Source organism: Pan troglodytes, chromosome 3 (assembly GCF_028858775.2).
Source record: "Pan troglodytes isolate AG18354 chromosome 3, NHGRI_mPanTro3-v2.0_pri, whole genome shotgun sequence".
In the NCBI taxonomy this organism is placed as follows: domain Eukaryota; kingdom Metazoa; phylum Chordata; class Mammalia; order Primates; family Hominidae; genus Pan; species Pan troglodytes.
The window spans coordinates 46,919,553-46,991,641 of NC_072401.2; the positions used below are offsets into that span (position 1 = coordinate 46,919,553).

At 41.4% G+C, this 72,089-nt stretch overlaps 1 long non-coding RNA gene across 1 annotated transcript; it reads left to right on the forward strand.

Moving 5' to 3' along the window:
* The first annotated feature begins 21,993 nt into the window (after nt 1-21,993).
* On the forward strand, nt 21,994-34,125 carry LOC107974079 (uncharacterized). Its single transcript, XR_001716625.3, has 4 exons — nt 21,994-22,360; nt 25,954-26,035; nt 32,623-32,782; nt 33,848-34,125. It is a non-coding gene; the product is annotated as an uncharacterized LOC107974079 (long non-coding RNA).
* Nucleotides 34,126-72,089: the final 37,964 nt, after the last annotated feature.

The window sequence follows — 72,089 nt, forward strand, 5'->3', positions numbered from 1 at the left end:
TATTGCGTTGTTGTTTTAAAATGTAGGTTTTCATATTATTTAGGTATTGCAAGGCCAACAGATCAGGAGATGACTGCCATTGACAAGACAGTTGGTTATATTCACAGATCCCAAGAGAAGGGGATGCACCATGCCATGGGGCTGAGGAATGTGACATGTAGAACACTGGGGTCAGTCAGGAGGCAGAGACAGGGGAATACATGGGCAAGAGCCTTTTGTAGTCTCCTCAAGAAGGAACAGAGTGGGCAGCAGGGTAAGTAGGCCTCACATTGGCTGGCTTGAATAATTTCAGTGGGCTCTGGGGTGGAGGGAGTGTCTCTAGTTGTCAGGGGCCAGGTAGCAGGCCCTGGGGTGATTAGGCCAGGCGGACAGTGGCCTAGAGTGTAAGAAAACAATAAAGGAGGTGATCAAAGCCGGGCACAGTGGTGCACACCTGTAATCCCAGCACTTTGGGAGGCCGGGGCGGGCAGATCAGTTGAGCTCCAGGAGTTCAAGACCAGCCTGGGCACCATGGCAATACCCCGTCTCTACTAAAAATACAGAAATTAGCCAGGCGTGCAGTGAACTTAAATCACTCCACTGCACTCCAGCCTAGGCAACAGAGTGAGACCCTGTCTCAAAAAAAAAAAAAAAAAGAAGGTGATTTGGGTATGGGCTCTGGACTAGCTGGTTTGCATATGAAACACACGCTCCCAGGTGGGTGAAGCATTTATTATCTCTAGGTATTGACTAGCCCTGGGAATGGCAGTCTCTCTAGGGTTACAAGGCCCCAGATGTCAAATATCAAATACAGAAACTAGAAAATGTGGTTATTACACTTGACAAAGTTTGTCGCACTTTCTAATCTTCTTATTCAAGCCAAGGAACAATAGCCTTCATGCCAATATGTCTTAAAATATAAAAATCTAACTTTAATTTGCCTATATTTCAGACATGCCTTCTCACTAAGACCACATATATATCCCAAATTTATTTTATTTTAATAGGTTGACATATTTATTGCTGCATAGCAAATTACTTCACAAGTGATTAAAAACAGCAAACATTTGTTATCTGTGGGTTTGGAAGGCAGGTGCAGCTTAGCCAGGTGGTTTTGGGTCCAGTTGTGTCATGTGGCTGTAACAAGGTGTCAGCCAGGGCCTCTGTTCTCTAAGGCCACACAAAGTAGGGGTCTGCTTCCAAGCTCCCTCACGTGGTTGTCGGAAGGCCTCAGGTCTTAGACACATGGACCTCTCCACCTTACAGCTACCTTAGGACGTGGCAGCTGGCTTCTTCAAGTGGGAACAACTCAAGAGAGAGCAAGAGAAAGCATTCAAGAAGCCACAATCTCTCTGGAACCTAATCTCAGAAGTGGCATACCATCATTTCTCCCATACTCTGTTCATCAGAAGTGAGTCACTAGGTCCAGCCCCAACTCAAAGGGAAGAGATTACATGAAGGAATAAATACCATGAGTAGGGACCACCTTTGAGGCTGCCTACCACAGTTGAAAACTATACTTCGGTATTTCAAGGCCAGGTGTCATGGCTCATGCCTGTAATCCCAGCACTTTGGGAGGCCGAGGCGGTTGGGTCACTTCAGGCCAGGAGTTTGAGAGCTGCCTACCCAACATGGAGAAACCCCTTCTCTACCAAAAATACAAAAATGAGCCAGGCGTGGTGGCACGTGCACGTAGTCCCAGCTACTCAGGAGGCTGAAGCAGAAGAATCGCTTGAACCTCGGAGGTGGAGGTTGCAGTGAGCCGAGATCATACCGCTGCATGCCAGCCTGGGTGACAGAGAATTGCTTTTCTTTGTACTGTGTATTTTATTTTTTGCATTTGAAAATAGTATTCTGAGAAGAGGTCCAAAGGCTTCACTAGCTGTATATATAACACAGACAAAGAGTCCCTGCTTCAGTGCCAGACAGATTTGGGTCCAAACCCTGCCTCACCCACCAGCCATGTGGACCTTGAGCAATAACTTCACCTTTGCAGGCATCGGTTGCTCCAACAATAAAATGGACATAATAACAGCATGTATCATAGACTTGTTGTAAGGGTTAAATGAAGTCATGCAAAACATTAACATTCTGCCCAGAATATATTAACAAATGGTAGTTATCATCAGTTTAGAAAAGAGCATGCCTAAATTTCATATGTGTGCATAGTGTTCTACTTCACATGATTATAGAAGCCTGGGATCATGTTTATTAGTGGTCGGGTTCTACTCTTTCTTCCGTTGTATATTTTAAATATCTTAACAAACGTGATGAAGCCTAACGTGTTGGTACCAGATCCCTTACCAAAAGCACCACATAGGCCAGGTGTAGTGGCTCACACCTGTAATCCCAGCACTTTGGGAGGCCAAGGCGGGCAGGTAACTTGAGGTCAGGAGTTGGAGACCAGCCTGGCCAACATGATGAAACCCTGTCTCTACTAAAAATACAAAAATTAGCTGGGCGTGGTGGTGTGTGCCTGTAATCCCAGCTACTCAGGAGGCTGAGGCAGGAGAATTTCTTGGACCCAGGAGGCGGAGGTTGCAGTGACCCAAGATCACGCCACTGCACTCCAGCCTGGGTGGCAGAGCAACACTCTGTCTCAAACAAAAACAAACAAACAAAAAACACACGACAAAAAAATACCAAGTATTATTATATCCAGATGTATTATATTAACACAAATGACATAAGCATAAGAACGAAATACTGGGCCAAAACGTCCATAGCGGGGAAATGCATAATCCAGCAACCTTCTTACCCATAAAATCTCAGTCCTGATGGTTTGCATTTTCAATGCATTGGCCACCTGTTACACAGTATGCAGGTGACTGCTGTGGAAGATGAGTTGGACTGGAAAAAGATTAAAACCCCTTTCTTCCAGCCACCTGCTTCTGACCAGGTGTTCCTTCCTGCCAATGCAGTACAAAAAGGAAGAGGCAGAGAAGGACCGCAGTTACTCTGTCATCATGTGATCTGTGTTTGTGAATCACATTTGACAGAGGGCTTGTGCTATCCAGGAATCCAGTAATCATTCAGAGTCAGCGTGGACACCTGAGAGTCAGGAATGGCTTGCTGCCTCCATCTGTTAGTTTCCCTGAGTCTGGAGACCAGGAAGGCAGGATCTGGAATGGGCAAGTGCAGTGTTTTCTCATATTCTGACTTGGAGTCAGGACCCAGGTAGAAACTGCTGGTTCCACTTTGGGAGAGAGCCTCTCCCCGAGCTGGCCTCCTTTGCCCTGGCATGTCCAGCACACAAAGGAGGACATTATTAATATAAACGAGCGGACAGCATCTGTTGCCAGAGAGTCTTAATTAGTCCCCAGCTGGGACTGTGCCACGGGCACATTGCATGTTAGTTGTGATTTCCCAGAAACAATGAGGGAAGACCGAAAACACGAAAACACGTTGTTCCTCCACAGCCCCGCCCTCTCCTGCAACCTCACTCTCAATTCCGGGTTGTAGTTTTTCAAAACAGTACTAGAGAGTTTGATCTGAAATATCTTGATTAGTACTGGAATGAAAATGAATTAAAATTAAGCAAAATGTACATGGGATCTCTTGGTACTATTTCTTACCAACTGCATGTGAATCTACAATTACCTCAAAATAAAAAGTTTAATTTTAAAAATTCAAGCTGCTCAGAATTTACTGTGACAGGAAGAAAGAAAGAAACTGAAAAGGAGGAGGAGGAGGAGGGAAAGAAGAAAGCCCCATTCTGAAAATGAACTTTCTATTTTTTTTTAAATGGATTTCCTCAATCAAGTTGTACCTATCCAAATGATATTCTGTGCCTAGTGGAAGGTTGTGGAACAGAAAATGACACCTGCTCTTTTCCTCTCCTTTCCCCTGACCAATCTGACAAGATCCTTAATAGCAACTGTAAAGAATATCTCCAGTATTATAAACGAGAGCTGGTCAAGGCCGCCCGCAGTGGCTCAGGCCTGTCATCCCAGAACTTTGGGAGGCTGAGACTGGAGGATCAATTGTGCCCAGGAGTTTGAGACCAACCTTGGTAACATAGGAAGACCCTATCTCTACAAAAAAAAATGTTTTTTTAATTACCCGGGCGTGGTGGTGTGCACCCATAGTCCCGTCTACTTGGGAGACTGAGGCAGGAGGATCACTTGAGCCTGGGAGGTCGAGGCTACAGTGAGCTATGATCACACTACTGCACTCTAGCCTGGGTCCTGGGTGACAGAGTGAGGCCCTGTCTCAAAAAAATAAAAATAAAAATAAAGAGAGCTGGTCAGAGTTGCTGCCTCCCCTCCAGACAGAAAGACAGAGAAGATATACTTTTCATGATAAATCCTTTTAGACTTCTAAATTTTATAGTGTGTATATATACTACCTAGTCCCAAAATATTATTCCTCAAATCTTACATAAGGTCTAGCTCAAACAAGTCCTTCTTGATTAAGCCTTGCCCGTTTTACCACTTAGAATTCACCACTAATAGAGGGGTAGTGCTCAAGCCTGGCTGCCAGTAGAAAAACCTGAGAGATTTTTTAAAAATGCCCAAACTCGGTGCCCTCCCCAGACCAGTGGACTGAGAATCGTGGAGGGGAGGAGGTCAATCTGGGTATTTTTCAAAGCTCCTCAAGTAATGTTAATATGTACTCGGGGTTGAGAACTTTTGCCCTGACCCTTTATGGAGCCCATATTTAAGCACTCACCCTATGAGTAAACTGAGTAATTGATTAAAAAGTAAAAAACACTTTCACACCTTTTATCTCGTTTGCTCTCCATAACAACAACACGTAAACTGGGCTTCATTTTCCCACTGCACAGAGGAGGAAGTGGAGAGCTGAGCTGCTAGAAGTTACCAAGGTCCCTTTGAGAGCTTCAGTTCTGCACTTCTTGTATTTGATCATCTCCCCTGAGATTAACAGATTTTGCTCTCCCCACCCAGAGCCCAGTATCGCAGCTTTCATTCAAGCAGTTCAACCTCAATAACCAAAACAGTGAAAAATGAGTAGCTCAGCAGAACACCAGGAAGTCACTCCCAGTGACAGAACCCCACAGGGTGGTTCAGCTTCCTCATAGGTTTCTCACATTACGGGTAACAGTTCATCTTCCTGTTTCTTTCACTTCTTGTTTACCCCTATCAAAACCACCTCAGTCGCATGTTTGAAATGCATTTTCCCAAGCCCCAGATTAATCAGGATCCCCGGGGGTGTTGTTCAAGTATATCTTGTGTGTATGTGTGTATCTGTGGGAAAATATACATAAAATTCACCATCTTAGCCCATTTTGTGTGTGGTTTAAGCAACAAATATTTATCTTCTCACAGTTCTGGAGGTTGGAAGTCTGCAATCAGAGCATCAGCATGGTCAGGTGAGGGTCCTCTTCCCAGCTGGCAGGGGTCCACCATCTCAAGGTGTCCTCACTTGGCCTATTTGGCCTTTGCAGAAGACAGGCAGATCTGGAGAATGAGAGATTACTATAAACTTAATCAGGTGGTGGCCTCAATTATAACTGCTATTCCTGATGTGGATTCATTCTGGAGCAAATCAGCCCATCCCCTGGTGCCTAGCAGGCAGCTACTGGTAGGCGAAGGCTTTCTTCTCCATCCCTGCATCTCGTGGCTCACTAACATGCACGTGAGCCTGGTATGCCAGGGACACGTGCTGCGCCAGTGGCTGGGCTTCCAGCGAGGTACAGAGAGGGGACACACGCCTTTCAGGGGGAGAAAGGGGCAGGGAGGGCCTCTAGTGACACCACGTCAGGACCCTCCCACTGCACCCAGGCCTTGGAGTGGGCCACCCTGCCCAGGACCCATCTTAACCATTTTTAAGTGCACCATTCAGTGGCAGTAAGTACATTCACATGTTGTGCTATCATCACCATGGTCTATCTCCAGAACTTTTTAATCTTCCCATACAGAAACACTTATTAAACAACTTCCTATTCCCCTCTCCCCCAGCCCCTGTTAACCACCATTCACTTTCTGTTTCTAGGAGTTTGACTACTTTATTAGATTGCTGCAAAAGTAATTGTGGTTTCCATAGTTAAAAAAAAAATGGCAAAAGCTGCAATTAATTTGTTTTTTTGGGTTTGTTTTTTTTTTTTTTTTGAGACGGAGTTTCACTCTTGTTGCCCAGGCTGGAGTGCAATGGCACAATCTCAGCTCACTGCAACCTCCGCCTCCTGAGTTCAAGCGATTCTCCTGCCTCAGCCTCCTGAGTAGCTAGGATTACAGGCATGCGCCACCACGCCCAGCTAATTTTGTATTGTTAGTAGAGACAGGGTTTCTCCATGTTGGTCAGGCTGGTCTCAAACTCCTGACCTCAGGTGATCCGCCTGCCTCCACCTCCCAAAGTGCTGGGATTACAGGCATGAGCCACTGTACCCAGCCTGCCTATTTTTTAATCGAATTATTTATTTTTATGTGGTTGAGTTGTAGGAGTTCTTTATATATTCTGGATATTAACTCCTTATCAGATCTATGGTTTACAGATATTTGCTCCCATTCTGCAGGTTGCCTTTCCACTCTGTTGATTGTTTCCTTTCCTGCACAGAAGTTTTTGCAGTCCCACTTGCTGTTTTTGCTTTTGTCACCTGTGCTTTTGTGTCATACGCTAGACATCATTGCCAAATCCAGTGTCATGAAGATTTCCTCCTATATTTTCTCCTAAGAGTTTTATAGCTTCAGGTCTTACATTTAGGTCTTTAATACATTTTCAGTTAATTTTTGTACAGTCAAGAGTCAAATTTCATTCTTTTGCAGGTGGACATCCGGTTTTCCCAATTCCATTTGTTGAGAAACTATCCTTTCCCCATTGTGTTGTCTTGACACTCTTGTCAAAGATCATTTGATGATATACATGAGAGTTTATTTCTGGGCTCCTTATTCTGTCCCATTGGTCTATATGTCTGTCTTTATGTCAGTGACATTCTGTTTTAATTACCCTACCTCTGTAATGCTTTAAAATCAGGAAGTGTGAGGCTTCCAGCCTTGTTTTCCTTTCTCAAGATGTTTTGGCTATTTTTGAGATTCTATATGGATTTTAGTATTTTTTTCTATTTCTATAAAGAATGACATTGGAATCTTTGATAAGCATTGCATTGGATCTGTATATTGCTTTGTGTAGTATGGATATTTTAATGCTTCCAATCCATGAACATGAGATGTCTTTCTGTTTATTTGTGTCTTATTTAATTTCATTTAGCAATGTTTTACAGTTTACTATATGCCTTTCACTTTCTTGGGTAAGTATTTTATTTATTTGATGCTGTTGTAAATGGGATTGTTTTATTAACTTTTTTCAGATTACTCATTGTCAGTCTTTAAAACTGCAACTGATTTTTATGCGCTGAATTTGTATCCTCCAACTTTGCTAAATGTATTAGTTCTAACAGTTTTTTATTTTTCTGGAATATTTCAGATTTTCTACAAATAAGATTATATTATTTGCAAACATATATAATTTTTTTCTTCCTTTCTAATTTGAGTGCTTTTTATTTCTTTTTCTTACCTAATTGTTTGGGCTAGTACTACCCGTAGTATGTTGAGTAGAAATGTAGAAAATGGACATTCTTGTCTTGTTTCTGATCTTGAAAGAAAGCCTTCAGTTTTTCACCACTGGGTATGATTATTAGCTATAGCCTTTATTATGTCAAGATAATTTCCTTCCATTTCTGATTTACTGAATGAGACAGAGCTGAGTCTGTACCTGCTCCTGTACCTGTTCTCAGAAAAAGCCAGCTATGGGTGAAGAGACAGTGTGGAGAGAGGCCCACCAAAAACCTCGCAGGCTTCAGAGTTTTCTAGTGCTGAGTGGTCAAGTGTCCCTCTGGTCTGCTTAACACTTCCTCTACCTAACCCTTCCTCAGAAATCACTGTCTTCCCTCATTCAAGAGGAGGAGAAAGAGAGTGAACAGTGTACCAAGTGCTGACATGCATTATCTCATTGAAGCCTCACTAGGTATTACTATCTGCATTTTGTAGATGAGAGAAGTGAGGCTCGTGAAGTTTAAGCAACTTGCACAACCAGCGTCAAATAAGTGGACAATTAGAAGTGGTGGAGATTGGACCCTAAAATGAGTCTTTCCAGACATAATACCCAGGTTCTTCCCACTGTAGCTACTTCTCTCATTCATTCAACAAATGCCTACTACGTGCCTTTCCCTGTGCTAGGAGCTCAGAGAACTACAAGGAAAAGCAAGATGTGGCACCTGCATTCAAGGAAACCACTGCTAAGAGAGGATATAAATGCCAAATCTGTAATTATAACAGATAGAAAAAAGTGCTACAGGGTGTAAACACTATGGGAGCACAGACAAGCAGGGATTCTGGGGTATGAGTTGAGATCCGCTCACCCAAAGCAATGTCCAGTCCTGCAAGCTCCATTTACAGTAAGTGCCCTATACAGGTGTACCATTTTTAATGTTTTATACTGTATTTTTATTATACTTTTCCTACATTTAAATACACAAATACCATTGTGTTACAATTGCCTAGAGTATTCAGTATAGTAACATGCTGTACAGGTTTGTACCTAGGAGAACTAGACTATACCATATAGCCTAGGTGTGTAGTAGGCTATACCATCCAGGTTTGTGTAAGTGCACTCTATGATGTTCACAAAAGGACAAAATTGCTTACCAATGCATTTTCAAGAGTGTATCCCTGTTGTTAAGTGATGCATGACTATATTATCATCATTATTATCCTCTGATCAAACTCTCCAGTGCCTTCCACTCTGACTCAGATAAAAGCTGAAGTCTTTACAATGGCCTATGAAACCCAACATCAGGGGTGTCCAATCTTTTGGCTTCCCTGGGCCACATTGGAAGAATAATTGTCTTGGGCTACACATAAAATACACTAACTCTAATGATAGCTGATGAGCTAAAAGAAAAAAAAAATCTCATAATGTTTTAAGAAAGTTTACGTATTTGTGTTGGCTGTATTTAAAGCCATCCTGGACTGCATGAGGCCTGTGAGTACCTGCGGGTTGGACAAGCTTGCCCTATGTGTTCTGCCCCCGGTTATCTCCTGTTTCTCTCACCCGTGTTTTCTCTACTCAAGCCATCCTGACCTCTTTGCTCTTCCTTGAAAGTGCCAGGCATGCTCCCACCTCAGGACCTTTGCACATGCAGTACCTTTGCCTGGAGGGCTCTTCCCCAGGTCTCTGCCTGGCTCACTGCATAATTCCTCCACATTTCTGCTCAAATGTCACTTTCCCTGACTACCCTATCAAAAATTGCAAACAACCCCACTGCAATACTTCCCTATTGTATTTTTCTCCATATTTTCTATTACCGTCTAATATGCCATATAATTGATTTAGTTTTCCTATTTATCTGTTTCCCTCACTTAAGCTCTACCAGGGCAGAATTTTTGCCTGTTTCATTTGCTTCTGTAACCCCAGTATCTACAACACTGCCTGACACAGAGTAGGCGCTCAATAACTGTTTATTCATTATATCAGTTAATTAATTAATGGCAAGTCTGCACTGACACTCCAACATCTCTGGTTTTATTAAATGTCTCTCATAACTGTGGTGATTATTTCTGTATTGGCAGACATGCAATTCATCCATTATGTACAATATGCAAACACTCTGTTGGAGACAGATACACAGTGATATATGAGACACAGCAGTCCCTTGTCTCCAAGAAGCTGTGGTTTGACCAGAAACGGAATATCTGAAATTGAGACAGTTCTCAAAAGTCTGGAAACCACGGTTCCCGGTGTCCCAGACTGGAATCTGCAGAAAGAGCAGCAGAGAGAAAGTCTTTGCCATGTCTTAAAAACTAAGTGTCTGGTCCAGTGGTCCACTGAGCATGTTGTTCATTCTGGGCCTGAGAACATCTAGTGAGGATAGCTAATGTTCATATAGTTCAGTGCAATTAATACTAATTAACAACCAGGTACACCATGAAACTATCTGAAGAAACCTGCTCCCTGGTTTTAATAGAGAAGTGGATTCTTGCCTGTGTTACTGTTAACTTTTACAATTGTGTCTTGTTAATGCTTTCCTGTCCATTTTTCCCATGATTGTGTCAGTTTAGGGGAAGAGAGCAGAGTAGACATCATTTTCTCAAGATTTGCATCAAGTCAAACGGCACTTTTTTTCCCCTCCCAAACAGGACCATATTTGTCCTTTCCTTTGCTGAAAGTAGCACTAACATAGTAAGTGATAGGTCAGGTGTTACTTCCTTGCCCAGGTGTTAATTCTAATTTTGGCACCAAATCGGGTATATTTAAGCAGAAACCTCACAGAGGGTGTGTTTCACACTGTGCGCATATCAAAACAGGTTTCAGCTGGTGTGGGTGCCCACAATTCAATTTACTCCACCTGTGCAGTAACCAAACCCTCCTGCAGAACAAAACCAACTTGAATGTTTGGCTGCAGTCAACAGTGATTAAGAACACAGTCCTGAAGCTTTGTATTCAGAAGGAAAATTCTTGTCTGTCACGCCCTCCACCACCCCCACCCACACCCACACCTCAGCCTAGGTGGGGTTGTTGAGTTTCATTCTTCCAAAGCACCCCTTTGCAATACTTAGCATGTCTGTAGTTGTGTGTTCGTTGGTGGTTATCTGCCTTCCCTCACTATAGTGTCAGCTCAGTAAGGGACTGACTGTATTTTCACACTTGCTGCAGCATTCAAATGCCTTGCTCAGTAAGTGTGCAATACACATGCACATTGATGAGTGACTGACAACTTTCCAGCTGTGCCAAATGTATGGGGACGTAAAGAGGACCTCCAAATTTAACCAGAACACGCACATTTAATCCGAACTCTGCCCCCTTCTAGCTTTGTGACTCTGGAAGTCCTTCAGCCTCTCTGAGCTTCTATGTCTTCATCTGCAAAATAAAAATGATAATGATATTCTCCTCCGAGGCGTTTCTAAGGAGTAAATGAGACTGACTTCTAAGTGCTCAGTAGACATCCAGTGGTCATAAGACAGATTCATTTAAATGGTAAACACATTAAGCACTAATGTTATAAAATAACTGTTTAGTGGAAAATAAGATGAGATTTTAAAATTGAGGATATGGTCATCTATATCTTTGCCATTTAAAATAAGTTTGAGGGGAAAAAGGATACCCATAAGCATGTAGGAAATTGTGGAAGTGGCTGCAAATAAACGTGTATTTATTGTCTGCTTTATATTTTCTAGACTGCAAGTGCCTTGTGCTACTTTATTTTCGAGTGCTGAATCCAGCCTAGGCACAGTCAATACATATTAACTAAATGGATGACCACCTGACCTATATCATCTCTACATTTCCTCCAGCTGTTAATCTGCCCACTCCTTCAAGCACAAGGCATTTGACTAATACCTGGGAATGAAATTGCTTTACCTGGATTCAGTCTTATGATGTTTATGAATCCAGCACTGAATACTGCTTTCTCTTTGTTTAAGGTTGTGTGAAGCTACTGATTCTGTGGATTAGCCAAAAGATTGCCCTAATTTCTATGAGTACCTAGTGACTCTGGATGCTGACTTCCCAGGGATGTGTTAAGGTCACCCACCCAGGCAGAGCTTCTAGGGACCAGTCCAAAAAAAATAAAAGTAGGACTGGGCACGGTGGCTCACACCTGTAATCCCAGCACTTTGGGAGGCCGAGGCCAGCGGGTCACCTGAGGTTTGGCGTTCAAGACCACCCTGACCAACATGGAGAAACCCTGTCTCTATTGAAAATACAAAATTATCCGGGCGTGGTGGTGCATGCCTGTAATCCCAGCTACTCGGGAGGCTGAGGCAGGAGAATCACTTGAACCTGGGAGGCGGAGGTTGCGGTGAGCCAAGATCATGCCACTGCATTCCAGCCTGGGCAACAAGAGCAAAACTCCATCTCTAAATAAATAAATAAATAAATGTAACCATCAGGATGGTTGTCGGCCTGGGGGAGGAGGAAAGGGGGAATTGTGGTTTTGTGGGTAGAGCATTTCAGTTTTGCAAGATGAAAAGTTTCTGGAGATTGGTGGCACAACAGTGTAAATATACTTAACATTACTGAGCTATGCACTAAAAATCATTAAGGTAAATTTTTTGTGTTTTCTACCATAATTTAAAAAATGTAGCTATCAGAGTCTTTACAATACACTGAGGCAGCCACCATGAAATAAAGACGCTGTATTTTATTTTATGGCTGTGTATGGAAAGCTTGGGGTGTCCTTCCCTCCAGAATTCTTGCAAACATAAGAACAGGTCTGCAGGACCAAATAGGAATAAAATATCTTCCAAATATTTCACATCACAAAGATGAAAACTGACCTTAGAAAATGACTGTCTATGCTATGAAATAGTGTATGGAAGTTATTAAATATTTGTACGAAGTACATGAACCCCAATTAACTCTGCTTTTTCACCAGAGACAAATCAAAGTAATTGAACTGAAATTTATTGCAGTGCTTGGGTTTTGAACAAAGGCCTAGCAATGATAAAGCTTCTCTAGCAATGACTACAGACAGACCTGTCGGGGTGAATACACACCTGGTTTCGGCTCACAGAGTTCTCCAGCTCCATTCAAGTTACTCTGCCAAAGTAATAAGCCTTTTGTCTTCTTGCTTCACAAGGCAAGGTTACCTAGGGTTCAATGCCTAATGGTAGTAGAATGGGTTTTCAATAGTTACATATACCTTCTTTAGAAATCAGACTAGCCTCATCCAACAGCTTTGTCTCTTGTCATATTTCAGCCATTGTTTTAGGCAGCAACGTTCTAAATACAGTTAATCCAGAGCTTTTCAAATTCCTCATTTGCTTTTGTTTCTTAAAGCATTCAATATTGCTGATCATGCCTCCTTTTTGGAAAGCTCTCTACAGCTTTGTCTCTAGCTGTGGTTTTCTGTTTTTCTTTCTCCTCTGACTCCATACGTCTTGCTGCCTTTGCTCCCTTGCTTCTTTCTCTTCTATTCATTCAGTGAATATTGATGGAGTGAGGCACTCTCAGCAGGGAGCAAAATAGATGTGAAGCCTGCTCCCGGGGGGCGCAACTGAGAAATGAGAGATAGGTGTGGATCAAATCATCACAGTAACAAAAGTCAACTTGCAATGACTGCCCATGCTGGGGACACTGGGCCATGAGTGGTCAAGGAAGACTGGGGCTGAGATCTGAAGCACGAGTGGGTGTGTATTGATGAGGTGAAAAAGCAAGGTCATAACCCCAATGTTCACTCCCTAGGCAGGCTCCATCCTTTACCAAAAGCCTTAATTTGCATTGTGCTTACTGATTTGCAAATCACTTCCACTCATATCTTGTCATGCTAATATTCTGAATGAGGAAAGACGGGCATTATTAGCCCTTCATAGAATTGAGGACACAAGGTTAGAGCCCTTAAATGGCATACCCAGAGCCACGTGGTCAGTAAGTAACACCACTGGACTGACCATAAGTCCTGGGAGTATCACCTCTCTTTCTTGGTGACTCATTCACTCACCATCACGACCTCAACTCTCACCTCAACAGAAAACTCTTAGATTCCCCCTCTCTGTTCAGATGTACATTTCATATTAGCTGCTAAATATTTCCACCTGGACATTCCAATAATGTCACCTAAATAAAATATCTAAAACTATTAGTCCTCTACAAAAGCCAGTTTTGCTTTTGAAATTTCCTACATTTGTTCTAATGGTATTGTTCTGCCAGCCAGTTGGGGCCAACGCCTGGAATCCATTCTCTTCTCCTTCTCATTTCACCATGGCTCCTGGGTGAGTCACCAAATCCACTGAGGATCCCTTCACAAAGATGTGTCCATCTATCTGTCCAATTTCATCTCCATTTCTATTTCTACTCCCTGGATCAGTGTGTCATTCACAACTGTTGGGCAGCAACCATCTGCTCCTACTCTGTCTACGATACCATAGGCAGCTCCTACTCGGTCTATGATACCATCTTCCCCTCAAGGAGTATACAGCCAAAAGGGAAGATCAGACACATCCACAAACACCCAGAGATCATAATCCAAAGCTGAAAATGCTGTGTCATTACATAAATACTTACTATGTGCCTGACATGTGTCACGAATTCTTCTGGAATTCCTGCTGCAATTCTTGCTGCAAGCTAATTTTTCCTTTGCTCTGGAGCACTAGATATATAAGAATAAGAAGAAGACTGGAATAGTAAGAAGACATGCTTTCTGTGCTTCAAGGGGAAAGAAAGGACTAGAACATAAGCTCCACAAAGGCAGAGAGTTTTGTCTGTTTTGGTTCACGACTGTATCCTCAGCTTTTAGAACAGTGCTGGACACTTAGTAGGCTCTTAGTAAATACTTGCTGAATGAAAGACAGAATGAGCAAATTTGTAACTGCACTTCTGGCTTCACTTGGCCGTGTCTTGGAGGTCCCCTCCCTAGAATGCAAACATGGATTAAGGCTGACTGGTTATTCATTTGCAAGATAGATACCATGTACTCATAATTTTCCCTCCCCTCTCATACTGAGCCACTGTTCTTGACCCCAACACAGGACCCCTAATTCTTTTTCTCTTGGAAGGAGTTATTCCCTAGGGGGCTTTTTGAGTCCTCATGAGAATAGATTCTTGTAGGCCCACCCCATCAGTTCTCCTGAGTAAATGTGGACTGAAAACAGCTGCCTACAATCCTAAGATAGGATTCCCCAACCACACCCCAAAACTTCAGATCACCTGAGATAAACCTTATTAACATTTTGGATTCTCATCACCTGAGATAAAGCTTATTAACATTTTGATGGCATTTCCTTGCTGCATCTCACTATATATTCATATATCTATCTATAATTTTACATAAAAGGAATCATACTATATGTAAGAGTTAAAGAAAGAGGAAAGAAACAAGAAAAGTGGCTCAACAGTCAAAGACAGGTTTACTTTGGAGAATAAACCTGAGAGAGGCTTCTAGCCAATTTCAGTCAGGAGCATTCTCTTTTAAAGACTAAGGGTATTTAAGGGTTTAGGAAGAGGGGAGCTTATCACAGGCTCAGAATGTTTCTTTGTGAGGGAAAGTTTATTGCAGGGTTGGAATGTCTCTGGAATGTCTCAGGTTAGAATGTTTAATGCAGGGTGGGGAGGCTATCTTGGGTTGGCATGTTTGTGGTCAGAGGGGGGTTTATCTTAGGGTTGGAATGTTTTCGGTTATGGTGACATTAGCCATTAGGCTGATGTTTTGGGGCTGGATTCTGGTGGTTTTTTTTAAATCAAGGGGAACTTAAAATGGTGGCATTTGTCCAAGATAGCAATGCTACTGCTCTGTCAATCCAGTCCCTATAGTTATAAAAAGAACTAGGGGCGGCATTTTCTTTTTGGCTACTTCCTGCTGAGGGGCGGCAGGCAGAGAGTTCTTTGGTCTTGGATTGATTATAGGAGTAAGACTGCCTGTAGATGTTTTTGGGTAATTGTCTGTGAGAAGGCCATGATCCTGTCAGTTAAAAATCTTTGAAAAGGTTTAATTAAGCACAGTAAGAACATTAGTCCTAGACGATCATTAGGAGAGGCCCCAGGAATGGGATGACCCATGTTAGGATTTTGTTCCTAAACCAAAAATCTATTTGGTTGTTTTGGTATTCCCTTAGCTTTTTAGCCCTTTCCTTAAGTTTTTCAGCAGTGTCTCTTACTAGGCCCGATTGGTTGAGATAGAAGCAATGTTCCTGACTCAATGAGAGACAGAGGCCCCTTTTTCAGCCGTTATAAGATCTAATCCCCATCTATTTTGGAGGACTACTCCAGCCAAGGAGTATAGTTGGTCTTGGACTCTTATAAGGCTTCAGGCTATATCTTCTAATGAACCCTGTAGTTCTGTCGAAAGAGCTTTAAGTATGTTAAGAAGGTGACCAATCTGCCTACTCCCAATCCAAGCCCAGAGGTTATACCTAAGGCAGCCATCAAAGAAATGACTTGGATGGCCCTCCTTTTTCTAACATATTGGACAGATGGAATGGGTAAAGATTGATTAGGAGTAACTAGTCCAATGGAGGGAGAAAGATAAACTAGGGTACAGGTTCCATTCCAGTTGGTGGGGAGATAAAGATATGTGTGGGTGCCACACAAAAAGAACAAGCCTTTGTCATAAATACAAGAGGAAATGTGGAAAGAAAATAAGTGAATTAAAGATGGGGTGTTTCTTTCCTGTGGTTCATTACTCCAGGTGGACAAGGAGGAGGCCAGGGAGACACCCACTGTAGTAGGGATATAGGAAGAGTTGTTTCTTACACATTTAGTGCGATCGGATGTTGCACCATTGATACTGAGCCACAGAAAAAGGTGAGCATCAGGGACAGCACAAGTTAGGCCAGAGGCATTGGTTGAGGGAGAGGCTGTAAAACGAGCCGGTTGCAGAAATGCTCCGTTTGCTTCAGATGATACTTGGTAGTCAACCCTGTTAGTCTGAATGGTCAGATGGGTGTTTAACAAGGAAAGTGCGGTTGCATTGATTAGAAGTTAAGGAACCTACAGGGAAATTTCACTCAGAGGCTGAAAAACAAAGTGAGGCTTCTTGTAAAAGAGGGGTGGGGCCAGGGGTGGTGGCTCATGCCTGTAATCCCAGCACTTTGGGAGGACGAGGCAAGTGGATCACGAGGTCAGTAGTTCAAGACCAGCCTGGCCAGCATGGTGAAACCTCATCTCTCTCTACTAAAAATACAAAAAATTAGCCGGGCATGGTGGCATGCACCTGTAGTCCCAGCTACTTGAGAGGCTGAGGCAGGAGAATTGCTTGAACCCAGCAGGTGGAGGTTGCAGTGAGCCGAGATCACGCCACTACACTCCAGCCTGAGTGACAGAGTGAGACTCCATCTCAAAAAAAAAAAAAAAAAAAAAAAAAAAAAGATGGTATGTTTAGTTATGGGCCCTTCAATGGGGGCCTTGGGCTTAAGGCATTGTAGGGAGTTATAATAGGTTTGAAATAATTTGTTGGCCTGATTGGCCTTGGAAGTGGGATAATCGCCGACCAGGGAGACAGCTCTATCGAAAAAGGAAGCTCCTTTTTGAAGTTTATAAATTAGAGTTATGTTTCCTGTTAAAAGGTCATGAAGGGGTGTAGGAAGGGCTGTGTAAGCTGAGGAAGACAGCAATAAGCACATCCAGCACTCCGGAGCAAAGGAAGAGTTAGCTTGCCGCAAGAGGAATTGTGTAAGGTTTATAGAGCATTCTAGTTTGAGAGCAGTGAGGGGTGGTTGTATTGGTGAGGTTGATGTGATTAGGGAATTTATACTGAAGGAAACAAGCAAAAAGAGAAAAAAGTTATTTGGGTAGGAGTAAAGTCCTGGAAAGTTCCTTGAAGCCATAGGTCCCATAGGACAGTAAGGAGCTGATCAGGATGTATAATGGGAGCTTTGTAAGGGTACCAATGAAGGTCTGTAACAAGGTTGGTTAGGAAGCGATGAAAGTTTGGGAAAGAGACATAAGCGACTTATGTGGATTTCTCCTCCTTTTCCTCTGGGATTTGGGTGAGGCAAAGAGAAGTGGGTCCTGTGGAGACACAAGAGAAGGCTGAAGGGGTTTTAGATTTGTTTGTTTGGGTATGTGGATGAAGGCAAGTCTGTTTTCTTGAGAGAAGTATAATGAAACCATTGGGGAGTCTCTGGAGTTTTGCTGCCATGGGTGTAGTAAGGATGATCTGGTAAGGTCCCTTCCATTTAGGTGTGAGGGGGCAGTTGGGGGTAGGACTGGGATCTTTTACCAGAACCCAGTCTCCTGGCTGTAGGAAGGGATTAGAGGAGTCAGCGACAGGTTGTGGCAGGTATTTGTCAGCATATTCCAAAATGAAATGGCGATAGTATGTAGAAGAGGGGAAACGAGAGGGATTGGTAGAGGTGGGGCTTGACCCCGAGGTGGAGCAAAAGGGGTTAGTTGTCTCCCATATATGAGTTTAAAAGGGCTGAGCATTAAAGGTTTATGTGGTAGTGCCCAAATTTTTAGAAGGGCTAAAGGCAAAAGTGTAACCCAGTCTTTATGTGTTTGGAGTGAGTACCTGGTGAGGGTGCTTTTTAGAATGCCATCCATTTTTTCAACCTTTCCTGAAGATTGAGGTCGATAGGGGATGTGTAGCTTCCAGGTGATTTTTAGGGCTTGTGCAAGTGTTTGAGTAATCTGAGAAATGAATTCAGGACCATTATCAGATTGAAAAGAAAGAGGCACCCTGAACCTGGGGATGATTTCTGTTATTAATTTGGAGGTGACAGTAGAAGCTCATTTGTGGGTTGGGGGAAAAGCCTCAACCCATCCTGAAAAGGTATCAACCAGAACTAAAAGAAATCGAACCCTTTTTACTGGGGGCATATGGGTAAAATCAATTTGCCAGTCCTGTCCTGGAAGATTTCCCCTGGTTTGATGTGTTGGGAAAGAAGGGGATCTAGTGTTGGAGTGAGGGGAATCTTTTTGGCAAATAGAACATTGATGGGAAATGGCTTTTAACTGTTCCTTTATATCTGGGGTTATGTGTATATGGGAACTTAAGAAATGTTGTAGAGGGGGAATGGCTAGTGTGGAAGAGGTTGTGAATGTTCCATAGAAGAGTTGTTTTTTCAGGGTCAGGTAGGACTAATTTGTTTTGTATGAACCAATATGGGGTTTGAATTGTGCCCCCGCCATGATTAGTTGTTGTGTTTGGTGTTCTGGACAAAAGGAGGGGATATGTTGTATGAGGGGAAATAGGTATTGGGGAATTGGGTCATTGGTTGAGGTGTGTTTTGCCCAGTAGTCAGCCTCATGGTTCCCTAAAGAAATGTGGCTTTTGTCTGATTGATGTCCTTTGCAAAAGATAACCGCAACATTTTCTAGAAGTAGAGTTGCCTTTAATAGATGGTGAATGAGTTTTCCATTAATGATAGGGGTTCCCTTACCTGTGAGATAGCCCTGCTCACTCCAAATTTGGACATTGGAGTGGATGATATTGTAGGCATATTTAGAATCAGTGTATATTTTAACTTGTGTGTTTTTTGCTAGGGTTAGTGCTCTTATTAGCACTAATTCTGCTTGTTGAGGGATGTGTCCAAAGGCAAGGGGGCAGCCTCTATGACTCTTCTAGGTGGGAGAAAGTGGGTACCATCATGATATCCTTCAATGATGGCATATCCCGGTTGGAGGGGATAGATTTTTGATGCACTGACATTCATAAACCACTCTGGGGCTCCTTTTTTGTGAGTGGAAGTAAGGTGGTGAAACATGGTGAGGGAACTTTCAATTAAATCAGAGCATGAGTGTCACTCAGGGTCCAAAATTGGTGTTGAAGGTAAAAGAGGGGCGGGATTATGAGGAGAGCATCTATGAAGAGAGATAGAGGGTTGAAGGAGGGTTGAATGTAGGGCTTGTGTGTGAGAGGATGAGATGGAGGTGAGTGCCTTATGGCTGAGTGTATCTTGTAGAATGTGAGAAGAAAATATCTGAAGGGGTTCGTAGAATGTGAGTTTTTGTGCCTCAGAGATAATTAAAGAGGCTGTGGACAAAATTTTCAAGCAAAGGGGCCAGTTTTTATAAATGGGGTCTAGTTGTTTTGAAAAATATGCCACTTGGCTTGGGAGTCTCCCATGGATTGGGCTGATAGTCCAAGGGCCTGATAATGTGAACTGTGTAAATATAGATGAAAAGGTCTTAGGGGATTTGGAAGGCCTACAGCAGGGGCCTGTAATAAGGTATGTTTTAGGCAAGAGAAAGCATGATAAAGGTCTGGGGTGGGAGTGAGTGGTTGGTCAAGATTTCCTTTTTACATATAATAAATGTACATAGCATTTATTATATGACAGACACTGTGGAAAAAACCACAGTGAGTAATGCATATAGGTATTGGCCCCATGTGGGGTATCATGGCAAACCTGCCATTGGCATATCTGGTCTTCCTACCTACCATTCTAAGATGTTTTGTGGGTTTGCTTGCGTGAGGGAATCTGGCCATGCACAGAAAAGACACACCATAGCTGATGGGGGCCGGAAGGGTCTTGATTACCTTGAAGATGCTAAATAAACCCACTAATCCAAGGAAGGAAAGTAAGTCCCTTTTTGTTTTAGGAAATGGGATTTGTTGAACACCTTGCTTTCATGCCAGCAGCATTTCTTGGGTATTTGGAGTTATGATCAGTCCTAAGTATGAAACTTTTGGAGATGTTAATTGGGCCTTCCTTTTATATACCTAGTACCTGCATTCAGCCAAAAAATTTAAAAGCTTGATGATATGTTGAATACAACTAGAGAGGGGCTGCAAGAGCCAGACCTTGTCTCAAAAACAAAACAAAACAAAAAACCTAAATCATTCTTCCTAAAGGTCACATTATATTCCATACAATGTGGATGTATCACAGTTTGTTCATCATTTCCTTTGATGGACATTCACTGTTTCTAGCTCTTTGCCGCTATGGACAATGCTATAACAAATATGTTTGCATGTATGTTTGTGCCAGTGAGATAGATTTCTGAGAGTGGAGTTGTTGAGTCAACAGGTATATGCATTTTATTTTTCAGAGCACTTTTGTTTACTTAACAAGAATGTACATAGCATTTATTATATGACAGACACTGTTTTCAGCATTTCTCAAATATTAACTCATTTATTAATCCACATTGCCTTCCAAAACAAGCCATAACACTTTATGTTTCCACCAATAGGTATGATGACATTTTTCTCATATCCCACTAGCAAGTAACAGTATGATTCCTTTTAACTTTTGCCAATCAGATGGATACCAAGTACAGGTTGAGGTACCTTACCCAAAATGCTTGGAGCCAAAAGTGTTTCAGATTTTGTTTTGGAATATTTGCATTACCCTCTGGGTATCATGTGAGCCTTCTAGACATTTTCAACAATATCTTTATGCCACAAGGGAGAGAATAAGCGGAAAAAACTACAGTGAGCAATGCATATAGGTATTGGCCCCATGTGGGGTATCATGACAAACCTGCCATTGGCATATCTGGTCTTCATACCTACCATTCTAAGACCTTTTGTGGGTTTGCTTGCGTGAGGGAATCTGGCCATGCACAGAAAAGATACATCATAGCTGATGGGGGCCGGAAGGGTCTTGATTACCTTGCAGATGCTAAATAAACCGTGCACTTGACATCTGCGTTTTGACTGAGATCTGTCACATGAGGTCAGTGTGGAATTTCCCATTTAGAGTGTCATGTCCACACTCAAAGTTTCTGATTTTGGAGCAGTTCAGATTTTCAGATTAGAAATGCTTAACCTGTAATATCTTACTGTTACTTTAGCCTATATTTCCCTAACTCTAGTGAATTTAAGTGCCTTTTCATATGTTTGTGGGTCTTTGGATTTATTTTTCTCTATCCCCTTGCAATTCATATTGGTTGCACATTTTCTGTTGGGTTTTTGGTCATTTTTCTTGTCAATTTGTAAGAGCTCTTCATCTATTTTTTAAAAATCAACCCCTTTTCTATCATATGCTTTATTATTATTTTCAAATCTACTGTTATTGACTTTGTTTATGATTGGTTTTGTCTTAAATTTAAAAAATTTTTTATATAATCAAACATGGCTACCTTTACTTTATCGCTTGTAGGTTTCTATTGATCATGTAGTTACCTAGATTTCTTGCCTAGAGTTTTAAAATTTATATCTAAGCCTTTTATTCATCTGCAGTGTATTTTCATATATAGTATAAGACAGAATCTTTTTAAATTTTCTTCCAGAAAGTAGTCAGTTGTTAATTAAATGGCCCATTTCTTTCCTCCTGAATTAAATTACCACATTTGTCTACGTGAACATCTCCTCAGAATCCAACTCTATATCCATACTTGTAGAGGTTTGATTATTGTGGCTTTAGTTTCCGATTATCTGGTAGGGCAAATCTCCCTTATTGTTTTTCTTTCTCATAGTTTTCTTAACTAAGAGTTTTTCCCCTATATTTTCTGTTACTTACTTGTTAGAACTATTCCTAAAGAATGTATGGTTTATGTCAACATTATACATGCATAAATATGTTCCCATTCTTATTTTTAGTTGGTTCCTATTAAGGTAGAAAAAAAGCTATTGTGGGCTGGGAGCAGTGGCTCACACCTATAATCCTAGCACTTTGGGGGGCCAAGGCGGGAGGGTCACTTGCAATCAGGAGTTAGAGACCAGCCTGGCCAACATGGTGAAACCCTGTCTCTACTAAAAATACAAAAATTAGCTGGGCATGGTGGCAGGCACGTGTAATCCCAGCTACTCGAGTAGCCACTGGTACCCATGCCACTGTACTCCAGCCTGGGGACAGAGCGAGACTCTGTCTCAAAAAAATAAAAAAGAAGGCAAAACAATTACAAGACATATTAAGAGAGTGTGATAAGATATAGGATGCTACATAGATACACAAAAAACAATAGCTTTTTTCTTTTCTTTTTTTTTTTTTTTTGTCACCTAGGCTGGAGTACAGTGGCGCAATCTCGGCTCACTGCAACCTCTGCCTCCCGGGTTCAAGTGATTCTCATGCTTCAGCCTCCTGAGTAGCTGGGACTACAGGTGTGTGCCATCACGCTCAGCTGATTTTTTATATTTTTGGTAGAGACGAGTTTCACTATATTGACCAGGTTTGTCTCAAACTTCTGGCCTCAAGAGATCCTCCTGCCTTGGCCTCCCAAAGTTCTGGGATTACAGGCATGAGCCATCACGCCCAGCCTGTTTTGCCTTCTTAATTATCTTGAGTTTTCTAAATATGCAACCATATCAAAAGACATGTTTTTATTTTTTCTTTTCTGATATTTATACTTACTAGTTCACTTTTTTCTTCTTGCATTTGCTAAAATATCTAAAATAATATTAAATAATAATGATGGTGCAGGTATCTATCTGTTTCTTGACTAAAATTAAAATGCTTTCAGTAGTGTCTCTATATAAGATAATATTTGCTATTGGTTTCTGGTAGTTTTTGTCAGTTTAAATTTTTTTCATGCCTACTTAGAATTTTTATTAGGAATGGCTGCTGAATTTTATCAATTATCATTTGAACAGCTGCTGATGTTTTTCTTCTGTAGTTTATCAGTGTAACGGATTAGGTTACTGGGATTTGGATATTGAACCACTCTTGCAGTTGTGGAATAAACCTTGCTGTTCATTGTATTTTACTCTTGATATAATGAAGACCTATATAAGCTAATATTTTATTTATAATTTGTATTTCTAAATCATAAGTGAAATTAGTCTATAATTATAATTGTAATTAACAAATATTACTCTATCCTTTTTTCTTTCTTATGTTTTGGTATTAAAATTGTATTGGCTTCAAAATGTGAATTTAAAAGATTTTTATATGGCTTGGAGTAGCTAAACCTGCATTTCTAATCAGCATCTAGGTGGTATTAATACTACAGTCCTTGGACACACTTTGAGTAGCACGGGTTTAAATAATTTAACATTGGGCCAGGTGCAGTGGCTCATGCCTTTAGTCCCAGCTACTTGGAAGGCTGAGACAGGAAGAACAGTTGAGGTCAGAGTTTGAGACTGTAGTGTGCAGTGATCATGCCTGTGAATAGCCACTGCACTCCAGCCTAGGCAACATAGCCAGACCCTGTCTCTTAAAAAAAAATCACTTAACATTGGAATTATCAGACTTTAGAGGTAAATTATCAGAACTTTAGAGCTTAGCTGAAACTCAGCCACATATGTACAACTATTATATATCAATTTTAAAACCAAAAAATGTACAACTATTATATATCAGTTAAAAAAGGAAAAACAAACTCAACTCTAAGGCCATCTGGCCCTAAGGTCTTTTCAATAGTAAATGTCCAATCACTTTACCATTACTTCTGTAATAATTGGTCCATTCATGTAATAATTTGTCCATTCACATTTTTCCTCTCTTCTTGGATGAATTTAAATAGTCTGTATTTTGCAAAAAAAAATCATACGTTTCCTATAGCTTTTCATATTCACTGTCATAGCATTGGCTGTGGTGACTCTCTTGAATCTTTTAATCGACTTCAGCTTCCTAATCTCTTTTTTTCTTTTTTCCCTCTTCAAACTTGTAAGCTGTTTATTTTATTAGTCTATCCAATAAACATTTGGAGTTATTTTCAGTAGATTTCACATATTTTCCCTCCTACTGTTCTTTATTCTTTCTTTTTTCTGAATCATTAATTCTAAATTTGACTTTTGTCAATGTCAATTTCCTGATTTCTGTTTCTAAATTTTTTTTTTTTTTTTTTTTTTTTTTTTGAGACAGAGTCTCACTCTGTCACCCAGGTTGGAGTGCAGTGGCACGATCTTGGCTCACTACAAGCTCCGCCTACTGGGTTCACGCCATTCTCCTGCCTTAGCCTTCCGAGTAGCTGGGACTACAGGCACCCGCCACCATGCCCGGCTAATTTTTTTGTTGTTGTTGTTTTGTTTTTAGTAGATACGGAGTTTCACCATGTTAGCCAGGATGGTCTCGATCTCCTGACCTTATGATCTGTCCGACTCGGCCTCCCAAAGTGCTGGGATTACAGGCATGAGCCACTGCACCCAGCCTCTTTCTAAATTTTTGAGAGGAATAGTTAGTTCCTTTATTTTTTGGCTTTATTTTTCAGTTGCAAGGCATTTGAGAACTCTAAATATTCTCTGAGTACCATTCTCAGGGTCCTGTCTGGTGCAATAGAAAGTAATTTCCTTTTCATTGGTTTCTAGATACTTTGCGAGTCCTCTTTTACTTCCTTTTTGATCCAAGACTTATCTAAGAGTTTTCTCTTTAATTTCTAAATACATAAAGTTTTTTAGGTCATTTTTATCATGTATGTGAAATTTTTCAGTTTTTGATTTGAGAATATGACCTATAAATTATGTTGTTGTTGTTGTTAAAGCTTTCGTTGTGACCAAGCATATCAAAATTGGCTGCACTTAGGATTTTTCAGTTACATAAGCCAAGAAACTTCCTTATTGCTTAATATTCTGTGACTTGCATTAGAAAGAGTCCTGATTGATACAACTGTTGGCTGGTGTGTCAGGCCAGAAGTGCGGGAAACGTCTTAACTTCTTCCCTCTTCCTTACTGTGCACAGCAGGTGTGGCAAGTCGGCACATTCTACTTCCTCAATTTCTTTTCACCCTGGTTCCTTTTTTCACTCCTCTAATTCGAAGGGAGGGGCAGGAGAGAGGGTAGGAGAATGAATATTTGCTGAGTACCTGTTAAATACTTATAGACTGTGCTATGACTTGTGAACTTTTTAACCCTGACAACAACCCCATGAGAAATCTAAAGCCCAGAAACAGTGAATAGCTAGTTCAAGGTCACACAGTGAGTGGTGATACCAACTCCAGAGGCCGCATTTAGCGCCACAGTGCCATACTGTCTAGACAAATGTTTGCTGAATGGCTGATACCTATAAAGGCAATGCCTACTGAACTTGCTCCAGTCAACGCCCTACATGGCATTGGCCTACTCAGTCTTTTCCGAAGACAGCAATGACCCTAAAGCAGTCTAATCATTGTCAGGAGTCACACACACACATCTGTCCTCTCCCGTTTTTCTCAGGGAGTCTGTTGTCAACCACTAAATCTACCTATTCTCTGCCCAAACCTTGCTGAGCCTGTTTGCAGAGAAAGGAGTCACACTAGCCAGGTTAGGGCCATGCCAATGGCCTGGAGATTTTCCCAGCATTAATTCACAGACACACACACACACACACACACACACACACACACACACACACGCACACAATCTAGTCTACCAATCTGACTCCTTAAAAATCTAGCTGTCTACTGAGTCTTTCCTGAATGGCCCTGTAAAAATATTTCTACCCCCATTCCTGGGCTCCTTACAATGTCCACTAGAATGTTTATTGTTTGTTCCTCAAATCTGCTGAGCTCACGCTGGGATGGTGGCCCTAGACCCAGAGGCTTCTCCCCACACAGCCAGCACCTGTTCTTCCTTTGGGTCTCGCTCAGCTTCAGGGGCCTTTTCTGCCCATCCCACCTAACATAGGCCCCACTTCCTTCCACCAACTTATTCAGAATCTCAGCCTGTTGATGGCTTCCTTTGAAGCCTTTAGAACAACATGCAACTATTTGTTTCACTTGTGTGCTTACTGCAGGTTTGTTTGTATTCAAATATATCTGTCTTGTGTCTTTCTCCTTTAGTGGAATGGAATCAAATGGGCATCTTGAGAGCAGGAAACCTCCTTGTTGCCATTGTATCCCTAGAGCCTCACATAGGCTTCAGGTGTGTATATAGTAGGTGTTCAATATATATTTGTTGAATTAATGAAAAAAAGAATCTGAGACTTTGAACCTGAAGAGCTGATTTTATCCCTGTCACTGATGATCTGGTGGGTCCCTTTTAAGCTGCGTGATTGGAACAAATGGGTGAAATCCCCAAACTCTGGATCCGTCTCCATTTAATAGACTTTGGTTTGTCTCTGAATGATTTTTATATTCTTTTCCTATTTTGTGTGGCTGGCTTAGACCACAGTTCTAAAGGCATTTCATTTTATTTTATTTTATTTGTTTATTTATTTATTTATTTTTGAGACAGAGTCACTCTGTTGCCCACACTGGAGTGCGATAGCACAATCTCACCTCACTGCAGCATTGACCTCCTAAGCTCAAGTAATCCTCCTGCCTCAGCCTCCTGAGTAGCTGGGACCACAGGCACGCACCACTACAGCTGGCTAATTTAAACAATTTTTTTTGTAGATACAGGGTCTCACCACGTTGGTCTTGAACTGTTGGCCTCAAGCAATCCTCTCGCCTTAGCTTTCCAAAGTGCTAGGATTACAGGCTTGAGCTACCAAGCTCAGCCTTTGAAGGCTTTTTTTTGTTTTTGTTTTTGTTTTTGAGACGGAGTCTCGCTCAGTTGGCCAGGCTGGAGTGCAGTGGCACGACCTTGGCTTACTGCAAGCTCCGCCTACCGGGTTCACGCCATTCTCCTGCCTCAGCCTCCGGAATAACTGAGACTACAGGCGCTGGCCACCGCGCAGGGCTAATTTTTTGTATTTTTAGTAGAGGCAGCGTTTCATTGTGTTAGCCAGGATGGTCTCAATCTCCTGACCTCGTGATCTGCCTGCCTCAGCCTCCCGAAGTGCTGGGATTACAGGCGTGAGCCACCGCACCCAGCCTCTGAAGGCATTTTAAATGTCATCCCATGGAATCCTAAGTTTCTCTTATGCCTTTGGTTTGGCCTAAATGATATGACTCCGATGAGTGGGGGAACACCAGAGCTCTTGTCTCACGTTGAATTAGATAAAACAACCAGACACCCGTGGAGTGGTTTTAAGGAGCAGAGAGTTTAACAGGCAAGAAAGGAAGAAAAGAAAGGAAGAAGGTGGAAGGAAGAAGCTCCCACGTACAGAGACAGAGGGAGGGGGGCTCCAAAGCCAAAAGAGGAGACCCCAAGTGGGGTGGAAACCAGCCAGGTGTATGTAGAGGCTGGAGGAGGTGGTGTCTGATTTGCATAGGGCTCAGGGGATTGGTTTCACCAGGCATGTCATTCATGTAGCCCAGAAGAAACTGGCCCTTCCACCCTAGCCTTTTAACATGCAAATGCAGGGAATCCTGATGTTCTACACACGTGGGGATATATGGGGGCGGCCATGTTGCCAGGCACATGTTCGGGCAAGAGCAAGGAGAAGAGGGCGGGAATCGCCATGTTTGGGTGGACCCAGATTCTAATGGCCTCCATTTGCATATCAAAGGTTGCTGGCCTGGCTTTCCAGCTAGACAAGAAATGTTTCTGACTTTAAAAACAAAAACTTCCCAAGGACCCCTTTTCATCTCTATCTGCCTAAAATAATTTCTTAATAACTCCTACCACATTAACTCTAAAGTTGTGACAATGGAAAAGCCCCATCCCTCTCCTTCAAAGGGCTGGTGTTCAGCTGGGGAAGGAGACAGATGAGCTATCCCACCCTGGAGGAGAGGGGTAACCAGGAGATGGTGATGTAGCAGAACCGGCCACAGACAAGAACCCCTCAGACACCAAGTTGTGGAACGAAAGGGCTTTATTCAGCTGGGAGCATCCGAGGACTCACGTCTCCAAAAACCGAGCTCCCCGAGTGAGCAATTCCTGTCCTTTTTAAGGGCTTACAACTCTAAGGGGGTCTGCCTGAGAGGGTCGTGATCGATTGAGCAAGCAGGGGATACGTGACGGGGCTGCATGCACCAGTAATCAGAACGGAACAGAACAGGACAGGGATTTTCACAGTGCTTTTCCGTACAATGTCTGGAATCTATAGATAACACAACAGGTTAGGTCAGGGGTCAATCTTTAACTACCAGGCCCAGGGCACGGCGCCAGGCTGTCTGCCTGTGGATTTCATTTCTGCCTTTTAGTTTTTACTTCTTCTTTCTTTGGAGGCAGAAATTGGGCATAAGACAATATTAGGGGTGGTGTCCTCCCTTAGTGGAAGTGCCTGAAAAGCAGAGTCATGTCCTGAGGAAGGGCAGGGATGGCAGCAGAGGAGGAAAACAACTCCATGGCATATCTTCCATGCATCCAGGCTCTCTTCCATAGCACTTCATTTCATCCTAACCACAGTCTTAGGCAGTTGATGTTCTTACCATCATTTTGTAGTTGACAGTAGTGGAAAAGCATGGGCTTTTGTGTCAGATAGGCCTAGGTTCAAATTTCATCCTCCCAAGTTATACACTATAGGCCTCTTGGGCAATGAGAGAAGAATATGGCGGGGGGGGGGGAAATGTGCTTTTTTTTTTTTTGAGACAGAGTCTCACTCTGTCACCCAGGCTGAAGTGCAATGATGCGATCACAGCTCATTGCAGCCTTGACTTTCTGGGCTCAAGCAATCCTCCTGCTTCAGCCTCCCAAAATGGAACCACAGGTGCGTTCCACTGTATGTGGCTAATTTTTTATAGAAATGAGGTCTTGTTCTGTTGCCCAGGATGGTCTCGAACTTCTGGGCTAAAGTGATCCTCCTACTTCTGCCTCCCAAAATGCTGGGATTACAGACGTGAGCCACCACACCTGGTGACAAGTGCTTTTTCTTATCCTCTCTCATCACTCAATACAATCAACACAGCACTTTTGACACCTGATGTGTGGGAGGTCTTTTCCTGGACACCAAGCAGTCAGTCAATCCTGACACCAGATTCAGGAGCTGACACCAGCTGGGTGTCCTCTTATTCAATTCAATTCTAACACTACATACCTGAAGACAGTGTCAGATCCCATGGGTTAAGGGCTCAGTCCCACAAGACTATCTCCAATTCAGATGCCAATCAAAAGCCCCACGTTGTAGCCTGTGCTTCTGGCTAACTGGCTGTAAGTCAGGGTTCCCATAACTCCCTCTTGGGTTCAATTACTTTGCTAGAGTGGCTCACAAAACTCAGGATAACACTTACTTACATGTACTGGTTTATTATAAAGGATGTTCATGGCCAGGCACGGTGGCTTACGCCTGTAATCCCAGCACTTTGGGAGGCCCAGGCGGGTGGACGAGGTCAGGAGTTCAAGATCAGCCTGGCAAAGATGGTGAAACCTCATCTCTACTAAAAATACAAAATTTAGCCAAGCATGGTGGTGGGCACCTGTAATCTCAGCTACTCGGGGGGCCGAGCCAGCAAATTGCTTGAACCCAGGAAGCAGAGGTTGCAGTGAGCCGGGATCATGCCCCTGCACTCCAGGCTGGGTGACAGAGTGAGACCCCATCTCAAAAAAATAAAATAAAGGATGTTCACAAAGCATATCAATGGAGAGATAGGCAGGGCAAGGTATGTGGGAAGAGGTAAGGAGCCTCTCTACCCTCTGGGGCACGCCACCCTCCAGGAATCTCCACGTGTTCAGCTAACTGGAAGCTCTCTGAACCCAGTTCTTTGGGGTTTTATGGAAGCTTCATTACATAGGCAGGATTAGGGCGGATCACCTGAAGTCGGGAGTTCAAGACCAGCCTGACCAACATGGAGAAACCCCATCTCTACTAAAAGTACAAAATTAGCCAGGCGTGGTGGCACATGCCTGTAATCTCAGCTACCCGGGAGGCTGAGTCAGGAGAATTCCTTGAACCCGGGAGGCAGAGGTTGCAGTGAGCCAAGATCGCGCCACTGCACTCCGGCCTAGGCAACAAGAGTGAAACTCCGTCTCATTAAAAAAAAAAAAAGAGGGCCAAAAACTCCACCCTCAGATAACCTCCACACATCCATTTTTTAAAAGGGGAGAAGCATGAAACTCAATTACACATGCGAACATTTCTCCCCTCATAAATATTCATGACTTTCTGACAGCTTATAAATATGTATATTTAGCCACTCTGCTCAGTATAAATTCTTGTTCGCTTAGCCTCTTCCTTGAAGTGTCTGTTTCTGGCTTCTGAGTAGAGGCCACACTTCCCAGACTCAGAATGGCCACCCTGCAGGCTTCAACCCTTTATGAGAAATAAAGTTCTCCTTTCCAAACTTATGAACCCCATTATTCTCCAGTTGACATTGGTTAAATCATGGCCATTGGTGATTAGCTTAACCTTCAGCCCCTGTTCTCTCCCTGGAGGCTGGGGGATGGGACTGAAAAGTCCCAACCCTCTATTTGTACCTTGGTCTTTCCTGTGACCAGCTCCCATCGTGAAGCTACTTAAGGGCTTCCAGCTACAACTCAACTCATTAACACACAAAAAAGACACTTATCGCTTTGAAGATTCGTAAGACTTCAGGAGTTGTAGGTCAGGAAACAGGGATGAAGACCAAATATATATTTACAGTATTACAGGCAAGTTACTTAACATCTCTGGGCTCAATTGACTGATATTTATAATGAGACTAATACCAACTATAGTTGCTATGAATACCAAAAAATATATAGATAGATATAAATTCATCGAAATGAAATAATACCAGCCTGGGCAACATAGAGAGACCCCGTCTCTACCAAAAATTTAAAAATTAGTAATCCCTGGTGGCTTGTGCCTGTGGTCCCAACTACTTGGGAGGCTGAAGTAGGAGGATCACCTGAGCCTGGGAGGTCAAGGCTGGAGTGAGCTGAGAGTATGCCACTGGACTCCAGCCTAGATGACGAGTGAGACCCTATCTCAAAAAAAAAAAAAAAAAAAAAAAAAAGTGATTTTGTGCTTGGCACAATAAATCACAGCACCTTTTTTTTTCCGCAAGACAGAGTCTTGCTCTGTCGCCCAGGCTGGAGTGCAGTGGCGCAATCTCAGTTCACTGCAACCTCCCCGCCTCCCAGGTTCAAGCGATTCTCCTGCTTCAGCCTCCCAAGTAGCTGGGATTACAGGCACGTACCACCATGCCCGGCCAATTTTTGTATTTTTTAGTAGAGACGGGGTTTCACCATGTTGGCCAGGCTGGTCTCGAACTCTTGACCTCGTGAACCACCCGCCTCGGCCTACCAATCACAGCACTTTTTAATTAAGAGATTTATCCAAGTTCTACCTTGTTCAGTGGCCTAGAACTTGATGGCGTCTTGCTTTGTAAGATCCTAAGGGTATTTCCCATATCAGCTGTGTGGTTTATCTCATCTCCCAGGACGTGAGTTCTTCCAGGACAGGGATAATATCTCCTACCTTTTGGATTTAGTGGCCTATATATAGAGTGACTTTACTTACCTGCTAGTCCTCAGAAATAAGATAGCATTTGTTATGTGATATTGAATTTTCTACTCACTGGTATGTGTAAATGTTCATAGATTAGGCACATGTCTCTCTGACATAAGTAAGCATCATTTTCCACTTATCTTCCATCTCCAGGACCAACTCTCTCCATACGTGTCTGACCATAAAACAGGGTTTTTGTGATGTGAGACATTCGAGTTTTACGTTCAAATGTCATGAAAGAAAATGCAACTTGTTACAGTCACATGGATAGGAATGAAGGACAATTTAACCTCAGCTAAACTGAAGAATCTTGAAAACGTTTGAGGTTTTGATATACAGTATTGTGTATATGTGGGCCTGTTTAATGATCCATTAAGCAACTCATTTCCTCTCTTATTCCTCCACCCAGCTCCTGAGAACTGCCAAGTTTCCCTATTATCATTTTCTGTTAAATCCATCCTCTTGCCTCCCATCCCTTTTCAGGCCCTCAGTATCCTTCACTTGCTCTGAAATGCTCCTGCAGTGGCTCTTGGATGTCAGTCTTACCTTCTGGAATCCAGGCTCCACACTGGTACCAGATGAGTGACTCCAAAATACCATTGACCTTGTCCCTGCTCTGCCACCCAGTCCTTCAATACCACCTCTTGTCTACACCATGCAGTTCTCTACTTGGAACATAAGGCCCAATAACCTGGTGTTGGGCTCTGAACACTTTGACATGCTGAGTAATTTAAACTGAAGGAGACTGGAAGGTCTCAGAAGGCAGGGCTCTCTGACCTCTCCCATCCTTCGGTTTTCCACCAGTCTTTCTCCTCTGAGGTGATTCACAGAAACCAGAATTCCTCTTCCCCAAGGTGGGTCATAGAAACTAGAATCCCTTTCCCCCAAAGCAAGCCATAAAACCTAGAAAGGCCACTCCCTTTTCCTTCTCCCTTCTTCCTTGGAGACCCTCATTTCAGAGGGGTCCTGCCCCATCCCCAGGAGGAAAAAATGCTACACAGGCCAAGAAAAATCTGAACAGACAGGCCTTTCTGGATTTCCCTCCCCTGCCCCAACCTCTGTTATTACCATTAGATCACACTCTTTTTGTCTAATCATATTCCTACATGGCTAGCCATTCTTCAGTGAACCTATGCATTAAACTAGTTTTCCCTGGGTCATTGGGTCTTTATTTCTGAAGACCCCTATATCATGTAAAACTTTGATTAAATAAACGTGTTATGCTTTTCTCATGTTAACCTGTCTTCTGTTATAGGAGTGTTGACCATGATCCTTATAATAGGTGAGGAAAGATGTCACCTTTCTGCCCCCTGTAGTTTCTGGCACCCAAAGTAGGGGTGGCTGAGACACCTAATTTGCTCTGGAACCTGCAGAATAGATCCTGGGACAACTGACAAACAGCCGGCAAAGAAAAGGTAAGAATTTTTTTACCAAGGTCAGCTCTCCCGAAGCTCTGCCTCTAGTGTTCAGTTAAGAACCGAAGGTAAAAATTTCTCTATACCTTCCATTCCAAATTAGGTAAGCAGGAGAAAAATCATTTGTTTGGATTGTGACTCTTGTGTAAAATTTGGTTTTGAGGTACCATTTGTTATTGATCCTTTCCCTCCCAGGGACAGCTATTTCCTTCCTGTTTGTCTCATTTTGTGTCCTGAGTGTTTGGCTTTGTGACCAGTGAGAGTACTCTGTCGGGTCTCTGCCATCCGGGGGGCAAAGTATCAGCTTGCATCAGGAAGCCAGTTGAATAGGCTGGGAGCCTCTTCTGTTTGTCAGAGTGCGTCAGCTCTCAGATGAATCGTCTTACTAAGAGGTCCCAGTTCATAAGAGGCTTTTGTTGTCTCAACCTTTGTTGTTTGGTCCTGTGGCAACAAAGGTCTTTCTTTTGACTGTCCTTGAGAGTGGCTCTGCATCTTGGGAGGGCTGCCTCTCTTGAGTAAGTCTCTTTCATCCTTGGTTAAGTTATAAAACACTTACTGGTTTTGATTCTATAATAAGTCACTTGGTAGATACCTCTGGTTTAAATGGGGAAAAAAAAAAAGCCAGGAATGGTTGTTATTTGCTCCAGCTAAAATCTAATGATAAGGGACTTGAAAGGTTTTTTTGTTTGTTTGTTTGTTTGTTTTGGAGCTCTGTGGTCAGAAGTCAGGTTAATTGGAAACTGATATTCAGGATACAATTTTTAAAAGTTATTTCTGTTCTCTCTATTGGATCTTGCTTACCCTAGGAGAACATCTCAGTTGACTGATACCCTCTTCTTGAACCCCTGCAAACCATATGCTCGGTCTTTCTGCCCACTTCCTTTCCTGTTGGCATAATTTTTGCTAAGGATAATGTGGAACTTCATTGGGAAAATTAAGATCTCTCCATACTGACTTCTGAAGACTACTTCTTCTATTTACTTCTGTCCTTCCTTCCTTTTGCCACCCTCAATCTTCTGAACTTTCAATTCAGTTCTTTTAATCCCTGATATGTTCCCCTTCAAGCTCCTGTCTCCTCCATTTGTTGATCGGTGGATGGAAAATTACTAAAAGGAAACATGAGAGGTAAGAAGAATTCAGGTTTCTATGGCCAAACTTTAGTCAGGCTTCTGAACCTTCTCCAAGGCCCATCTCTGTACTTCCTTGTAAAATCCTATAGTAAATTCCTATAAGTCTATGTTGCCTTGACATCCATTTTGAATCCTCCTCTGGTCTCACCTAACTGACACACCCAAACCTCACTCTCCTCCTGGTCTGGGCTCTCATAAAGAGTGGCTTTTTTGATAGGCCTGTCAGGGCAGGGGTAGAGTTTATAGCCACTCTCAAGAAAAAAATCTCAAGACCAAATTAGTGAAAAATGCAAAAATTCAGTTTTAGCGAAATAGATGTCTTGTCCATTCACATGGGTCTTTGGAGACAGTTACCTGCTAGATGTCCCTTCAGTCACCAGCCTAAAATTTAGTCCACAGCTTCCATAAGATTGACCTCTGATAATAGACTTTCTCTATTCACTCTATTTGAGAAAGCCTATTATCAGAGGAACTTTGAGATATAAATTTCCTACCATGTCTTCTCTAGAACTTGATGGTTATCTTGTGGAAATTCAAACTTCAAAGAAATAATGATCATCAGAAAGAGAACTATTTAGAAACTGGTAAAATAAAAAGTCTTAAAATCTTTCTCCACAATACTTCAGAAAAAGCTTTAACCATCTGAGCAGGTAGCCTCAACTTGTCCCATTCGCCAGATCTAGTTAGTGAGTCTTAAATTATCAGACCTGGCACATGGCTAAATGTTTTAGAATGAAAGCTGTAAAATCTGCTTCTGTCTGATTATTAAATAGATTATTTAATAATCTAAACATACATTTTTGCCTGGGTTTACTGATTATACATGTTTGTGTTGTCTCTGTTAGATGCTTAAGACCATAAAAGTATAAATCCAACCTAAGAGCAGAATGCACACTAAAAATAAATTGCCTGATGCATGTCAGTCATGGAGAAAAAAAAAGAGAGGAAAGAACCACATTTAAATTTTTAGTTTCTTGGCTTCTATAGTATTTTTGGTACTTGCCTGATTTACCAATAACAACAAAAAATACTTAAGATATTGGCCAGCTTTGTTCATAAAATTTTCATGAACAGTTCAAGCATAATTGTTTAGAATAAGTAAATTAAATGAATATAAGTTGTATAAAATTTAAGTGAGGTTTTATTAATAATTGTTTATAAAATATCTACTTTAAAATGGCCTCAAAAATCTTTTTGATAACTTGTAACCTTAAAATAAAATTAAGTAATAAATGCCCATTAGATGTTTGAGTCATTTCCAAGTAAGTTAAAATATTGAAACAATGATTACTAAGCATGAATTTAAGTTTATATACTTTGTCATCTTGTTTTTTGTTTGATTGTTTGTTTTTTCTTGAGAGAGAGTCTCACTCTGTCGCCCAGACTGGAGTACAGTGGCGCGATCTCAGCTCACTGCAACCTCCACCTCCCGGGTTCAAGCGATTCTCCTGCCTCAGCCTCCTGAGTAGCTGGGATTACAGGTACGTGCTACCACACCTGGCGAATTTTTGTATTTTTAGTAGAGATGGGGTTTCACCATGTTGGCCAGGCTGGTCTTGAACTCGTGACCTCAAGTGATCCACCCGCCTTGGCCTCCCAAAGTGCAGGGATTACAGGCATGAGTCACCGCACCCAGCTGTCATCTTGTTTTTATATGGCCTAGAGAAATGAAATATATTTAGTTTGTTAATAAATATGAAAAATTGAGGAAACATGTTTCCAAAAAGTATAAAATGGTGAATGCTAATATAAGACAGTTCACAATGTTTGCTAATTTTCACTAGAAATTAAATTTAATAAGAATTTAAAATTATAATTAATGTATATAATTAACCTATTCAAAATTATAAGGGAAACAATACTGTATGCAACAAAAGTAAGTTGTGTCTGATAAAAAAAGGTATGAAGGATGAATTTTTGTTTGAAAAGAAAAGTTGATGAATATTTTTTAAAAGTTACAAAAGTTTGTGGAAACTTTATCTTGTATGATCAAAGCTGACTTAGATTGGATGAATTTATTTAAAAGGTTTTATTGAAAATTAGCTTTAGTAGTAATAGCACATAGATACAAAAGTAGAAGTTGGCCTTTTCTGTCAAAATGATGACGTTTTATTGGGGTATTGGTCTGAGAAGATAAATTGGTCTGAGGTTTTTTCCTTTTAAGTAATTGACCTAGAAAATAAAGACTTTGTGTTTTATCAAGATAATTTTTTATGCGTCATGTTATTTTCTGTTGGATCTTTGATTACTTAAGAAAAGTGAGACTTCTCAATATTAAAAGAGCTAAGTTTGTTCAGAACCATGTAACTTTCTGTATTTGCCTTTAAATTTTTCTGCTGTCACTTTGATGAAATAGGTAGCCAAGATCATTTTTAATTAAGTGTTAAGTCTTTTGACATTTTTTACAAACTTCCCAAAATCAAATCTTAAATTAAGTTGTTTCAATCTCAAATTAATTTTGAGATTTTTCTGTTGGACCCCTGGAAAGTTGCAAGAGATGTTTCTATTGCCTTGTAAAAGACTGATATAAAACTAATTAAGCTTATTTGATATGTTAAATTACATGAGAAGCATTGATTGTCAAAGAGTAAGTGATGTTAAACCTTCAAGTTATATTTATGGGTATGTTATTGATATGAGTGCTCCAAAAATTATATGAGATTGCTAGAAATCTAACATGTCATCAGTCATAATTTGGGTTATTATGTTAAAAGTATTGTATACCACAGAAAGAATCAAATTTCCTTGTCACATGCTGGTTATAATGAACTCTCATCAAATTTTTAACCATGGCCATTCTGCCCTTGTTATCCACAGTATTGTTTTGATTCTTGTCCAAAAGCACCTGGATCACTACAGTCCCCCACCACAAGTTGCTTTTTCTTCAAGCAGATTCATGGGAAAAACTCTGACAAGTACTCTTGAATACAGATTTATGTTAATTATTTAAACAAAGTAATATACTATGGCACAAGTAAAATTTTACTATGTAACTAACACAGCCAAGGAAGAATTGAGTGCTAGGTGTTAATTATTTCCCTAGATGAATCTTTTAAAAACCCACAGGTCTGCAACATGAATTGTCTTTTAAATTAAATTTGGCAGTAGTGATTCTTAAGAGCCTGTGAGTATCGTGACTTTTTAAAAAGTGCTGTTACAAGATCCATTTTTTTCCCTAAGAGACAATTTTTTTAATCACTAAAGAAGAAATCATTGTATCACCAGTAAGAGTGGTGTATTTAAACAGAATATTACAAATTCCCTCTAGAAAGTTTATTTTATAAACTTATTTTGTAATTCGTTTCAAGATTTGCTACTGGCATTAGTTTTGCTGGGAGGAGGCATAATTTCTGTTTCAGTCATTTTGAAGTTTATTACCATTTTGTTGTCAGAAGTTAATTCTATATATGTTTTTATATAACAAACACAATTTTGAAATCATTACCATCTGGCCACTTGTTTTCTTAGCTGATTTGTAGCCTTCTTATTACTGGCAATATTACTGTAAGGCTAGCCGAGAGAAAGGATGAGTAGACCTAAGTCAAGCAAGTTTATTAACCTGCCGGGCTGCTCCTTAACAGTCAAAGGAGGCAGCCCTGAACTCACAGAATGAGGAGTTTATATGGGGTCGGAGGGGCTTAAGGGAGCTTCTGGGTATAACCGCATCCTGGGGTTGTTTGTCGGTTATCTTTACCGCTAAGAGTATCTATTAGCTTGTAACAGGCACAAAGGTAGTTCATCAGCTTGTAATAGACTTATAACACGTCATTCCCTGACTTTTAAGGTGGCAGTTAGATGAAAAACAGGAATTTACAAGAATGTGTAACTAAGGTTTGTTCACGTTTCCCACGACTTCCCCGGTGCTGCCCAAATGGCTGTAATTAGGGTTTGCTCCACTTAGCATGTCTGGTAACTTTGCTGTGGCACCTAGATAAGTGTTTAGGAAGGCAGCTGCAGAGTATTCAGGGTAAGGGGAAGTTGGGGGGATTCCTGGGGTAGCTTGTCCCTAACAATTACCAAAGTAGCTTTCAGTATTTTCACTCTAGAGGGAAGGATTAGCCTTTCTCATTTGCACGATTTAAGAAAAGGGGAAAAGGGAAGCTATTTTTTTTTCTCCCTCTTCCTAGTCTTTAAGGCAAACACATCACTTAAAGATGGTTGATTAGGGGAAGTGGACAGGGTTCGGAGGTAATATTTCTGATGTCTAGATGTCTAGAATAGAGACCCCTAAATTGTGTACATGAGACACACAGTTCTGTCTTCAAACATTTGTTCATTCACTTATTTTTAAAAAAATTGCTCATTGAGCATCTACTGTGCTCCAGGTGCTGTGGTAGGATTAAAAGATGACTGGCCAGTACCTGTGTAGCTCAGACTCGGGTAGTGGGAAGAGACCTGAAAACAACTGACCTTAAAATATAACCAGGACCAGCCGGGCGCGGTGGCTCACGCCTGTAATCCCAGCGCTTTGGGGGGCCGAGGCAGGCAGATCATGAGATCAGGAGATTGAGAACATCCTGGCTGACACGATGAAACCCCATTCCTATTAAAAATACAAAAAATTAGCCAGGTGTGGTGGCGGGTGCCTGTAGTCCCAGCTACTCGGGAGGCTGAGGCAGGAGAATGGCGTGAACCTGGGAGGCGGAGCTTGCAGTGAGCCGAGATCGTGCCACTGCACTCCAGCCTGGGCGACAGAGCGAGACTCCATCTCAAAAAAATATAGATATAGATATAGATATAGATATAGATATATATAGATATAGATATAGATAGATAGATAGATAGATAAAACTAGGACCAGGCAAATGTCTTTAGAGGCCTTAAACACACTGAACACTGTGTGATGTGCTACCCATCTATAACTTTCCATATGTAAATAAGTAAATAAGTGTAAAGAAGTCCAATATAATTGTGATTACTTTCCTTAAAGATGACATTTACTTGAGGGGGGAGGAGCTACATATTTTTCCACATTTTTATTTTATTTTATTGCCCTAGCTTTTTGAGTGTCCTAAGGCTGTGCTTCCGTTACCTGGGAAATCCAACCCTAAGAACAACCTAACCCCTAAGAACAACGCTAAGAGCACTTGAAGGTATTCATAAAACTCAGAGGAATCCCTGAGGACTGGGCAGACACTTGAGAAGTGGCCATCAGTTGTATTGAGCAGTTAGCATGTAACACCGTGTGGAAACACACAGGTTTTCCTTGGGGGAGTGAAGACAGAGACAAATGTGGGGCAATGAAGTCAGAGACAAAGACACTTAATGGCTGTCTCTTCCCAAATATACACCATGTTTGGGAAGAATGCATCTGGAGGCTTTTGGGAAAAAGAAATATTTCATAATCAAGTGTTTGCCTAGGATGCTGCCTTTTTCCTAAATGAAATTTATCAACATCTGTTTCACAGCCACAAGATAATTGCATGTTTACTGAAGTTTTGAGATCCATTTATACTGGCTAGAGCACTCACTGAACAGTTTTGTAGTCTTCTTATAAAATATTAGATTGGGACTTGTTAGAGTTATAGATTATAAACACCACCCAAATTCAACATTCTGTAAATTTTTACCACCAGTTTTATGGCTGAGGCTATCTTAGCTCTCTTGACTTCCATCCCTAGTACAAGTTGTTGACATTTTGGAAGGAACCCTTTCCCCTATCTACAGCAAAACAAAATTTAAAATAATTTAACAAAGTTGACTGTTCACTGAAAAAGTTAAAAAAAGAAACAAAAGGCAGGGCGCGGTGGCTCACGCCTGTAATCCCAGCACTTTGGGAGGCCAAGGCGGGCAGATCACGAGGTCAGGAGATCAAGACCATCCTGGCTAACACAGTGAAACCCCGTTTCTACTGAAAATACAAAAAATTAGCCGGGCGTGGTGGCGGGCGCCTGTAGTCCCAGCCACTCGGGAGGCTGAGGCAGGAGAATGGCGTGAACCTGGAAGGCAGAGTTTGCAGTAAGCCAAGATTGTGCCACTGCACTCCAGCCTGGGGGACAGAGTGAGACTCCATCTCAAAAAAAAAAAAAAAAAGAAAGAAAGAAAAGAAAAGAAAAAAAATTGACCAAGTCCCTTTTTAAAAAATTATTTATTTATTTATTTATTTATTTATTTATTTATTTATTTAGAGATGAGATCTTGCCATCTTGCCCAGGCTGGTCTTGAACATCCTTGGCTCAAGCAATCCTCCCACCCCAAATTGCTGGGATTACAGGTGTGAGCCACTGTGCCTGGCCAACCAAGTCCCTTTGAGTCATTTTGTACCAAAGTGAATGCAGCTGTTAGCTGGATTCTCACCAGCTAAGTGATCTTCAGCCCACATTATTTGAAGAACAGGCAATTCCAATTCACATTTGAGTGACAGCGAGATTTAAAATACAGTGCTGCACTTTACAGGTGTTCTGGCTCTTTTAGCCAAGATGTTAAATGTGAGACATCTAAAGGACTATTCTCTGAACATGGCCAGATACCAGACATGCTAAGCATGGTTAGAGCTGAGCCCTCTGCAATTCTGGGGGCTGGTGGGTACCCTCTTCTCCTTTTGGGATTCCTCTCTGTTTAGCTCCTATTGGAGACAAATAGTTCCAAGAAAGATGTGAAGAAACAGAATAAAGGCAAAACGTGAGTCTGGGGAAGTAAGTCATTGCCTAGGTAAGAAACCTACTTTTAGTCGAGGGCTTTTAGGATATCTGCATATAAATTGGGACTTTTAAGGTAACTCAAAGATTCATTCATTAAACCAATAGTATTTTAGCCCTTGGGATGAACTCAAACTCTTGACTTTCTTAGACAGACTCTACCCTGTCACACAAACTCAAGAGTCATGGTGGGGGCATCTCAACTAATTAGGTAATTCTGAGCTACAGCATAATTGGATACCAGTTTTAAAAGAGATGAATGCTTGCTCTCCGTGTAAAACAAACAGAAAGGAAAGCAGCCTTCTCCACATTGCAGGAGAAATGGTTTTATTGCCTCAATTGGGAATATCCTCATTAAAAACTGGTCCTACACACTAATTACTGTTTTAATGGATTAAATGGAAAGACATACATTGAAAATGTCACAAGTAGTTAAGCTTTGTATGGTGGAATTGCTAGAGGTTTTTTGTTTTGATATTTTGGTAATTCTCAGATTTTCTTCATTGAGCATATTATTCATTCATTCATTCATTCATTCATTCATTTTTAGAACCAAGCAACACCTCATTCTATGCCATAGAATGAGTGTTCCCCTTGGCTTAATTTTTTTTAATTATACATGTTTGGGGAGAAAATTTAAGTGGTACGTGAAGTTTGAAGTTGAGAGGAAATGTATTTTATTATTGTATAAAAGACTCAAGTTGGACTAATTCAATACTCAGAAATCATCATTTCCTTTAATGTAGTGATTCTCAACCCTGGCTGCACTTTGTAATTACCTGGGAAGCCTTAAAAATACCAATTCCAGATCACTCACTTAATCTCTACAACCAGACCAAATGGTTCAGAAGCAGAATAGGGCCAATTAGTATTTTTAGAAGATCAACTTATTATAATATCTAAGGTTCCATATTGCAATTCTTTTATCTTTACAGCATTGACTAGGAAGTTACATTACAGACAGTCCCTAACTTACAATAATTCCACTTACAATTTTCCAACTTCATGATGAATTTATCTGAACTAAATGCATTTTCAACTTAATAATTTTTTTTACTTATAATAAGTTTATCTGGACATCACCCCATATAAGTTGAGGGACTTTCTGTACTTAAAATTTGACTCTGTAGGTGTATTGTTACATTCTTTTATTACCATGGGAGAAGGTGGTAATACCTACTACAAAAGTTTTCCAGGCTCTATGGTACAGAACTTGGGGACTTTTATCAGCCATGTGGTCACTTGCTGAAGCAGACCCAGAGGTGGTTTCTGAGGGAAACAAACTTTCCTGTAGGTAGATGACTTAAGCTCACTTCCATGCTACACTAGGGTGGTCTTCTATTCAGCTGTGTGTCCCCACTCCATTCCCTAATTTTTATAACAATGCAATACATTATATACCTTTCCATCTGCATACCTCTTCTCATGGATAAACAGCTTGAGCTGGGAATCTGAACTCAAGGTCTTGCCAGACTTTTAACTCAGTCTCACCACTGCCCAGTTCTTACCAAACCTCATAAATAGCTGGCAAAAATGCTATTTATGAAGAATTATCAAGGAACATGCCCCCTTGTACTCCTCTAAACAATCTTTAGGCCAAGTTCTGTGGCTCACACCTGTAATCCCAGCACTTTGGGAGGCCGAGGCAGGTGGATCATTTGAGGCCAGCTGTTGGAGAGCAGCCTGGCCAACATAGTGAAATCCATTCTCTACTAAAAATACAAAAATTAGCCAGGCATGGTGGCACACGCCTGTAATTCCAGCCACTCGGGAGGCTGAGGCACGAGAATTGCTTGAACCCAGGAGGTGGAGTTTGCAGTGAGCTGAGATGGCACCACTGCACTCCAGCCTGGATCACAGAGCAAGACTCTGTATCAAAAAAGTCTTTAAAACTCTGATTTTTAATCTTGAATTATCTCAGATTATCAGACAGATAAGTACTTGGATGGGATCATTTTAGCTTCTCATACATTACTTTCAGTGCTCATACTCTAATCCCTCCATATTCTTTAAGCCTACATTAGGAAATATCTGTTCTAGTTATTATAGAACTACTGTTAAAGGCTTAGATCACTCTTTTTCATGCATCACCTCCATTTTGATGAGAAATTTCTCTAGGTTTCAATTTGTTTGTCCTTTATGGACATGGCCAATCTCCTAAATATTTGTGTTCCCTCTTTGCTTTGCCTGATCAGAAGCTCAGGGTCTAATGTGTAGTGATGTCTAGCATTGTATAGGAAACTTAAAGCATGCACTAAAGTTGCTCTAGGCTTTATTTTTCCTGTGCCTGATTTCTTCATTTTGCATTTGGTATCTTATTGCATATGTGAGTTTGTAAATGGCTCAAATCTTCTTAAGATCAAGGGTATAAATCAGAGTTTCTCAGCCTTGCCACCATTGGGCCAAATAACTTCTTGTTGAAAGTTAGGGAAGGCAGGGCCTGTCCTGTGCATTGTAGGATGCTTAGCGGCTTCCCTGGCCTCTACCCACTAGATGCCAGTAGCAATTCTCTGCCATCTCCCTGAATTGTAGAAACTAAAACTGTTACCAGACATTGCCATATGTCTCGGGCAGGTGGTGGTTGGGTGGGGCGGGGCGGATGGGAGGTGCAAATCACCCATGGTTGAAAACCACTGGTATAAATAAATAAAATTGTATTGAACACCTACTATTTTCTAGGCTATGTGTAGGCCATTATCTTTGGGGGACACAAAGATGACTGAGGTCCAGTTACCTGTCCTCAAAAAAAACCTACAAATAAGTCAAAAGAAAAGGTGTGCATGCTCAGAATAGACATATATAAATCTCATGTCTGCTATTAGTATGGATTCCTGTATATTTTTAATAACCGTGGGAAGGAGGAAGTGAAAATAGTATCATTGTCATTTAGAGAAAAAGCACAGAGGGAGCCAAGTATCAGTGCTGTAATGACATCCTAGTGTCCTGAGCGCCAGACCAGAGGGTTCTCCACCACATCTGGAAAGGGGTTTGCAAGTTCAGAGGAGGGAAAGGCAAATCCAACATGGAAGGTTAGAAATGGCTTCCTGGTGGATGGGCACTAGGGATGGGATGTTAACAGGTAAAGAGGAAGACAGGAGACGGTAACTGACAGCAGGAATAGATATAGAGGGGCTGCTTGCTGAGTAGTGATGGGATAACTTATGGAAGTAGAAATCAAAAGGACTGAAGAAATAGGGTAGGTCACATTGTGAAGAGCTTCAGAGGGCACGCATAGAGGGTCTGGGTGTGAAAGGGCAGTCTTCCTCTAGAACCATGTATGCCTGACACCAGTTTAATAAATTATAGGACAAAAGTAGAGAAGAAGCTTAATAAATTAGGTTACTGGAGAGGTTAATGATGGAAGACAATGGAGGCATCGATAGACCCAGTTTACCCTCTGCTTTTTATCTCTTCCCCTCACAAATGTTTTAGTGAGCCAAGTCCCTTTGACTTGCTTGATGAAAGGAGGATAACTAAACTTTGCCAGTGTCAGAAACTTTCCAAGTCTTGTGCTATGAAAAACACAAATACTCCTGAGAGGACTCCTAATTTAAGCATTATCAAGCATGAGCACCATTTTTAACATGAAGAAAAATGTTTTGGAGTACACTTTGTTTATATAAATTGTGTAGCTTAAATTAGGAAATGCCGTATCTTCAACTACACATAATCATTTTTTAATTTCCTTATAACTGAGAGTTTTCATTCTTTTGGCTAAAATTTCAGAAATGACACCATTGGTAGATGAGGCAGAATCTTATCCTGATGCAGAGACTTATGAATTCTGGGAGACCCAGAGGTTCTGTGGGAGTAGGGGAGGGAATTGGCCCTAAATACACACTCAGTTGCAGGACTAAAGGGCTTACTGTGGGGTTTCTGGCTTCTGGAGAAGCTCAAGAACAAGGGAGGTCCTTGAAAGGAACAGATCTGAAGGAATCTGGGAGGCTGCAGGAGATGTAGGAGTCCAGAAGCCAACTACTGGTATGAAACTAACCTTTCTCCACTTTCAATGTATAAAGAGGAAGGGATCCTTTCCCTGGCTATGGCCTAACACAGGTGACAAAAAGTAGGGCCTTTTCCACTGACTTTATTTTACTTTCTTGTTCCAGAAATTAGGTTAACCTCTAATGAGGGGCTGGTGGGTTGATGCGACCCATGGAATTATTTGGTAGGTGGCTGAATGCCAGAAGGAGGCATACAGAGGGCAAGGGAGGGGCTGGAAATAGGGGGAATTAAGAGCCCTGGAACGCCAAGGAGAGACTTACTCAGCTGTTTTACCTGATCCCATCTGGATAGCTCAGATTGGCTCAGAAAAACAGAGCCCAGCGCAAGACCCCAGGGAGTCAATAAATAGTAATTGCTGAGAATAAAACTTCCAGTTAGGAGCAAGCCCCCCAAAATCTGGCCATAAGCTGGCCCCAAAACTAGCCATATACAAAATCTCTGCAGCACTGTAACATGTTCATAATGGCCCTAACACCCAAGCTGGAAGGTTGTGGGTTTACGGGATGAGGGCAAGGAACACCCGGCCCGCCCAGGGTGGAAAACTGCTTAAAGACATTCTTAAGCCACAAACAATAGCGTGAGCAATCTGTGTCTTAAGGACATGCTCCTGCTGCAGTTAACTAGCCCAACCTATTCCTTTGATTCGGCCCATCCCTTCGTTTCCCATAGGGGATACTTTTAGTTAATTTAACATCTATAGAAACAATGCTAATGACTGGCTTGCTGTTAATAAATATGTGGGTAAATCTCTGTTCAGGGCTCTCAGCTCTGAAGGCTGTGAGACCCCTGATTTCCCACTTCACACCTCTATATTTCTGTGTGTGTGTCTTTAATTCCTCTAGCACCATTGGGTTAGGGTCTCCCAAACTGAGCTGGTCTCGGCACCTTCCAAAAGACAGGGGACTTGGTAGAATGGAAGAGCACAGACTTTGACTATAGCTCACCTGACCTTGAGCCTGACATAGCTGCTTAAGTTTTCCAAGTATTGAACTTCAAAATAGAAGAGCCAAGCATGGTGGCTCACTCCTGTAATCCCAGCACTTTGAGAGGCCAAGGCAGGCGGATCACCTGAGTTTGGGAGTTCAAGACCAGTCTGGCCAACATGGTGAAACTCTGTCTCTACTAAAAATACAAAAAATTAGCTGGGCGCTGTGGTGGGTTCCTGTAATCCCAGCTACTTGGGAAGCTGAGGCAGGAGAATTGCTTGAACCTGGGAGATAGAGGTTGCAGTGAGCTGAAATCGCCCCAGTACACTCCAGCCTGGGCAACAGAGCAAGACTTCATCTCAAAAAAGAAGAAGAAAAAGTGGTCACAAGGCTAGAATGTCATAACACACATAAGGCTGCTTAACATGAAATCTGGCAGGAGAAACCTCTCAAGAAATTTCAGTTTTTCTTCCTTTATCCATGAATAAACAATTGTGTGTTCCCAGGGGAAATGCTTTTTTAAGACTTTAGGTACAGGCGCAGTGGCTGACGCCTGTAATCACAACACTTTGAGTGGCCAAGGCAGGTGGATCACCTGAGGTCAGGAGTTCAAGACCAGCCTGGCCCTGGCCAATATGGTGAAACCCCGTCTCTATTAAAAATACAAAAAAAAAAAAAAAAATTAGCTGGGCATGGTGGCGGGCACCTGTAATCCCAGCTACTCAGGAGGCAGAAGCAGGAGAATCGCTTGAACCCGGGAGACCAAGGTTGCAGTGAGCTGAGATTGTGCCACTGCACTCCAGCCTGGGCAACAGAGTAAGACTTAGTCTCAAAAAAAAATAAAATAAAATAAAATAAAAAAGAAGAAGAAAAAATGGTCGCAAGGCAATCTGATCAACCTGACAGCATACATAAGGCTGCTTAACATGGAATCTGGCAGGAAAAACCTCTCAAGAGATTTCAATTTTTCTTCCTTTATCCATGAATAAACAATTGTGTGTTCCCAGAGGAAATGCTCTTTTAAGACTTTAGGTAGAGACTGAATAGATCACTGCTACTGTTAGTGTCCTTTGGCCTCCATCTGGGGGTTGGGAGGAGGGCTTCTTGCAAAACCTACAGAAGTTCCATTGTTTTTGCTTCCTCTCTATCATGTCCCGTTCCCATAGACATGTGGGGAACAGTTATTCACTGTTATAGCATCAGTCACAAAGACATTCCCCATACCCACCCAATGGAGTTTCCGGATAAAAATACAGAATGCCAGTTAAATTTGAATTTCAGATAAATGATGAATAATTTTTTAGTATGCCTTAAATATTGCATGTGACATATTTATTCAAATTTAACTGAATAGTCTGTGGTTTGTTTTTTTTTTCCTACATGTGGCAACTCTATTTAATCATCCAAGTGCAATTTCTGTTTTTTCTTGACTTAAAACCAAGGCTCCTGCTTCCCAGTTTCTTTAGCAACCGCGAGTAAAAAGAAAGATGGTGGCAATACCAAGACAGTGGCAAGGATGTGGCACAACTGGAACTCTCATACGTTACTGATGGGAGTGTAAATTGCTACTGTTAGGGTACGTAGACAGGCAGATATGAGCAGTACAGGATAGGCCTTAAAGAATGTCAGGCAACTGTCCAGTGATTGTCAGGTGGCTGGCAACAGGAAGCGGAAATTTTCCTAATAAACAGGAGACTTCTTGACTTGTGGGCAACAACTTCCTGATAAGAACTCAAAATGGTGGAGCACCTTTCTCTGGAGACATGTCCAGGCATGCCCAGTAAGGGGCAAAATGGTGGAGTTTGCCCTTTCTCTGGGGGCATGTCCAGGCATGTGTAGTAAGGGGCAAAATGACAGAGTTTGACACATATACGACCTTCCTCTGGGGCTCTAGACTGGTAAGGGAAATTGCCCTAAGAGAGCATGTGCATAACTTCAACCACCAAAGGGTGCATGCAGCCCCTCCCAGATACTAGCAAGACACTGCACATGCAGTGAGTAGCCAACAGCTCACCCAGAGCCAGGGACAAGAAGAAGAGATGTGGGGGCGGAAAGACAGGAAATAGTAAATCTATAAGACTCCTGAGCCAGTGATCAGGTGAGGAACTCAATCTTTTGAGTTGCCTACTTGGTTTCTTCCAAGTGTACTCTTGTTTCAGTAAACTCTCATTTCTGACTTAAATCTACTTCTGTCTCTTGGCCAAGTTCTTTCTCCCAAGAAGATAAAAATTGAGGACTGCATAGCACACCTGGACTTCTTGCAGGTAACAGTACCACTGCTCCGGAATATTAACCCCAAAATATCACTCCTGGGTTGAAACATAACAGAAATACATATACATATATATATATACCCACCTAAAGATAGTGCAGGAAAACTCATAGCAGCACTATGCTATTCATAACAGTCCAAACTGGAAATGATGCAAAAATAGCATGGATAAATAAGTAGTGGTATATTTATATAATAAAATATTATACAGCAATAAGAATGAATGAGTTATTGTGCACTCAATGTGGCTGACTCTCACAACCATAATTTTGAGCAAAAGAAGTCAGACACAAAAGAAAATATAATCTATAATTAATCTAGTACTTAATATATCTGTACATAAGGTTCAAACACAGGCAAAACCAGCCTCCTGTGTTAGAAGACACAGTAGAAGTAAAGTCTGGGTGGAGAGTTTTGAAGACGGTGAAGGGGTTATGATGGAGGTAGGGGAGAGACAACTTCTAGGGTGCTGGCAATGTTCTAGTTCTTTTTTCTCTTTTTTTTTTTAATACTTTAAGTTCTAGTGTACATGTGCACAACATGCAGGTTTGTTACATACGTATACATGTGCCATGTTGGTGTGTTGCACCCATTAACTCGTCATTTAACATTAGGTATATCTCCTAACGCTATCATTCCCCCCTCCCCCCACCCCACAACAGGTCCCAGTGTGTGGTGTTCCCCATCCTGTGTCCAAGTGTTCTCATTGTTCAATTCCCACCTATAAGTGAGAACATGCAGTGTTTGGTTTTCCGCCCTTGCAATAGTTTGCTGAGAATGATGGTTTCCAGCTTCATCCATGTCCCTACAAAGGACATGAACTCATCCTTTTTTATGGATGCATAGAATTCCATGGTGTATATGTGCCACATTTTCTTAATCCAGTCTATCATTGTTGGACATTTGGGTTGGTTCCAAGTCTTTGCTATTGTGAATAGTGCCGCAATAAACATACATGTGCATGTGTCTTTATAGCAGCATGATTTATAATCCTTTTGGTATATATCCAGTAATGGGATGGCTGGGTCAAATGGTATTTCTAGTTCTAGATCCTTGAGGAATAGCCACACTGTCTTCCACAATGGTTGAACTAGTTTACAGTCCCACCAACAGTGTAAAAGTGTTCCTATTTCTCCACATCCTCTCCAGCACCTGTTGTTTCCTGACTTTTTAATGATCGCCATTCTAACTGGTGTGAGATGGTATCTCATCGTGGTTTTGATTTGCATTTCTCTGATGGCCAGTGATGATGAGCATTTTATCATGTGTCTGTTGGCTGCATAAATGTCTTCTTTTGAGAAGTGTCTGTTTATATCCTTCACCCACTTTTTGATGGGGTTGTTTGATTTTTTCTTGTAAATTTGTTTAAGTTCTTTGTAGATTCTGGATATTAGCCCTTTGTCAGATGGGTAGATTGTAAAAATTTTCTCCAATTCTGTAGGTTGCCTGTTCACCCTGATGGTAGTTTCTTTTGCTGTGCAGAAGCTCTTTAGTTGAATTAGATCCCATTTGTCAATTTTGACTGTTGTTGCCGTTGCTTTTGGTGTCTTAGACATGAAGTCCTTGCCCATGTCTATGTCCTGAATGGTATTGCCTAGGTTTTCTTCTAGAGTTTTTATGCCTTTAGGTCTGACTTTAAGTCTTTAATCCATCTTGAATTAATTTTTGTATAAGGTGCAAGGAAGGGATCCAGTTTCAGCTTTCTACATATGGCTAGCCAGTTTTCCCAGCACCATTTATTAAATAGGGAATCCTTTCCCCTTTTCCTCTTTTTGTCAGGTTTGTCAAAGATCAGATGGTTGTAAATGTGTGGTATTATTTCTGAGGGCTCTGTTCTGTTCCATTGGTCTATATCTCTGTTTTGGTACCAGTACCGTGCTGTTTTGGTTACTGTAGCCTTGTAGTATAGTTTGAAGTCAGGTACTGTGATGCCTCCAGCTTTGTTCTTTTTGCTTAGGATCATCTTGGCAATGAGGGCTCTTTTTTGGTTCCATATCAACTTTAAAGTAGTTTTTTCCAATTCTGTGAAGAAAGTCATTGGTAGCTTGATGGGGATGGCATTGAATCTATAAATTACCTTGGGCAGTGTGGCCATTTTCACGATATTGATTCTTCCTATCCATGAGCATGGAACGTTCTTCCATTAGTTTGTGTCCTCTTTTATTTCGTTGAGCAGTAGTTTGTAATTCTCCTTAAAGAGGTCCTTCACATCCCTTGTAAGTTGGATTCCTAGGTATTTTATTCTCTTTGAAGCAATTGTGAATGGGAGTTCACTCATGATTTGGCTCTCTGTCCGTTATTGGTGTATGGGAATGCTTGTGATTTTTGCACATAGATTTTGTATCCTGAGACTTTGCTGAAGTTGCTTATCAGCTTAAGGAGATTTTTGGCTGAGATGATGGGGTTTTCTAGATATACAATCATGTCATCTGCAAACAGGGACAATTTGACTTCCTCTTTTCCTAATTGAATACCCTTTATTTCTTTCTCCTGCCTGATTGCCCTGGCCAGAACTTCCAACACTATGTTGAATAGGAGTGGTGAGAGAGGGCATCCCTGTCTTGTGCCAGTTTTCAAAGGGAATGCTTCCAGTTTTGCCCATTCAGTATGATATTGGCTGTGGGTTTGTCATAGATAGCTCTTATTATTTTGAGATATGTCCCATCAATACCTAATTTATTGAGAGTATTTATCATGAAGGGCTGTTGAATTTTGTCAAAGGCCTTTTCTGCATCTATTGAGATAATCAAGTGGTTTTTGTCTTTGGTTCCGTTTATATGATGGATTACATTTATTGATTTGCGTATGTTGAACCAGCCTTGCATCCCAGGGATGAAGCCCACTTGAACATGGTGGATAAGTTTTTTGATGTGCTGCTGGATTCGGTTTGCCAGTATTTTATTGAGGATTTTCGCGTCAATGTTCATCAGGGATATTGGTCTAAAATCCTCTTTTTTTTGTTGTGTCCCTGCCAGGCTTTGGTATCAGGATGATGCTGGCCTCATAAAATGAGTTAGGGAGGATTCCCTCTTTTTCTATTGATTGGAATGGTTTCAGAAGGAATGGTACCACCTCCTCTTTGTACCTCTGGTAGAATTCGGCTGTGAATCCATCTGGTCCTGGACTTCTTTTCGTTGGTAGTCTATTAATTATTGCCTCAATTTCAGAGCCTGTTATTGGTCTACTCAGGGATTCAACTTCTTCCTGGTTTAGTCTTGGGAGGGTGTATGTGTCCAGGAATTTATCCGTTTCTTCTAGATCTTCTAGTTTATTTGTGTAGAGGTGTTTATAGTATTCTCCAATGGTAGTTTGTATTTCTGTGGGATTGGTGGTGATATCCCCTTTATCATTTTTTATTGCATCTATTTGATTCTTCTCTCTTTTATTCTTTATTAGTCTTGCTAGGGGTCTATCAATTTTGTTGATCTTTTCAAAAAACCAGCTCCTGGATTCATTGCTTTTTTTGAAGGGTTTTTTATGTCTCTATCTCCTTCAGTTCTGCTCTGATCTTAGTTATTTCTTGCCCTCTGCTAGCTTTTGAATGTGTTTGCTCTTGCTTCTCTAGTTCTTTTAATTGTGATGTTAGGGTGTCAATTTTAGATCTTTCCTGCTTTCTCTTGTGGGCATTCAGTACTATAAATTTCCCTCCACACACTGCTTTAAATGTGTCCCAGAGATTCTGGTACGTTGTGTCTTTTTTCTCATTGGTTTCAAAGAACATCTTTTTTTCTGCCTTAATTTTGTTATGTCATCATTCAGGAGCAGGTTGTTCAGTTTCCATGTAGTTGAGCAGTTTTGAGTGAGTTTCTTAATCCTGAGTTCTAATTTGATTACACTGTGGTCTGAGAGACAGTTTGTTATAATTTCTGTTCTTTTACATTTGCTGAAGAGTGCTTTACTTCCAACTATGTGGTCAGTTTTGGAATAAGTGTGATGTGGTGCTGAGAAGAATGTATATTCTGTTGATTTGGGGTGAGGAGTTCTGTAGATGTCTATTAGGTCTGCTTGGTGCAGAGCTGAGTTCAATTCCTGGATATCCTTGTTAACTTTCTGTCTCGTTGATCTGTCTAATGTTGACAGTGGGGTGTTAAAGTCTCCCATTATTATTGTGTGGAAGTCTAAGTCTCTTCATAGGTCTCTAAGGGCTCACTTTATGAATCTGGGTGCTCCTGTATTGGGTGCATAGATATTTAGGATAGTTAGCTCTTCTTGTTGAATTGATCCCTTTACCATTATGTAATGGCCTTCTTTATCTCTTCTGATCTTTGTTGGTTTAAAGTCTGTTTCATCAGAGACTAGGATTGCAACCGCTGCTTTTTGTTTGTTTGTTTTCCATTTGCTTGGTAGATCTTCCTCCATCCCTTTATTTTAAGCCTATGTGTGTCTCTGCACTTCAGATGGGTCTCCTGAATACAACACACTGATAGGTCTTGACTCTTTATCCAATTTGCCAGTCTGTGTCTTTTAATTGGGGCATTTAGCCCATTTACATTTAAGGTTAATATTGTTATGTGTGAATTTGATCATGTCATTATGATGTTAGCTGGTTATTTTGCCCATTAGCTGATGCTGTTTCTTCCTAGCATCAATGGTCTTTACAATTTGGCATGTTTTTGCAATGGCTGGTACCGGTTGTTCCTTTCCATATTTAGTGCTTCCTTCAGGAGCTCTTGTAAGGCACACCTGGTGGTGACAAAATCTCTCAGCGTTTGCTTTTCTGTAGAGGATTTTATTTCTCCTTCACTTACAAAGCCTAGTTTGGCTGGATATGAAATTCTGGGTTGATAATTCTTTTCTTTAAGAATGTTGAATATTGGCCTCCACTCTCTTCTGGCTTGTAGAGTTTTTGCCAAGAGATCCACTGTTAGTCTGATGGGCTTCCTTTTGTGGGTAATCCGACCTTTCTCTCTGGCTGCCCTTAACATTTTTTCCTTCATTTCAACTTCGGTGAAGCTGACAATTATGTGTCTTGGAGTTGCTCTTCTCGAGGAGTATCTTTGTGGCATTCTCTGTATTTCCTGAATTTGAATGTTGGCCTGCCTTGCTAGGTTGGGGAAGTTCTCCTGGATAATATCCTGAAGAGTGTTTTCCAACTTGGTCCCATTCTCCCTGTCACTTTCAAGTACACCAATCAGATGTAGATTTGGTCTTTTCACATAGTCCCATATTTCTTGGAGGCTTTGTTCATTTCTTTTTACTCTTTTCTCTCTAAACTTCTCTTCTTGCTTCATTTCATTCATTTGATCTTCAATCACTGATACCCTTTCTTCAAGTTGATCAAAACGGCTACTTAACCTTGTGCATGCGTCACATAGTTCTCGTGCCATGGTTTTCACCTCCATCTGGTCATTTAAGGTTTTCTCTATGCTATTTTTTCTAGTTAGCCATTCATCCAATGTTTTTTCAAGGTTTTTAGCTTCTTTGCAATGGGTTCGAACATCTTCCTTTAGCTCAGAGAAGTTTGTTATTACCGATCTTCTGAAGCCTTCTTCTCTCAACTTTTCAAAGTCATTCTCCATCCAGCTTTGTTCCATTGCTGGCAAGGAGCTGCGTTCTTTAGGAGGAGAAGAGGTGCTCTGATTTTTAGAATTTTCAGCTTTTCTGCTCTGTGTTCTCCCCATCTTTGTGGTTTTATCTACCTTTGGTCTTTGATGATGGTGATGTACAGATGGGGTTTTGATGTGGATGTCCTTTCTGTTTGTTAGTTTTCCTTCTAATAGTCAGGACCCTCAGCTGCAGGTCTTTTGGAGTTTGCTGGAGGTCCACTCCAGACCCTGTTTGCCTGGGTATCACCAGCAGATGCTGCAGAACCACAAATATTGCAGAATGGCAAATGTTGCTGCCTGATTGTTCGTCTGGAAGCTTCATCTCAGAGGGGCACCTGGCCATATGAGGTGTCAGTTGGCCCCTACTGGGAGGTGCCTCCCAGTTAGGTTACTTGGGGGTCAGGGACCCACTTGAGGAGGCAATCTTTCCGTTCTCAGATCTCAAACTCCGTTCTGGGAGAACCACTACTCTCTTCAAAGCTGTCAGACAGGGACCCTTAAGTCTGCAGAAGTTTCTGCTGACTTTTGTTTGGCTATGCCCTGCCCCCAGAGGTGGAGTCTACAGAGGCAGGCAGGCCTCCTTGAGCTGCGGTGGGCTCCACCCAGTTTGAGCTTCCCAGCTGCTTTGTTTACCTACTCAAGTCTCAGCAGTGGTGGGTGCCCCTCCCCCAGCCTCGCTGCCGACTTACAGTTCAATCTCAGACTGCTGTGCTAGTAGTGAGCAAGGCTCCATGGGCATGGGACCCTCTGAGCCAGGCATAGGATATAAGCTCCTGGTGTGCTGTTTGCTAAGACCGTTGGAAAAGCACAGTATTAGGGAGGGAGTGACCCAATTTTCCAGCTGCCGTCTGTCACAGCTTCCCTTGGCTAGAAAAGGGAATTCCTCAACCCCTTGCACTTCCCGGGTGAGGCGATGCCTCACCCTGCTTTGGCTCATGGTCTGTGGGCTGCACCCACTGTCCTGCACCCACTGTCTGACAAGCCCCAGTGAGATGAACCAGGTACCTCAGTTGGAAATGCAGAAATCACCTGTCTTCTCCGTCGCTCATGCTGAGAGCTGTAGACTGGAGCTGTTCCGATTCAGCCATCTTGGACTTCACCAGTGTTCTAGTTCTTGAATCATGTTGTGGTTACAAGAATTGTTCACTTTGTGAAAATTAATCAGTCATTTGATTTCTGCACTTTACTGTATGTATATTACACTTCAATTAAAGGTTTATTTAAATAGAAAAAAAAGGCCAGGCGTGGTGGCTCACACCTATAATCCCAGCACTTTGGAAGGCCAAGGCAGGTGGATCACGAGGTCAGGAGATCAAGACCATCCTGGCTAACATGGTGAAACCCTGTCTCTACTAAAAATACAAAAAAAATTAGCTGGGCATGGTGGCAGGTGCCTGTAGTCTCAGCTACTTAGGAGGCTGAGGCAGCAGAAAGGCGTGAACCCAGGAGGCCAAGCTTGCAGTGAGCCGAGATCATGCCACTGCACTCCAGCCTGGGCGACAGAGCAAGACTCCATCTCTAATTAATTAATTAATTAATAGAAAAAAGTAGTAGAATTGGATAGGTCAAACTGTCCACATAGGAACAATAAGCAGAGGGAAGAGAAAAAAATAGGTTGTGGGGGTGCAGAACCCAGCAGGAATTGCACACACAAGAGGAAGTTCCAAACAAGATGTGAGTAAATCTGTAGGGACACCAGGTTCACATAATGAGTTCTAAGTTCTAGGACTTGCATTTTTAATACTTTGAACTAAGAAGCAAGGTATTGTGTTTATCCTTCACAGTGATTGCTTTTCAGACTTACTGTAGAGAGAATTTACGTATGGTGGGAAACTGGATTAGACAACTTTTAGAATCTCCCTCCCTTCGTGCTCATGATCCATGATGCTGTTGATGTTCTTAAACCTGGTTGTTATTTTGAGCTGGATGATTTTTTGTTGTGGGGGCTGTTGTGTGTCTGTGGGATGTTTAACAACACCCCAGCCTCTACCCACTAGATACTAGTAGCAACCTTCCCCCAGTTGTGAAAACCAAAAATATGTTCAATCTCAATATCCCTGGAGGTTAAAATGGTCTCTGGTTGAGAACCAGTGATCTAAACCTAAATTATATAATTCTAGGTCAAGTTTTTGAGTGATTCATTTCAAGATATCAAAAACAAATAAGTAACTCAATAAATACATAAAGAGAAAGCAAAGTTAGTCACATTCTGTCTAGCTTCCCTTCCCAAAATTTTGGCAAGGACACTCCAAGAAAATGTTTACCTTTTATTCCTGAGCAAGGCTTGCCCATTTTAGCTGGCCAAGATTTAGAATTCATGTTTGGGAGTTCAGTGGAAAGAAGAATGAAGGCTTCGGGTTCCACTGAGTTGAATTCAAATTCCAGCCTTGCCACTCTGTCACTTGAGATATGTAGCTTACTTTCTGCTTCTTTTCCTTCTTTCCACAGCCTTGTAGAAGAGGTATGCATATCCTACAATATCTAGGAGAACATAAAGGGAGTGGGTTACTAGGGATACTATTGGTTTTCCCTCCAGGGCCAAGTACATTTATGTAACTAATATTCATGAGATACCATATGCCAAGCACCATTTTAAGGGCTTTTAAAATATTAATTCATTTAATCCCCCTGACAGCCTAAAAATCTGGATACTGTTAGCATCTCATTTTCACAGACAAGGAAACTGAGGCACAGAGAGTTGAAGTCACTTTTCCAGGGTGATGCAGCTAGTCAATGGGAAAGCTGGAGTCTAAGGCCAGAATCCATGCTCTTACCCACTAGACTGTGTAGTTAGGTCCACTTTCTGATCTTTTGGTTTTGTAACATTTTCTGTGACGCATTATTCGTGTATTTTCCCTGCAGAGACTGGGAAGAGAATGAAGGGCCAACACTTTGAGACAAGCCTCATTTACTCATCTATAAAATAAAGAGGTTGGAGTAGCAATCATGATTTTTACTTGGCCTTGTCACTTAACCTCTTTGCCTTAGTTTTCTTGTCTGCAGTAAAAAGAGTTTAATCAGTTTTAACTTCCTAGATATTCTGTTCTGCTGTGACTATTAAATAGAGATTAATGTTAAATAGAGATGAAGCATACAAAAATGCTTTGTAAAGCAAACCGGTCTACACAAGTGTAAGCCATTGTCATTATACTGGCAACATATCATGCTGACATTTTTTTTCCACTGACTTTCACTAGTACTTGGATTCTCTTGTACTTGCAGTGATTTGCAGTTTTCAAAATATCTTCATGGACATAATCTTATTTGAGCCTCCCAAATATGAGCAATGACTAAAATCCAAGCCTAGCCCATTGGCCAGCCTACACCACCACACTATCATTATCCTTCTGGGTTCGGTGCTCTCAACACTTTTCCCTATCATGAAATCAGGCCCTGCTATTAGCCACATTTCATTTGAAAGAGAGACAATGGTGTATGTGTCAAGAGGAAGGACAATGCTTAACTGACATAGTCTTATCACATTAATATGACAACCCAATGAGACAAGTTGTATTACACTCACTTTAAATATGTCAAAACTGAGCCTCAGGCCGGGCGCAGTGGCTCAGGCCTGTAATCCCAGCACTTCGGGAGACTGAGGTGGGCAGAACCTGAGGTCAACCGTTCAAGACCAGCCTGACCAACATGGAGAAAACCCGTCTCTATTAAAAATACAAAATGAGCCAGGTGTGGTGGCGCATGCCTGTAATCCCAGCTACTCAGGAGACTGAGACAGGAGAATCGCTTGAACCTGGGAGGCGGAGGTTGCAGTGAGCCGAGATCATGCCACTGCACTCCAGCCTGGGCAACAAGAGCGAAACTCTGTCTCAAAACAAACAAACAAACAAACAAACAAAACAAAACTGAGCCTCAGAGAAGTTAATTTACTTGTCCAAGGACACACAGAGAGTGGAAAGTAGATTTGAACCCAGGTTTGTTTGTCTCCATACATCCAAACCGTGACCTAGACCCTAGCTACTCAAAGCAAGGGTCAGGGACCATCAGCATTGGCACCAACTGTGAACTTATTAGAAAGGTAAATCTCAGGACCCACTCTAGACCTACTGAGATGGGATCTACATTTTAGAAGGATACTTAGATGAGTCCTGTGCACATTATAACTTAACACCACTGATCTACATTGATGTTCAGCATAGATCTATGTATGACATACAGAAGTGCAAAATCTGTTGAGAAACACGTATCTATATCTATATATCTACACACACATATATCCTAGTGTGTTTTCAAAACATACCTCTAAACATTTTATTTTAAGTAATGGAATGTAGAGATTTAAAAGCAGATGACATGAGTCCCTGTGTTAAATTAGGAATTGAATTAACTGATACATAGTATACACTTGGCTAGAAGGGATTTTTGTATATAGCAATTGCAACATATGCCCATTCCAGGATTTATATCAGAACTTCTCAAAACTTACTCACTGGTATTTTTTTTTTCTACATCAAACACAACATATTTTATCCTTGTTCCAAATTATTCTACACAACAAGCATATGTGTCCAGAGCTATGCAAACAGTTACAAACCACTGAAAGAATATTTAAAACACAGTATTTGCCCCCAGAGGAATTTTTAGCTTTGGAAGTTGGCTATGGTTTGAATGTCCCCTCCAAAACTCCTGTTGAAACTTAATCCTTAATTGAGAGGTAGGACCTTTAAGAGGTGATTGGATCACGAGGGCTCTCCCTCATGAATGGATTAGTGGGTTATCTTGGGAGTAGGACTGGTGGCTTTATACAAAGAGGAAGAGAGACCTGAGAGAGCGTGCTCATTCCCCCACCATATGATGCCCTGGGCCATTTTGCCCTGGGACTCTGCAGAGAGTCCCCACCAGCAAGAAGGCTCTCGCCAGATGCAGCTCTTCCACCTTGGGCTTCTCAGCCTCCATAACTGTAAGAAATAAATTTCTTTTCTTTTTTTTTTTTTTTTTTGAGACACAGTCTCTATGTCCCCCAGGCTGGAATGCAGTGCCACAATCTCGGCTCACTGCAAGCCCCACCTCCTGGGTTCATGCCATGCTCCTGCCTCAGCCTCCCGAGTAGCTAGGACTACAGGCACCAGCCACCATGCCCGGATAATTTTTTTTTTTTTTGTATTTTTAGTAGAGACGGGGTTTCACCGTGTTAGCCAGGATGGTCTCAATCTCCTGACCTCATGATCCACCCACCTCAGCCTCCCAAATGCTGGGATTACAAGCGTGAGCCACCATGCCTGGCCTCTCTTCTTTATAAATTACCCAGTTTCAGATATTCTGTTATAAGCAACAGAAAATTGACTGAGACAGGTCTCTTGAACTTTAGCATAGTTTTCCATTTTGATATGTTGGATAAACTAATTTTGATTGGCTATGCTGATGTTTCTCCCCAAAGCATTATTTTTATTAAAGAAGCAATTTTCTGTTAAAAATATATCCTTACTGCTACATTTTTCTTTCTTTAATGATACACACCCACCCACACAGCAGCAGCAGCAGCAGCAGCTCTGTGTAGATTTTGATACATATATGGGTATTGGTTTACAAATTGATATGATTTGGATGCTTGTCTCCTCCAAATCTCATATTGAAATATAATCGCTAATGTTGGAGGTGTGCCCAGTGGAAGGTATTGGATCATAGGAGCAGATCCCTCATGAATGGCTTAACACCATCTCCTTGGTGATGAGTGAGTTCTGTCTCAGTTCACATGAGATCTTGTCATTTAATAGAGTCTGAGACTTCCCCCTGCTCTCTTCTTTCCTCCCTTGCCAGGTGATATGCTCCTGCCTTGCCATCTGTCATGATTGAAAGCTTCCTGAAGCCCTCACTAGGAGCAGATGCCAGCACCATGCTTCTCATACAGCCTGCAGAACCACGAGCCAAAATAAATCTCTTTTCTTTATAAATTACCCAGCCTCAGGTATTTCTTCTTTTTTTCTTTTCTTTTCTTTCTTTCTTTTTTTTTTTTTTTTTGAGACAGAGTCTCACTCTGTTGCCCAGGCTCTGGAGTACAGTGGCGCAATCTCGGCTCACTACAACCTCTGCCTCCCAAACTTAAGCAATTCTCCTGCCTTGGCCTCCCGAGTAGCTGGGATTACAGGCATGTGCCACCACGCCCAGCTAATTTTTATATTTCTATTTTTAGTAGAGACGGGGTTGGGCACCATATTGCCCAGGCTGGTCTTGAACTCCTGACCTCAGGTGATCCTCCCTCCTCAGCCTCCCAAAGTACTGGGATTACAGGCATGAGCCACCACACCCAGCCTCCTCCCATATACTTTAAATTATCTCTAGATTACTTATAATACCTAATACTATGTAAATAGTTGTTATACAATATTGGGTTTTTTAATTTGTATTATTTTTTACTGTTGTACTGGGGTTTTTTTCCCCAAATATTTTCTATTTGCAGCTGAATGAATTCACAGATGTGCCCATGGATATGGAGGGTCAACTGTATATATGTAACATTCAGAATTGGATAACACATTACCTCTACAATTTATTTTTATTTATAAATATTTCTCAGACAATAGATGGAGTTCATATCATGTGCCAACCCTGATCAAATGGTAGTAGCATTCCATATACTGTCTTGTGAAGGAGTCTAAGATATATACAGCAGGAATGTTCTGGAATCAATTAGCAACATATGCTGTGTGTAGGGGAAGGAGATTTTGAGGTGTGCCTGCCACACATTGCCTTTCCTGCACTGCAATCCTGCCTCCTGCTCCAAAAAGTTGTTTTTACTGTTCCTCATGCATCGCACACATTCTTTCCCTAGGCATTTCTTCAAAATATTTCCACTGCCTGGAATTCTCTACTTCCTACCTCTAGACAAGAATTCCATGCCCTCCAATCATCCTTCCCCCAATTTCTCCTGAACCCTGTGATAATTCTATTTCTACTAGCTTTTTGCGGGGAGAGGAGGGGCAGGGAGGGTGAAATCCGAAAAAATAAAACTTGCTCTGACCACGTGCTTGGACTTCTCCAGCTCCTAGCCCTAAATAAGATGTTTTTCTTACACCTCCGAAGAGGTCAGGGAGATTCTTGGCACATATTTGTTTTTACTGAAATTGAATAGGCTGGGCGTGGTGGCTCACGTTTGTAATCCCAACATTTTGGGAGGCCGAGGTAGGCGGATCACTTGAGATCTGGAGTTCAAGACTAGCCTGGCCAACATGGTGAAATCCCATGTCTACTAAAAATACAAAAATTAGCCAGGCAGGGTGGCAGGTGCCTGTAATCCCAGCTACTCAGGAGGCTGAGGCAGGAGAATTGCTTGAACCTGGGAGACAGAGGTTGCAGTGAGCTGAGATAACACTACTGCACTGGCGTGCACTGAGATTGCACTCCAGCCTGGGCAACAGAGTGAGACTCCATCTCAAAAAAAGAGAAGGAAAGAAAGTATCACTCACTTCCTCTGCAAGCTACAAATGCCCTTCCAGGGTTGTGCAAGTATCTCTATGGTTTTAGGTCTTTTGTTTTACCATTGGAGATTCTCACCTAATCGGTTCCCTTCTTAATTACTTTTGCCTCGTATAAATTTATATTAAACTCCCTCTGGCTTTGTAATTATGCACCATACCAAAATGAAGCCAAGTTACTACAAGAAAAGATTTTGAGTGAATGACCCTTTTCTTTTCTTGCTCTGTTCCGATTTGGTCCTCAGAGGACTCAGTGTCTGGGAGGAAAGTTTGGAAAATAACATTTAGATTTAAAAGTAGTCAAAATAAGCAATAAGGCTGTTATGGAACTCTTCACCACTCTCACCTTTGTACAATCCTTCTAACACTTAAGAAGCACTTGGGGGTGCTCATTAAACATACAGATTCCTCAGTCTCCTTCCAGGCATATTAAATCCAAATTTCTAGAGATGTGACATTTTTAACAAGCCGCTCAGGTAATTCTTCCACTAAAGTTTGAAAAATAAAAGAAAAATTTGTTCATGCAAGTTTTTAATTTCATTAAATAAGTTACACCACAAATGTTAGCTAACAATATGACAGTGGTTCTCAAAAACAGAAAGTCTCCGTAGACAGAAACCAGTGGAAAATATCTATTATTTAGAAGATTTGAATTAATAATACTCCATTGTAACCAGCACTACAAAACACTCTTACTATACAAAAATTAAAAAATGATCTTGCCTCATCACAAATTTAAATTCAATTGCTGGACAATATTATCCATTCTCATGACTTACAACCATCACCTCTCTGATGGTTCATTCTTTAACCCGTATTCTATTGCATGTCTGCTTTGTGCTAGGCACTGTGGTAGGATTCCCCAGCCAGCTCTTTACTACACCTGTCAGTTAGTAGTCTTTGCACTACCATATAGTCACAGGTTTTCCTCTGTTATTAGCAAAGACATCATTACCCTGCCAATTAATCAGAGAAAAGAAAGACCTTCAGATTCCATTTAAATATTTATCTACACCTTGTAGTTTTAAACATGATTCCTGGTGTGATTTGACCATAATTACATAGACTTCTCAATCTGTAGTCACCCGACAGGTTCTTCTTGCCCACCAGACAGATAAAACCAATTCACGGAGACAGAAGTATTGCAGTAGAGAAAGAGTTTAATAATCACAAGGCTAGCCAAACAGAAGGAAAGGAGTAGTTACTCAAATAAGCCTTCCCAAAGGCTCAGAGGCTGGGGTTTTTCAAGGATAGTTTGGTGGGTGGGAGGCTAGAAAATGGGGACTGCTGATTGGTTGGGCTCAGGATGAAATAACAGGGGGTCAGAGCTGTCTTCAGGTGCTGAGTCCATTCTTGGGTGGAGGTCACAAGACCAGATGAAACAATGTATTGGTATGGGTCCATGTGGCACTGGCTGATCAATCAGAATGCAGGGTCTGAAAAATATCTTAAATACCAATCTTAGGTTTTACAATAATCATATTACTTATAGGAGCAATTGGGGAGGTTACAAATCTTGTGACCTCTGGCTGTATGACGACCCCTGAGCCCCAAACAAGAGGGGGTTAGTTTTGGTAAGGGGCTGTAATCGTCTTTGTTTAAATGATAAACTAAATTCCTCCCATAGTCAGCTTGGTCTATGCCCAGGAGTGAGCAAGGATAGCTTGGAGGTTAGAAGAAAGATGGAGCCTGCTGTGTTAGATTTCTCTCCCCGTCGTAATTTTTGCAAAGGTGGTTTCAAATTTGGGTTATTTTCCCTTTGTGTCATAAAGCAAGATCTTGATAATAAATATCAGATGTACTGGTCTCCGGCAGTTCAAAGTTCCTTGGCTTTTATTGTCCTATAGAGCTTCCACTCTTCTTTGTGGGGCAGGGAGAGGGATTAGGCTGTTGGTGGGAATCAACTGATGGCAGCCACAGATCTCAGAGTAGACAAAAATAATCAGGAAGAGGAGTAGGGTAAGGCAAAGACATAAGACACCCGTTTATGAAGGATGAAGAAAAAGCAAAATGATATGTAAAATACTGGTCTTCAGAGCTGGCTATGTCAGCATCACTTAAAAATTTCACATAAACCTTGTGCAGTGGTGAGCACCTATAGTCCCATGTACTGGGGAGGCTGAGATGGGAGGATCTCTTGAGCCCAGGAGTTCAAATCCAGCCTGAACAACATAGCAAGAGCCCCATCTCTTAAATAAGAAAAAAAAAGCCTTTACACACCCAGGATCCACCTCGGACTACTGAATCAGAAACATGTATCTGTATCTTTAACCAAGCACTCTGGTTGAACCTAGTGCATAGCCTGGTTTGGGAAGCACCATGATAGTATCTTTGACTGGGGCCTTCCATGGCAACATGGTGGAGAAATATTGAAGGCAGCAAAGCAGAGGGAAAATGGGGCATTATTGCCACTGGTCAGGGAGGATAAGAAGTGATCAGGAGCAGGACTACTAGCCAAACAACGGCACAGGGCTATGGTTATATTTGAAATAACAAAGTAGAAAATGTTAACATTAGTCATGGTGAAACCAAGTGCATTTTTTCTTGAGGTTACTGACTGGGTAGGAGCTCTGAGGCTTGGTGGCTGGATGAAATATGAAAAGTATAAGCACCAATCTAAGGAACTTCCTGTTGATTTTGCAAAGCTGAGTTTCTCTGTGAGGCCTTGAAGTCTCTTTTATCAGATTCTGGTCTTAAATTTTTACAAAAGAAAGTTAATCATTTTATTGAGTAACCTAGGTTTTCTGTTAAAGCTTTAGCTATCTATACCACCTATAATCATGCAATGAATGCTGACATTAGCTGGAAGCACTTGTTTTAATGATAACAAATTTATGGAGAAGTAAAGGTCATTATTATTGCTGGAGTTTTTTCTGTCTTTCTTTTAAGGACTAACCTTACTTATCTGCAATTACATAATGAGAAAGAGCAGAGGTCAGTGTCAGAGAACCATAGGAAAGAGTGGGGTTTGGTATCAGAGAACCTGACTTCAGAATCCAACTCATGTGCTAATTAATTCATCTTGTCAATTACTATATTTAAATTCCCTTTCTGTCTCTGAGTTTCAGTTTTTTCATTTGCAAAATGGGCACCATCATCATCATCATCTCTATTTCACAGAGTTCTCCTGAGGAGCAATTAAGATAATGTCTGTTGAATAGCTTTGCAAAAATTAAGTATAATTTCTATTAAATATAAACACACTTCAAATGCAAGACAGACATTGTTCAGGATGACTGTCTCGAAAATAGCAAAAAAAAAAAATTATCTTGCTAATTTAAAGAAAGAGATTGGTGAAAGGGGCAAAAAAAAAAAAAGCATCCCAAGAACCTGCGAACGGAAGCTATATCCCTCTTCCTTCATGCTTTTAATTAGCAAATGTTGACATCAGTCTGAAATGCTATAAGTTAGCTAAGCCTGACCACCCCAAATCAGGGTAGTTGTGATGAGATGTCTTCTCAGCTGGTACAGTTAGGTGTTTAACACTTTTTTGGCTTTGTTTTTGCAGGCAGTGTCCTTCTGAACTCAGCCTGAGAAATGAATCCATTGTTTCACAGCCAGGATAAAACACAGAGTGGCTGGGTGTGGTGGCTCACACCTGTAATCCCAGCACTTTGGGAGGCAGAGGTGGGTGGATCCCCTGAGGTCAGTAGTTGAAGACCAGCCTGGCCAACATGGTGAAACCCTGTCTCTACTAAAAATACAAAAAAATCAGCTGGGCGTGGTGGTGGGCACCTGTAATCCCAGCTACTTGGGAGGCTGAGGCAGGAGAATTGTTCAACCCGGGAGGCAGAGGTTGCAGTGAGCCAAGACTGGGCCATTGCACTCCAGCCTGGGCAACAAGAATGAAACTCTGTCTCAAACAAAAACAAAAACAAACACACACACAGAGACAGAGCACGGCCATTGGTAAATGGCAAACTGGCCCCTGGATGTGCTTCAGTGACATGAAGATATGTAAGTGCATGTAGTTAGCATTTTCTCCTTGACTACAGTGAGGCAGGTTACTGACATAATAAAAATTGTTTTTTTCTTCTCATTGAGTTCCATGCTATATTCTTTAACTCAAAAGCCAAAAGCTGGTAACCCATGAGTGGGTGAATTCAGCCCTTAGATGCATTTTGTTGGTCCTATACATAATGAGCCCTCTTGTATTTATTGCTTTAGTTAAATTAGTTGATTTTATTTTTTTTGAGACAGGGTCTCGCTCTGTCACCCAGGCTGGAGTGCAGTGGTCCAATCATATCTCACTGCATCCTCAACTTCCAGGGCTCAAGATCACCCTGCCTCAGTCCCCCAAGTAGCTGGGACCACAGGTGTGTGCCACCACACCTGGCTAATTTTTTTGTTATGTGTAGAGACAGGGTCTCACTATGTTGCCCAGGCTGCTCTCAAACTCGGGCTTAAACAATCCTCCTGCCTTAGTCTCCCAAAGTGCTGGGATTACGGTCATGAGCCACTGCACCCCGCCTCTTGCTTTAATTTTAAAATAGTAGAAAACATGTAAAACTCAGATTTCCCATAAAAATTTAGTTTTCCAATCTAGATTTTAAGCTTCTGTTGAAAATTTGGAAAATACGGAAAGAGAGGTCCTCATTCTCACATGGCAGAGGTCAGCTGCTGTTGAGTGTTAGCAAACCCACAGAAAGGAATATTCACTCTGCAGTTGACATATTCATGTCCACCATTCGCTATTGTCTATTTTGTGTTTTTTCCAACTATTTCACTCACTTCTTTTACCTGCCTCGCTTTGAGTTTGCAGTCCTTGTCTGGCTCAATCACCTCTTTTTAAATGTTTCACCTCTTCAGTATTGCCATGCTTTTGAAATGTTTCTCCCATTTGTCTTCCAGGTATCTCTTTCGTTGTCTATAGTGCTGATTCAGTTTTCCTGCTTTCAATGACATTCTTGTGACTTTTGTGATTGCTCAATTTCAGGAAGTATTGCATTTTTTTTAACTGTACTGACTTTTACTTCTTTTATACTTCCAAACATACTTTTGTGGAGAAAATCTTTTTTATTTCAGAGTCTAATACCATGAGCTGAAAACTCAGTGCAGCTTAACCTTTAAGTAATAGGCCCCTGTTTTTGTGATTGAGGGAAGTTCCAAGTTCATTGGAAAGCACCTGCTGCTTAAAACAATTTTTTAAAAAATAGCTTTCTTGAGTACAGCAAATCAAAACTCCATCCCAGGGCTTTTCAAAATAGACTGGTACGCAGAGCATATTTAAGAACAATTTCTTGTTTGTTGCTATTTTCTTAGGCCTTTTTTCTTACAGAAGATCCTTTCAAGTAAAATTGCAGCAAGCTTTTTAAGGTTTTGATGCCAATATCTCTTAATTTCTCTTGCTCCCATCTCATAAAAATAATAGGACTCTAGCCCGGGTGCAGTGGTGCCTGCCTGTAATCTCAGCGCTTTGGGAAGCTGAAGCGGGAGGATCGCTTAAGCCCAGGAGTTCGAGGCTTCACTGAGCTATGATCACACCACTGCACTCCAACCTGAGTGACAGAGCGAGATCCCGTCTCTAAACATAGTAATAATAATAATAATGGGATGCTAATCTTTTCCTGAATTACCATCTAGAGTTTGCTTCCTATTGTTGTTCTCACTTTCAGCCCTAACGATTTCTCCACTTGGCATTTTCTGACCCTAAACACCCTTTCATAGTTTTCAGGGAGTTTCCCAGACATCTTGACGCCACAAACGTCATATGCAAGCATGACCTAAATGTAATTAAGGGCAGAAAAGAAAAATAACTTGGGCATGTTCAAATTGGCAAGGCAGGAGCTTCTGCAATTAAGTTGGATCTAGTATCATGACTTGTAAATTGTCCTCAACCTGCATGCTAGAACCTTGTTAGGTCAAACGTCAGTATTCATTCATCCAACAGGAATTTTTTTTTTTTTTTTTTTTTTTTTTTTTTGCTCTTGTTGCCCAGGCTGGAGTGCAATGGCGTGATCTTGGCTCACTGCAACCTCCGCCTCCTTGGTTCAAGCGATTCTCCTGCCTCAGCCTCCTGAGTTGCTGGGATTACAGGTGCCTTCAACCACTCTCGGCTAATCTTTTGTATTTTTAGTAAAGATGGAGTTTCACCATGTTGGCCGGGCTGGTCTTGAACTCCCAACCTCAGGTGATCCACTCGCCTCGGCCTCCCAAAGTGCTGGGATTACAGGCATGAGCCACTGCGCCCAGCTGGGATTTTCTTTTAGTAAGCTTTTACTTTAAATAAGTACTTTAAATAATTTCAGACTTAAAGAAAATTTGCAGAAATAGCACAAAGCATTCCTGAACACCCTTCATTTAGATTCCCCAAAAAATAAAATTTTGCCACATCTGCTTAATTTTCTCTCTCTCCTCTATATATGTCTATCTATTTTATTTTTTCTGAGTCATTTTAGAATAAATTACAAACTGGATGCCCTTTTCTCTTAAATACTTCAGTGCGTACTGCCTATGAACAAGGACCTCCTCCTATATAACTACAACACAAATATCAAAATCAGGAATTTAACATTTTACAATACTATTAGCTATTCAATAGACCTTATTTAAACTGTATCAATTATCTCAGTAACATTATTTGTAAGAACAGAAACTCAGTTTGGGGTCACACATTGCATTCAGTTGTCACGCCTCTTTAGTCTCCTACAATGTGGAAGTTTCTCAGTCTTTTCCCTGCCTTTCATGACCTTGACATTTTTTTAAGATTGCAGGTCAGTTATTTTGTAGAATATTACTCAATTTGGTTTGCCAAACATTTTTGGGTAATTAGATAATGCAATTGTGGCAGAAACCCCACAAAAGTGACACCATGTTTGCAGTGCATGATGTTAGGAGGCACAGGACATCAATTTACCTATGCTGGGTGAATTAATATGGATTAACTTTGATGACTTGGTTAAGATAGTGTCTTCCAGGATTCTCCACTGTAAAGTTGCTATTTTCTCTATCATAACAAATAAGGATCTTGTAGTGAGTTGTAAATATTCTCACACCTTCACCCACTACTTGTAACGTCCATTAAAGATTCCTGCATAAACCAATTATTACCGTTAACAGTTGTAAATGGTAGGGATTAGCCTCTCATGGGAGAAGACAACCACAGTATTACTAAATAAAAGTACATCAAGTAGGATGATGATAAGTGCTAGAGAGAAATAAAGCAGGGAATAGGAATAAAGTGTTGAAGGGTTCTAATTTTAAATAGGGTTATCAGAGAAGACCTCAGTGAGAAAATAACGATCTAAAAGGATAAGCAAAAGCTGGATGTGGTGGTGCACGCCTATGGTTCCAGATACTCGGGGGGCTGAGGTGGAAGCCCAGGAGTTAAAGGCCTTATTTTATGTGTTTTATTTTATTGAAAAATTTTAAAAATAAAATAAAAGGACATGTGGCTGACCCATCTGACGAAAGTCCAGGCAGAGCAAAGAGCTAGAGCCAAGGCCTTGAAGTACAGCTCATCTGGAGTGTTCTAGAAATGGCAAGTGGCCAGAGGCGGGGCAGGAGTGGGGAGGTGGGGGGGGCGGTAATAGAAGAACATGATATCAGAGAATTTATTATAAGAACTTTTTAGCTTTTATTCCAAGTAAGCTGGAAAGCCATTGAAATGTTTTAAACAAAGAAGTAACATGATGGACCTTGTTCCTACCCCACAGAGCAAGTTAAGCCTTGGCTCCCTCACTGATAAAGTGGGAGTAATGACAGCTACTCCTTCGTGTTGTAGTAGAGACTTACGGGAGATAACATATGGAAAGTGCTTAGCACAGGGCCTGGCAAGTAATAAGTGCTCAATAAATAACTTCTATTATTTTTGTTCTTATCTCAGGAAGTGACTCACCTGTTTTCCCAGGTTGGGGATGTGTGCAGGGCCCTGGTTTTATTTCTCCTGTGTGCTTGCTTAGCTGCCAGACTTCCTACTTTTCTCATTAACAAAATTCCTTGCTCAAGGCAACATAACACACAGCGGTTGTTAACTTTGTGGCCGGACCACGAACCTCCTGAAACTGAATGCAGTCTCATGCATATGTAGTTACATACATGGGGTGTGAGGCTGAGATTCTCAAAGTGCTCCATGACCCCAAAATGCTATAGAAGAAGCGGGGCTTAACTAGATTCTGGAGAAGAGGTTCTGGGAACAGCCCAGCAAATAGCTAACTTTCTGACCCTTCCGAAGTCATTTGACATTTGGTAACATCAGTTTCCATATCCGTCATGAGGAAGTTCTGTGAGATTACATTTAAGGTTACTTCTAGGTTAAGGATTCCGTGACTGGATGTTCTTGACATTGATTAAATAAATGTATTGATAGAGAGTGTGTCTCTCTTCTTCCTCCTTCAAACAGCCCTCTACAATGGCTAGTAATTTCCAGGACTAAGGTGTGTAATTCAGGCTCTCTGCTTTGTTTCCCTTTTACATCTATGCAAACTTTTATGGGGCTGTTATCATGCAGCCCCTTTGATCTGCCTCTCCCTGCATAGACAGCCAAGAGAGCATCTCGTTGGCCCAGCACACGGCCACTGCAGGGGAGAAGAGGAAAGAAAGGAAATAGCTATTGATTGCACTCCTACTACATCCTAGAATATCGTGTTGACGTGTTTGCTCATTTACTACTCACGAACTGTTGTGCTATAGGTATTATCTCTGCTTTATGGATATGGAAACCAGGAATCAGAAACATTTAAGGTCACCAAACATATAAATGCTGGAATTTGAACTCAAGTTTATTCTGTCTGTCTCCAAAGGTCTGTTTTTTCCCATTTCTTTATCTTGCCTTCCAGAGTAGTTGTGTCTTCGGCCATGTACCACAATTCATTCACTCATTCATTCCATGAGTGATCTTGCAAATAGTGCTCATTACAAGACTTCTTTTTTAACAGCCTCCAAATGAAAGGAGCACCAGTCTCCTTTACCCAGCCAGAATGGTGAATGCAGTGTTCTTATTTCAGGCACCCATTTCCTGAGAAGCTAATGCAGTCATGATGTTTATGTCCCTTCTTAACTTCAGCTTGGTATTAGCCTGTAGTTCATGTCCTCCTCTTTGAAAGAAGAATGGTTTTTCTCTATATTCTCTCTACATATGTATATATTATGAAACAGACTTAGAATTAGAGCATGTTTTCTGCAGATTTCCCTAGGTTTCACGCAAATAATAGTGAGTTTTTTGCCCCCTAAAAACTACCTTAGGTAAAAAACAGACAGACATACTAGAACGGAAAAGTGATTAGATCCATATTGAATGAGAATATTTAGTTCTTCCTTGAGGCATATCATGTGTATTTGACAAATGCTGCTTAAGTGAAGGTTTAAAAAATAAAAATTAAATAATGAGTTAAAGACTGAAAAAAATGAGTATGAGTTATAGGATTTTGGATTATTGTTGAGGGAATTATTAAGGCTACATGGTCTTCTATCTGAATATCCATTCCTCCATCTTATGAGGGTCACAACATTAGAAGATTTTTAACATTACTATTTATGTGTCCACCCTTTGTTCCACATTCTTGCTCTGTCAGATGAGAAACAGAAACACTTCAGCAGTTAAAAAAAACTTTTATGAAAAATAATCACTTACCATTTCACCACTTAGGAGTGCCGAACCCCCTACAAACTTGATCTACTGTAGATCCCTCTCTTTCCCTCTTCCCTCTCTACCCACATTGCAAATTAGGAGTATCATTAAACTAACTTTTTAAAAAAATAACTGCTACCAAATGCTGGAGTTCAAAGTTTTTTCAGTAAGTCAAGAATACGCAGTCATAGCACCTGGTTGGCAGACTAGACCTCCCAGGATTACCCAGCACCTCTTGTGCAGAGCAGAAGTCCTTCCTGGGGCATCTGCCAGAGGGTCTTTAGGGACCCAACTGGACCCTTCCGGGGAGAGGGTCTTCAAAACTTTGCAAAATAGCCCATTCCATGGCTTTTTCTAGCACTATTCAGTCTCTTATTTTCACATCTCCTCATAATTTGTATATCCCTCCTTCACTCTGTACTTCCTTCCCTGTAGAACAAACATGAGACATGTCAGTGAAAATGGCTAGAGGGATACAAGGTGGGGCCTGGTCTGGCACTACTCACAAACAGAAAAATTGGTGCATTAAACAACTGACTTTAAAGGGAACCATTCCAGAAATGATAAGAGAGGATGGGGCTGCAGCTATAATCTGCACATCATTTGAAATGCTCTAATATTATGAATAGAGCACTGACTTGAGAAGGGAAAGACCAGGGTCTGCCACCAATTTGTTGGGTGATTTTAGCAAGTCATTTAATTTCTCTGGCTCACCAGAAAAATGAGGGTAATGTCACAAACTTCTCGTGATAAACAAGTGACATAAAATGTATATTTTAAAGTGGTTCAGAAAGCTATGCATTAGCAAAGAATGTATGACTATATATATAGGTTACATGTTGAGTTTTTAACAGGGATCTATATGCACTGATTGCCTGTGGTGTACATGTTTCCCTTATTGCATCCTTTGTCAACTGAAGTGAGATATCAAAAAAAAAAAAAGCAATACATGCTTTATAAAAGGTGCTTAGTAAATTGGTGGGAATTCTTTGCTGACCTCTGAGTATAACAACAAATTCTCAAAGACATTTTTTTTTTTTTTTTTTGGTGAGACAGAGTTTCACTCTGTTGCCCAGGCTGGAGTGCAGTGGCGCGATCTCGGCTCACTGGAACCTCTGCCTCCAGAGTTCAAGTGATTCTCCTGCCTCAGCCTCCCGAGTAACTGGGATTACAGGGGCCCACCATCATGCCCAGATAATTTTTGTATTTTTAGTACAGATGAGGTTTCACCATGTTGGCCAGGCTGGTCTCGAATTACTGATCTCAAGTGATCCGTCTGCCTCGGACTCCCCAAGTGCTGGGATTACAGGCATAAGACACCGCACACGGCCCTCAAAGACATCTTTTATCCTTGGTACCCTTTCACAGACACAGGAGATATCTGTTAGTAAATGGAAGGCTAATGGTTTTCAATTGCCCTTCTAAACCAATCAATTGGTAATCAGCTTCCTGGAGCCTGGATTGAGAGAATGACCTCCTGATTGGGTAGGAAAGAATTCTGTGATTTGTTAGGATGTCTGCCACAGGTGGCTGTGTGAAATGACAGTAAATGTGCCACATATCAACCATGACCATCTTAAATACACCATGACTTAAGGGCAACTAGATGTATATGTACAACAGGACACTTATTTCCCTAAGCCTGGATATCAGGTCCACTGTTACCAATAGTAACCAACTGAGATTTATACAAAATGTGACTGTGTATCGTATCTAGTTATATGTTCCTATGTTCCTGTCAACACCACGGTATCTAGAGTAATAATTCATTCTCCAAAGTGATGGGAAGCTA